A 71552-nucleotide genomic window follows, 5' to 3' on the forward strand; every position below is an offset into this window, starting at 1 on the left:
TCAAATATGTATGAGGACTTAGGTCATGCTTATTAGTTCCTAAAGCAATAGCTCCAGGCTCCATTAGCGCACTAACATAGGTCCTTCTAAGGACAGCCATGTTAAGTGGCCAGGAACATCACCATGGAGCAGGATCTGAAAAAATTTTGAGATCCAGCTCATATCCACTTCTCAACTGCTTAGCTAAGGGAAGGATGAAGATTCATACAGTTGCTGTATCTACTTCTCAAGAGCTTTTCAAACAGTCAAGTCCAGTGTGTGGTGGCATAACCTACAAAAATGGCTACCTCAGCATTTTCCTCCTCACAGTGGCAGGGGAGGGGCCGAGACTTTTTTTTAAAATAGCAGTCTGGAGGCAGGAGCCTATTGAAGGCGAGTAGGATAAGGAAAAAATGATAAAGCTAAACTGTGGGCATAGTAGCAAGCTTCCACTTTGTCAGAGCTAGTCCCTGAGGCTTATGACTTCATACAGTGCAGACTGTACAGATTTGAAAAGACATCTTCAAATACAGAGATCACTTAGCTTAGGAGACAGTATGCAATTCAAAGAAAGTACCACTCAGTCAGCTCACCCTAGGGCAAACATACTTCATAAAAACAAGGCAAAGTTTACTCTAGAGCATAGCCCAGGAAAATTGTCACCTCCCTCCGTTGGGCAGTAACTTCACAGTCCACATTGATCTCACAAATGGGCCTCAGAACAGCTTTTGACAGGCCTTTTGCTACCTTGAACAAAGGGTCAGCAATTTGCATGTAAAGCAGAAGAGGGTGGAGAGGAAGCAAGGGGAAACCACTGCAATGCACAAGTCATAGGCAGATTTTTTTTTTTAGCAAAGTCTTTATTACAGAAATATTCACCCTCTAGACTTTTATATCTGTACATGCATTTCTTCCAGTAGGAAGATATTGCTAAAAACAGACAAAAAAAAAAAAAAAAAAGGAAACCAAGCACGGGCTCCTTTTTACTTGCTGCTCAGCATTGGCATCTGTAACTGAACAAGAATCTTACAAATAAGAACACATTAGAGAATAGACTTTGTGCTACAAAAGCTAGCAAGCTTTACTGCTAAAAAGGGTGCCTTCTGCTATAGCAAAGGTCAGCTTGAAGGATCTGTGCAGGAGGGTGCAGGTGTTTCAAAATAGCAAAGCCTTAATCAGACCTCCATAAAAACCACTTGCCAAGTCGTATCTACTCTCCCCAATCACTGCTGTGTCCAGAGATAAGGACACTCCTGGGGCCCTGATGACCTGACCTTCTTTCCCAAAGGAAAACTGAGTAGTTAGTGAAGCCATCCCTTTGAACTGCTACTAGGGTTATTCCTACAAACCCCACCCCTGACAAGAGGGAGTCCTCGGACTACCTCTGTAAGGCAAATGCTCTCTCACTGTGTACCTTGTATCAGGTCTCAGGCAAGGACCATCCACTTCTCTCACACAGCTTCCTGCTGTCAGAGTGATCGCAAGCATGTGCAACTGCACAAAATCTGTTGTGGCCAAGCCACCTTTAAGACTGAGGATTTGCACTCAACTCCTTTATCTAAGAAGTTGGGGCAGGTTTTCACATACCATACCTTTCGTACTTTCTTCTGCTCTACATCACTCCTTGCTCTGTTCTGCCAGTGGCCAGCAGCAAACAGCCCAGCCACTAAGTAAAGAAACCACCCAGCCTGCACAACTGCAGAAACAGCTACTTATCTGCAGTGCTTGCACCCGAGACAGAGCTCAGGATGCAGACATGACTCCAGAATGCAGTGGAGTCAGAAAACCGGACAACTGAAATAAAAGCAACTTATTCCTGCATCCAAACTATAGAACCTAAACTGGGCACCGGTAGCAGTGATATCTCCAATATACAGTGTCAACAATCTAGTCAGATGCCTTCATATTCATAATTAAAAACCACAGCTAATAAATTTTATGTTCATAAAGGGGGCAGGGGAAGAATCAAGTTAATCATAACCTCTACAAAAGTTGGCAACCCAAAAATGCAATCAGCAGAGTCAACCTGGGGCTGAGTTGACTATGCAGCAGTCTCTGAAGTGCCTCCAAGCTGACAGGAGCCAGCAAAGCAGTGCTAGGGGGAAAGGAAAAGGTAAAGAGGCAAGTGGGAGACACATGGCAAATCCAGAAGCCAAGGGATCCATTCCAGAAGCAGCTCAGCACCACCACCACAATCTGCCAGGCCACACTAGGAATAGCTAGGCTTGGCTCCCTCCCGGTGGCTTCTCATCACGCTCAAAGGGAAGAGCTCTGCTGAAGGCAAGGCATAGCTGACTCCAGGAGCAGGAGAAGCTAATGTGAGGGTAACGCTCAGTATTTCAGATGAGAAACGCTGAGAAACGCCTACGCTGGAAGATACAGAGTAGGAGCTGGTCAGGTTAACTGCAAGGGAGGAGAAGGCCCATAAAGCACAGCTAGTTACCACCACAAGTCAGTGAAGCAGGTGAAGCTACCAAAGCACTGGAATCTCAACAGCAATCCTGGCTCATGAGACAAGGAGATGGGACTTCTGGAGTTAGGGAGAAAGATGTGTGGGAGGAGAATGAGAGGAGAGGAGTTATTGTATGTTAGGCCCAGTGGGTTGTAGAATGGAGATATGAATAGTACTGTTTAACATGGAGCAGGCAGCAAAAGCATTGTCCCCTCAGGTTAATAGGTGTCTCATGTAACACAAGACAGTTAAGTTCTGTTTCTTGAAGTAGAAATAATCCAGATGCAGGATGCAGGTGGCCCAAGGGCCCTATTGCCAGAAGATCAGGCTGTATTGCAACTCTAACAGTTCTTAGCAGAGTGGTATCAGAAATGGGATGTCACAGGAATAATGGTCAATGGTTGGACAGTCTGGGTATGAGGCAGGAATGTTCTTTTTGCTCCTTTCTCTGTGGTGCTGTAGCTCTGGAGTCAGCCAACTCAAGACTTGGGCACTTTGGTGTAGTCTTCGCTGTGTATATTTTTGCAGAGCGAAATGGACAGTATCATCCCCAGCAGCTGGAATGAGTAAGAAAAAATGGGAACAAAATCAGCAACTAGACAGGTAATAAGGTAGGAAGAAAGGATGATACAAGTGAGCAAAATACTTTGGTCTCCTTTTAATGACACTTCAGAGGTGAACAGAGTTGGTCCTCAGTGCAAGGAAAATGCAATAATTGGGATGACAAAAATGTTTTGCTGCAAAAAGAAAAACAAAGATTCCAGAGAGCAACAAGTGGGATTTCACTAGTGGAATGCTGCTTGTCTCATTCTTCCTGGTTACACATGCCGTGAATTGCCAAGCATCAGACACAGCAGCAGGAATCACACGTATACAGGGCTTTGTTCAATTTTTAATCTAGCCAGTGAAAGCAGCAGTTCAAAGCTCCAGGTAGATACAACCAAGAGCTAGAACTGCGCTGCCATTAAACTAGGTGTCTATTACTTGAAAAAAAATAGCTTTGCCTTTTAAAGATTCTGCATAGTAAGATAGTATAGGTTCACATCAGGGAGTGACTTACCTCTACAACAGCAACACCAGTGCAGACCCCAAGAATGACACCAAGGTTGTCCTTCAACCACTTCTCTACACCATCCATACATCCCTGTGGAGAAAACACGGTCACAAGGGAAAGAAACACGAATCTAAAGTATCTCAAGACTGAAGATCCCTAACACATGTCCTTGTGCATGTAGAGATTATCCTAGTTACATGCTGTATTGAGCTTTGCAGTAGCTTTAGCAGAAAATGGGAGGATCTGTGTCCCCTCTTGCGCCAATTTCCACAGATACTTCAAGCAATACTGACATGAAAAAAGTGCTCTAAGTAATCCCCAGAGGAACAAAAGAAGGCAACTTCAGTGGAAGCTTTACTGGGCCCAGACATAGCCACTCACCTGCTCATGAACAGGCCAGTCAGCATACGTTGCAGTGCCGTTGACAGGGACATCCAGTTTACAGAAACCACTATCTACCTGAAAGTCCTTGGAGCTATTGGAGCAGGAGCAGGGATACTCAGTCATGCTTCGGTTGATAAGAATCTCATTATTCTCCCAGTCCTTTGCTCCGGTCCAGCCACAGCAGGCAATCTAATAAGCAGAGAGATCATAATGGTCTTAGACTTTGCACTGGTAACATACTGCACATGAAAATAAGCAGGCAGTGGAGGTAGAAGTGCACAGGAGCTCTCCATGTAACAACAGTCAGGCCATACAGTTTGCATGAACTAGTTACATTAGAACATCACCCTGGTTACCACATGACAACCTACACATAGGGCTGTCCAGAAAACAGGGGTGTTATTTCCTACCAAAGAATCACCCTGCTAGCAAAACAAAAGTTAAAGGGCCACTCCTAGCAGACTTTGAGCATAGCAGACTAGCATGCACAGTCCATCCATAAAGTTCTAGCACACCGACACGCTAGAATATGAATCCTTCACAAGCCTTACTGCACGAGGCCTAGATACTCAGATTTCAGCAAGCCATGCAGCTACACATCAATTCTACAGAGAGGAATTTTGATTAATTTTTGCAGACTAAATACTAGCAAACCTCATCTTATCTCCAGGTGACAATGCTAAACAGAAGTAAAAGTGCAAAACAGATGTTGCTGGTGGGTGAAGACGGAGGAGGGCAGTTGTCCTGTGTGACATGTATGAAAAACTTTTTTCAGTCCCTCCAGTTCATTGTCAGCAGATTGATTTGGTGAGGGAGAAGCAAGGCAGGCAAGAGATTTATGCATTGACAAGACATCATGTGTATTCAAAGACACCTCGAAAGGATTCCTACCTAGTCTTCCACTAGCAATGCCATTCCATAGGTTTCAATGCTAAAGCTTTATTTTTTCTCTGTGTAGCACACATTTTTTTGAGCAGAATCAAGCAGGAGCTTTTCATTTTCTGGTTCCCAACTGGAAGGTACCACTTATCTTAGCTGTGGCCCCCGAGGGACACCAGCAGCCACCGCACGATGGCGTCAACATGCCACCGAGCCCCAGCGAGCCACGAGGAGTTTGCACCCATCTGGCTGCAGCTGGGACTGGCTAGAGAATGGGATGAGGGAAATTTTCCATCCAAAGAAACATTTACATTCCTGTACAATCACATGATAAAACTGCAGTTGCTGCAGAAGAAAGCACATCGGGAAGTCCAGCAAAGATAGAGAGCTTATCTTAAGCATGGATCCCGGTGCTTGCATGGTGATACAGAGCAGAAAGGCTATCAAACTTAAGGTGGAAGTTTAGGGAAATCCCTCTCTGCTCAGAAAGGAAAATTAACACTTCAGTCTGACGTAACAGACATGGGAACGGAGGTACAAACAGCTGAACACCCACATCAGGACAAGCATTTAGTTTCCAAATAAGCCTCTAGAGGGAACTACCTCTGCCTCAGAGGTTTGGATTAACTCCAAAACCAGTCTACGGAACACCCACTCCCTTTCAAACACTACCTCTTAAGCGTATGAGAGGAATTAGGCTCCTAACACTCAACTTCTCCACCTCTACAAAACCACCACCTTCTGTTCCTACATAAAAGAAGGGCTCAAGCAGGATCCTATATCCAGAGTAGACTCAGCACCTTCTCTTGAGTCCACTAGCAAGAAGATGCAACTACAGTGTTAAACATAAATAAATCATTGTACCTCCAAGGAGAGGAAATACTGCTGGTCAGTGTTTTGCAGAACGAGGAACAGACAGAAGAAAAATGCTATTACTTGTACTTACTACACATCAGTCCCATGCTAGGCATGTATTTAACCACAACAGCCAGCTCTCAAGCTTGTGGTTTGGCAATAACCAGCTATCCTGACTCCAGTGTGCCTGAACACTGACCTAGTTGCTCAAGCGCTGACCCTGATGGTAAAACAGAAACTATGGGAGGTTGGATGACTCCCAAGAACGCTGACACTTGCAGAAGAGCCATCACAATAAACAAGCAACATGCACCAAGTAGTAAGGGAGGTAGTGCTGCTGACTTGCCTGGCAATAAGCTAGGGACTTTACTTGCTACAAAAGTAGTACACAGTGTGGCTTCCACACATGCTAGTATTCTGGAGGCCCTGGAGACAAAGAGAAGCGTTGCAGTGCCGTTTGACAGGCCAGATAGATTAGGCTATGCAGCCAATACTAGCTAGTCTTAACAACCAGCATGCAGGAATGGTTCCAGGTCTTACCCAGTAATAGCAAGCAAGGCAGTTTTCTAGCATGCAGGCACCAAACCTCACATGGAACTTCACAGACCAGCTAGATCAATGTGCTGTAGGATTGTCTCTGGCAATATCTGTTTCCCTGTCCTCAGCCTCGTTTTAAAGGCCATTTACCCACTGACAAATAGCATCATCTGCCTCTTGCCCCATGACTCACCTGGATCTGCACATAGTCCCATGCATCTTGCAAGTTCCTCTCATCATCATTCAAAGGGTCATAATTTTCAATCAGACTTCCAACTATGTGGGATAACTCTTCTTTCAGCTGGCAAGGAAAAAAAGGCAGGAGACTTAGATTAGTCAATTCCTTGTAAACTTTGGGGTTTAGGGTACCTAACATCCCTCCCTATCACCTGTGTTAGTCCTGCTGTGGATCCACACCCCCACAGTGGAAAACAAACAAACAAACAAAAAAACATGGACTCATCATTACAGATGTCAAAGCATTTTGCTTTGCTCTAGCTCCAGTGAATGATGTTAGAGCAAAGACAAAAACTGCAGATAGAGTTTACAAGCACTGACAAAAAAGTGGAATGGGCAGTAGCTTCTGGTTAGCCTTCTTCCAAAGGATCTGAAGGAAACCGTAATAGGTGCTTAGGCTATCACACTCCCACAATACAGTTATTTTTAAGTTGCAGCAAAGAGACACATAGAACCAGTATTAAAATAATTGGAAAGTAAGCATTTAATGGGCACATAAAACAATGCTTAAAGGAAAAAAAAACCAACCAAGTAGTAACAAATCCCTAGACTGACCTTGAAATACCTTACTCTGCAGTCTTGTCTATGCTTTTGAAAAGAGGCAATAAAGACGATCAACAGGGTGAAATGGGTTTACCAAGATAAAATCCCACTATGATGACCAAGTGGCATTTCTTGCTAAGAAAACTTTTTTCCAGGCAGAAGTAAAGACTACAAATCCACCCTAGCTTTCAACATTGCATGGCCAGCTTTTATGTAAGAGGGAAGTTATTCTAGATAAAACGAGTTGATTTTAGATCCCTGTTTCCTCCATCAATCTGTTTCTTCTCAAGCATATGGGAGACTGTTACTCAGGTTCCTCAGAAATTAAGGCTTGGAATAAGTTCCTTTGCTTACGGAGTAGAGCATTATGCTTGTTATAGCTTTGATGGGAAGCACACGATGCATACAGAAGTTCAGACATCAGACCAAGCTATCATGCATCCTCTTAAGACAGAACAGAAAGGGAAATAAGCGTTATAATGTATGGAGAACAACTGGAGATATACCACAGAAAAATGGGATGCTTGGTGACCACAAAACAAACAGACAACCCTATAGGCTTCAGGGGTCTAGAGTCAGAAGAGAAACAGTCTTAGAATGCATCAGGAAAATCCTTCCAGGAGAGGCAGGAAAACAGTAAAACAATTGTACAAAGCACAAACTATATCTCTTCAGAAGTGTTATATGCAGCTTTGGTCACTCAAAAAAAGCTAACTGCCAAAAGTAACAAGTACAGATAAGGTGATGTGTACAGCCTTAGTCTTGAGGGGAAGGCCAACAGCAGCTTTGCTATGCAACACAACAGCCAAAGCACTGGTACTTCCCAGCAAGTCCTTGCCCAGAAACAAAGAAGGGCTACAAACCTGATGAGCAATAAGGCAACAGAACTAGGTACGGTTATCCTAGTAAGACACAGGCTGAATAACTGCTGCCTGCCCAAGACAAGACAGAGGTAAAAGGTAAGTGGAAGCTGAAGGACAACCTTGCCTTTAGTATTCACAGGTAATATATTTCTAGCCTTGCACTGCAAGCAAGACTCCAGTCCAGAATCTGTCACTGCAGTTCATCTCCACTGCTCAAGGAAGGCATGAGTCACTCTGCTCCTGTACGCAGCTGGGTTTTCTGACATACAGTTGGTGGAAATTTCCCCTTTTCACAAGGCATTGATCTGCCTCTCCCCAGACTCCTACAACTGCTGCTTCTATATTAAGACAGGAAGTACTACAACTATCTAAACTGCTCATTAACAGTCTTATCACAAATCTCAGGTGTATCAAATCATGCCTTCACCCCAATTCCTTATCCAGAGATATTTACAACACCTTTCAGTTTGATGAGAGGTGTAACCTACCACCCAGCAGATTCCTTGACTTTCTTCCTCCCACCCTCCTTCTGAAGCTCTTCTCAGCCAGCCTGTACCTGAAGACATCTGTTATTGCTGAGGACAGATGCAGATCACAAAAAGCTAGAGTAAGTGTCCTTAGACTGCTTGAGGGACGGGATACAGTTATATCAGCCTGAGCAGTAGGATGATCCCATCCCATGTACTACCTTTTCGTCTGTGCTGCTACAGCATATTTCAGATCAGTGTAAGTGACAGTTTTTCCCTTTCCTTCTACTGTTAAACATCACAAATGACCACGGCAAACCCAGGGACACCCAGCAAGAGGATGCAGTGCTTACTGTTAGAGAGAAGCTTATCTACATCAGTAATACTTCTTCCTAGGAAAACTGCAGCTCAGCTTACTGGAATCAGTTAAGTCAGGTCAGACAACGGGAGCTGCATGATCTTTCTTCTCATGATGTCTAGCTCTTCCCCTTTTAATTACTTCACTTCCTCTTTTCCTTCCTTTCCAATCAAGGCAATCTGACCTGGTTCTCACTAATGAGATTGGCCTTGGCTGCTGCCATAAGCCTTATCAGTTACTGAACCTCTGAGTTCCCACCCTCAACACCCCCACACACTGCTGCTCCGCATGCACAGAGTGAGGCAAGGAGAGTTGGGTTTGCTGTCCTACCCTGGGCCCGTCTAGCCCCTTAGCTATTTAGGCCAGACAGAGCCTAGGGTCGCTTCTGCAAGAATTCCAGGCAGCGCCTCTGCTCTCCATCCCAGTATCCCACCCCAAGAAGAGACAGGGCCTGAACTAGATGTCCCCAGTCACAGCTGCATAGGAAAGCTGTATCTCTGCTCTTCCTCTATTCTTACACAAGAACATACAAGAAGTCTTACAAACAGCTTGTTTTCCAAAAGTGAGGCATTTCAGTTAAAGAAAAACTCAGGCATTCTTATGTGTTTCAGAAAGTAATCTGAGAAAGAGGGAATGTTACATAAACAATAGCACAGCTCTGGAAAGCACACAGACAGGCAGCTTGTTCACGGGTTTAACAGACAGAGCAGCCCAAAGGGGAAACACACGCACCTGCAGCTGATCACCCTTCCGCACTTGGCAGAGGAAAACTGAAAGTGCAACAAGCTAAAAAGGCATATTGAATGCTTAGGCAGGCTTTCAACATCCTCATCATCTTCACCCATTTAAGGCTTGTCAGGACTCAGTGCTGCGTGCAGCATGACTGCTCCAAGAAATGGCTACCCTTGCTTTCTGGGCTCCTGCTGCTTCCCGGCCATAGCTAGCCTGGTGTCAGGAGGCATTCAAAGCCTGGGCACCAAAGCCACGGATCACTGCCATAAAGCAGCAGGGCTGTCAGTCTCCCCTTCACATAGGCTTGCTGAAGAGAGAGCTAGGGAAAACTGGACACCAGAGGCAAAAGCACAAGTGTTTGATTCCAGTCTCGATCACAGAATGAATCATGCAGGTTTCTTCCTCTGTCAGACGCTGTCAGTCATCTATCCTGTCTCTCTGTCCAAGACTCAAACTAGATCCTTCCCCCAGCACTTATTAGCACCTAGCCTGCACATAAAAATAGGCTCAAAAAAACAGGAGGGGACTTTGACCACCCCCCTAGTCACTTCAGATTCTGAAACTAATGCACAGTCCACAGCCTCAGGCAAGTCACTGCCTGCCATCCAGGCCTGTTTGCTGCAAACAATAGCTAGCAAGTAGGGCAATTCCCAAAAGACCACTGCTCTCCTTTGCTCAAGGCATTTAGAGCCAAGCTGCAGAGGACTCTGAACTAGGCCAAGAGAGACCTTGCCCAGGCTCTCGCATGTTTAGGAGCTTGTGATCCACTAGATGCAGGTGAGCAGCAACATCCAGCTCAGAAAGCAGAATGCCATTAGCAATATTTGTGACATTACTATTCTGTTGTCCCTTAAAAAACCCACCCCACCACATAGTTTTAGTCACCAACACATGCAGGGAAATTGATGTTGCATCAACATCCTGCCAGTAGTACTGGGCAATTCCAGCCTGAAGGGGTATTCCTCTAGCAATGCCCATGGGGGATGCAAAGCAGCAGCTTTCCTGTCAGACTCAGCCTTTTACAGTTAAACTAACTTGACTTCAGCATCCTTCCATGTGTTAGGGGTGTGGAAGGATTTTTACACTGAAAAGCAACAGATAATCCAAGAAAAAAAAAAAAGTTAATCTGTTCAGTAGCTACTAATCAAGAAAAGGGCAGGTAGAGAGGAATATAACAATAATCCTGTCTACTCCCCTGCAGTGCAGAAATAAATACTTCAGTTACAAGAAGTGTTACAAGAAGTGGAGGAGCAAGTATCACCTTGCTACATTCTGGATCCAAGATCCTTTCCTCCACTCTTGTTATTCCTTGTTTCATATCTAACCAAGTTCCTGAAGTCAGAAAGAAATAAACACGAAGAACACAATAGACATCTAAGGACTGGATCTTGAGCAGTTTTCAGTTTGCTTCACTGTGCTCCAAGCTGCCCTGGGATGACATACATCAGGTGAAGCAGAGCAACACACTTAACATCACTGAAGCGCAGCCACAAACCAGTGTGTGGGAGGTTTCAGCCAAGACCTTCCTGAAACAGCTTTTCTTAGTGCTCTAGGCAGGTACTTCAGACGATCCCTGAAATGGAAGGGCTCTGGAAGAGCTTCCATTAAGCTTCCAATAAGTTTTATTCACTGAGGACTGAACAGGAACATCTGTTCAAAGCCCAGCTTCCCCTGCCATTCTGCTAGATTTGTACAAGCGATGATCTCAGTCACGCTGGCTCCAAGGGCTGTGCAGAATAACCCCCAGCACTTTTACTCTTTCCCTGATCTGAGGTTCAAATGAAGAGCTACAGCTCTAAAGCTGCAGTTTTCTAGAGTGACAGCTGGAGGAGAAATACCAAAGCAGGTACGGAATTTCATGGTCTGAAAAGTCACATTTCCCCATCACAGGGGAATACCCATCCCCACACCTCCTCCTCTGCATTAGTCAGAGCTGTTGAGAATCAGCAGCTTGTTTAAAGCTGTAATTTTACCCACCAGCTAGCCAATGTTTCAGTTTCTCCTTCAGCTCCAGCCAGCCCAGAGAGCAAGCTAAATTCACACCACATTTGGCAAGGAACCCAGCCAACAGCTGCTCACAGTCACCACAGCCACTTGTACAAAGCTCTTATCAGCTACACCCGGGCCAGGCACCTTCCCTCTGCCCTCAAACTTCACCACCAGGCCCCATCCATAACTTCCTCAGCCACCTGATTTCTGTAACCACCTAGCAGGAGGGTTGGCTTAGGAGAAGCAAGCGCAGCCATGCAGTGGTATAGACATACAGTTATGTGGCAAAGGACAAGGTTACCCATAACTGGTACTAGAAACCTGCATACCAGGGGAGAAGCCAGCAGGGAACTCACAGTTATAAACTTGCTCCTATTGTGTGACTGTGGCTCCCAGTTTAGCTGTCAAACAGCTGGAGGCCTGACTGGGCACTGCCCTGGCCAGGGAACCTATAGCCAGGACTGGCTGTTGCAATGCACTTAAGTGGCTCAAAAGTTATTCCCTTTACACTACTAAGCCTATCGGAGCTTCAGAAGCACACACTGTGAAACTGCATTCCTGACAAAAAGATCCACTTCAAAATGTTAAACTACTTGGCTTTAAGCTCAAACTGTAGTACAGGAACTGTCAGACACTCAGGTTTGCTCTTGGGGAAAGAGGACGGCTCTTTCAAGGAGAGTTTTACATACAGATGCAAAAGGGCAGAACAAGATGACACAAGGAGGGAAGCCAGTTAGAAAAGCAACCACTCAGTCTTGTAACCCCTCAAGACACCAGTGATGGGGACATGGTAGTAATCACTGCTACTACATGCCCAAACAGTAGTCTGCATCAGGATTAAGAGGAGGTGTGGTCAAACGCCTTTCAAAAATTTCTTTTTATTGTTCCCACTACCCAAAAGTAAAGCCTGTATTCCAAACAGAGCTTCATAATGCTTCAGAAAGCAGCACGACTGAGGCTGGCAGATACAGAAGCAGCAAACTGTACAGCAGAGCTGCTGAGATAGGGTAGAGGAAAGGAGAATCCAGTTATGCCTGCTAATGGTATAGCCTGGTTTGGAAGAAAGAATTTCCAGGTGTCTCCTGTCCCCCCAAATCAAGACTGAGAAAGATATGCACGGTAAGAAACACTTACCGTTTCTTTCTGGAAGTAGATGACCAGTCCAGCAGCAACTTGAGTTATAAGGATTACCATCAGGCAGGTGAAGTACTGGAAATAAAAGAGAATAAATGACCACTATCAGCCTTTAGAAAGGTCTGTACATAATAGCACAAGTTCTACTAAGATCTCCTGTACAAAAGAAGTCACAACGCTGAGCCAACACCTTTGCCTGCAAGACAAGCTCTGCCGTCAACAACACTCTCCCCAGTAAAAGGCTTAAGTACAAGCATCTACATCAGATTAGTTCACTTCAACAGGAAGACTTCAGGAGGGAGAGGGTTTACAAGCACCCTGCGTGTGTCATTCCAGCTGGGACTCCCTCTCCCATCCTCAACCCTATTCCCAGTCCACTCCGACCTCAATAGGTTGGACTCTGCCTACTCTAAGCCTCCATAGCAAGAAAAGTCAATTTCACAAACCTAACTTAAAAAATAAATAAATAAATAAAGTATAAGTCAATTACCTTTTTAAAGAATGCTATTTAATTTGATGGAGGATCTAAACTTAAGATTCACCACCAAACTGCTTTTTAAAAGTAACCTCAGATGTCAAACTTTCCTTAAACAGTGGCAGCTTCTACCATTACATTACGAGATGTTCCTAGTGCAAGGACACACAATGTGCTCTGAACAAGGAGGAGAAGTAGCATGCTGAGGTGTACAAAGCTAATGTCACCTCATCCATCAGAGCCAGAAAATTTCCTATAGATGAACAGTCTGAAGAGAGCTCCTGACATACAGGACATTCCTAGTCGAGTTTCTTTCAACTCTTGCACTTTCCACAGAAGCTGAACTTTGCAGCACAGCAGGACACTGTCACTCTTCCTCTTCTCTCTCACTGTCCTTGACACTTGTCCTTGCACCATTGAGAGCAGAATGCCAACTGGGAAGTCAGGGTGGGGGTATGAAGTACAGGGTCACCTGGGATCTCTCTCCTCAGTTTGCAGTGTCTGCAGAAAGTGTCAGTGACATCCTCTCTCATTTTGTAGAGTTATTAGTTCATCATCAGTAATGTCAGAGGAACCACACTGTTGACTGCTGGAGAATTTAACGGGTGCAAATTAAGAATTGGGTCTAAGCTGACCTAGCAGAAGTACCGACGCCAAGAGACCTGAGCCCCAGCTACAATCCAACAGGCATTTTGCAGAACAGATATTAAAGGGTGGATCTAAAACACAGCATGAATTCTCTCACCAGACCCAAGAGACATCGGATTTCATTGACTGCTCCAAGACAGCCCAGGAACCCCATCAGCATGGTGAGAGCCCCAACACCGATGAGGACGTATGCACCAGTCTTCAGGGAGGGAGATGACATCTCTGTAGGGGCCAGGACAGGGAACAAAATTAGCTACTGACAAGAAATACACCATTTAGAGAACTGCTTCTGTATCTACTTATCATAGTCTGTTGCCTACAATGGGACTGCAGAGAGGGGTATTGAACACGGAGACAGAAGGCTACTTCTGAGTGTCTTCTGATGAAGGAAGACTTCCAAAGCCAGCCTGCAGGTCTCCATTATCTCAGAGCCTGGAAGACTCACGATCACTCCAAACAAATGAACCTTCTTTGGAGAACATTAGCTGCTTACTGGATTTTTAATTCCCTCATGAATGCACTCTAAGTGAGAGTAAAATAAAGTATGTTCTCCTCCACAACTACTGCCTATTTGCTTCAGTTCCCTTTGCTATTTTCAGGGAAGTTATTTCCCCTGCCCCAAGTCCTAAAAACCCTTTTTTGGTTTGGTTTTTCACTTTAATGCACTATTTCTTGTTCCAGCCATTCTGTTTTTACCTGCAGTCAGTGGGGGACACAAACTTTGTCGAGTGAAACATAAGAGAAGAGCTACAGCTAATGTTGAGCACTGATGTGACAGGTTGCTTGACAAATCAGTGTTGAAATGCTTATGGACAGGTACCCACTGCAGGCTGTTGCAGCACCTGTGTATGACCCCCTGCAAACAGATGCTATTCCAGGATCATATCAGATATCATGGTCAAATTAGCTACTTTTATATATCCTCCCAGCTATCCCCTGCTAATGTCTGCAATGACTGTGCTCTTGAACACTTTACAGTTTTTCAGCCAAGTTTAGGTAGTATTATTTCAGACATGCTGGTGCTGTCAGTTTTCTCTCCTCAAAATTTAGTACTGCAAGCAACAGAAGAAACAAGCTCTTACATTTGGGTTGGTCACAGGACTATTTCTTGCAGAACAGGATTGGAGGGAGCAAGTATTACAGCATAAAACTTGAAGAAATACTCTGTCTAGAAATAGTAACCAGAAACCTCATTTATCATTAAGAGATATTCTTAAGCCTGTGAGCTACACAGCACAGTGGAATTCTGTATGTCCAGTGATTAATGAAAATAATGTTCCTAGAGCTCAGCATTTAGTTTCCTGGACAGAACTCCCAGGAGGCAAGCTTCCTCTGAGCTACTCCTGAAATAGGTTGAGAGAGAGTAACCAAATCCAGATTAATACTCTCCACTCTAACACATACCTCCTCCCACTTCTGATACCTGGTATAAGGCACCAGCTTCCAAACTTTTTCCCTAGAACATGTCAAACGCAGCAAAAAGATCAGTTATCAAAAAATGAACCAGAGCTGTTTGCCACACAGGTCACTTCAGACACTTCAGCTTAAATTCACTTCCAGGCCAGACTCTCCCTGGCTGGACATATACCACAGAAACCAGGATCCTGCTCCTCCTTCCTCACCAGTCCTGGGACTCTTGCTGTGCCGGTTAGGTGCTGGTACTGCAAAGCATTTACTGAAGCAGCAGACTTACTGGAGTGGTGTTCACAAGACTACATTATTCCCTCCCCTAAAATCTGCTCAGCCATCATACAAGTTTTCAAGTGCCCGGGTTGCAGCACCTCCACAGTGCTAGAAAGCTTAGTCAACTTCTCATTAGAAGAAAGAAAAAAGTATTTCTGACTCAAAAGCCCTTCAGAGAAGTGACAGTGGCAGGAGGACGGGAGCTGTGCTTGCACTTCTCATCTACAATACATCTTGTTTTGCAAGAGAAGGCTCTGCCCGCAAGACGACTCCTGCTCTGTTTGCCATTGCTCCGTATTTTCCCCCGCACTGGGCAGGTGGCCAAGCAAGTACAACAGGCTCCTTTGGCAGTGGCTGGAGTGCCCTGCTGTGCCGGGCTCCCTCCCCAGCGCCTGGGTTACTAAAGCAGAGGGACAGAAGGGCAAGGCATGGGAAAGGAAGCAAGGAGGCAGGGAGAAAGAGCTGATCCTGGAAATCTCCAGGAAGGAAGCTAAATCCTTAAATGCTCTGTTAGCGGAGATTCTGGGTAAAATGGGAAGAAGCAGAGTCAAGCTCAGGAACTTTGTATCTCCACAAGTTGCAGTACCACCCATCAGCCTGGGGGAACAGCTGCTGGCCCACTGGTACTAAACACGCCTCAGACTGTGAAGTGTGCTGCAAACAGCCAGGGCCTGAAAAACTCCTTTTTGGCTGGCTGTATTGAAAGTGTGTTTCTGCTCATACCCCCAACTTTGTTAACCAACACTGTGCTTCCTGCCCTTCTAGTACAGCAGTAGCAAGCCAGACACCACAGCACAACAGAGCAAGCAGCAGCATCTGTGTATGGCATTAGTGGGGCTGTTGTCTCCAGCCAGCACCTTCCAAAGCCAGGCCAGTGTTCAGCAGGACTTGGGAAATGAAGACCTTTGCAGGATCAGTGTAGTTGGCAACAGGGATATGAATGCCGTTGCTGTTCATGTCCCAGGTCTGCAAGCAGTGCGCAAGCACCCCTTCTGCAGTATCTGACACTGGTGCCAGAGTCAGCAATTCTGGAGGTAGTGGCAATGGGTAACCCGGCCAAGCAGAAAAGTTGTTTGAAGCCCCTTCTAGAAAAAACATAAAGGAAGCAGAGCTTGTGAAAGATGGAGCTGAGCTACTAATTTGGTGAGAGTCCATTCACAGCCCTGCAAAGCCCAGGCACTGCTAAGCCAGCTCAGTTTTTTTGTTGTGGCAGAAAGCAGACTTTGTTAAGACTCAACTCAATGCTCTTGGCTGATTTAAAGGGGAAGGAAGCTAGCCCCTTTCACGTGCAGTGACACAAAACACCCCTGATGGCCAGGCTAAGTCTCGTGAAGTGTGTATAATCATGTATGTTTTAGAAGTCAGAGCATTAAAGACTTCACAAACCTTCTGTCCCCTCCCAGACCTACACCCTCTACTGCTTAGGAACAAACATATCAGCTACTTTCAATGCACAGAAAGCATCAATAAAGCCAGGCACTTACCTTCTTTGGCATTTAAAATGGTCAAATTGAAATAGATCATTACAGAAAGCAGTGGGAGCATAGGGCACTCACACAGCAAAACTACATTAAGGCACTGGGGGCCTTCAGACACAATGGTAATAAGGAAATGGTTGTTGGGGAAATACAGAGCATGTAGTGAAAATAGGATGAAGTGCTAGTCCTTGTGTTTAAGATGAAGTATTTGGAGTGCTGGGTGAAGAGGCAATGGTCTCACTCAGTCTGACCCTGGTGTTGCAATTCACAAGACTAGGAGGAATGCTGTGTCTCCAGGGTTGCTCTGTTTCACCCTGTCCTCCCTGGAGTGCCATCTTGCTCTGCATCATGTTACTGCTCAGGTCACAGACCATGCATAAAACTACTGCCATCCTCAGACTACACCACGGTCAATCACAGCCTCAAACTAGAGTCAATTCAGAAGAAGATGAAGAGACGTGGTCTTACGTAGAACCGCAATGAAACTGGTTTTGTCGGCCAGAATCCATATTCCAAAACCCAGGATCACAGCACCAAGGATCTGAAAGAGTAAGATCAAAACACAAATAGTTGGCTTATTAGTTTAGACACATATGAGGCAGCAGTCACTGTTCTCCATACTTCCAAAGTAAAAAACAACCATTCTTTTGCTGTTCCCACCCATCTCCCCCATGGTACTCCTCCCAAAGTAAACAGGATTAGCATGACTCCAGGAAGAGTGCCTCAGCCAACTGCCCAAGGTTCTACTTGGCAGTCCTTCACATGGTGTTTTGGTGGTACATAATGTTGTACAGGAGGACTGTTCAAAATAGACTGAGGAAGAGACACCCTGCTGCTAGAACCTTGTTGTCAGAAGCAAAGGTAAGTGTACATCTTCTGTGAAGAACCGAGGAAGGACAAACACATCTAGCATATGATTTTAAAGATTTTTTTTAACAGGGAAATCCCTGGCCCTATGGGACCAGTCTGGGAGCCAGTTGCCAAAGGATTAGATATCTGGCAGCTGGAACCTTCCCAGGAAGGAAAGCTTCAGCTTGTCAGGTTCTGTTATAATGTCATGGCTTCAATCCACAAATGCAAGAAAACCAGCAGCACTAACTTTGCATGCACAGGTTCCCTTGAGCGAAGTGCTTTACCCCTTCCAAAGCTAAGCTTAGGCATTTGGCTTGCCCTCTACTTTATGCTGGAATACCTCTGCCCCTCAAGTCAACACATCTTACCACCAGATATTATGAAATAGCAGCCACAGTGTCTGCCTCGCTCACCACACAGTCTTATCTAAGGCACGGATTAGTAGAGCAGTACCTCGCTGTGAGGGCTCAGCTGAATCCAGACATTGATTTGAGAAGGCAAGAGACATACAGTTTTCCCATCTCATTTTGAAGGCAGGGGGAAGCATGCTCTGTTTCAGCTTCCAGGTATCACTATGTTTTACACTACACTGTGAGGTGTTTGCATGCAGATGACCCTGGCTCCCAAACTGGGATGACAGCACCATTATACCCATAACAAAGTAACTATGCTGAAAAGCCTGTAAGTCTGCAGGTCTGACAAGAAGCTGAAGCTTGTGCTCTTCAGTCAACTAGAAGTGACAGAAGTTAGAAACCACTTGTACAAAGACCTAAAACAGACTTTGAATAAACAAGGGAAGGACAAGGAGTGCAAGTGAGATGCTTCCAAAGGACATGAACTGCTGCAGTTCTTACACCAGCAGGATTTCAAGACAGGATGAAGTGAAATACTAAATAAACCAATACGGCTGAAGATTGCAATTCTGTGCTTGATTAGAGAATGTTCAGACATTTGAGAGACAAGGGAAATAGCAAACCACCACTTGAAACGAGCTGGCAGAGAGGGTTGCATGGACAGGCACTGGCTCCAGATTTTAAAAGCGTACACTATGCTTCAGCTCCTCATACAAAGAAGCTTTTCTGAGCAAAGATAAAGCAACAGTCTGAAATAAGCTGCTTGCAAGCTTTCCTGGCTTGGTAGAAGACAAAACATGTAGTTAGCTCTGGGGACAGGTTTAGAAAGTCACCAAGCAAGTTCCCATCTATGAAGACTGATAAAAACTTAGCTGCAGAAAGCGTGTAGCTGTCATCTCTCAGGAGGGAAGGGGGGGGGAGTGGGGCGGAGAGATAGAGGGAGAGAGAGACAAGATGGCAGTAACAAGAATTCCCCCTTGCATTATGTCCCATCATGCTGCACCGCAGCACAGAATCTGCTGATCAAACTAGAAAGGACCTTGAACATGCAACAGCTGTGGTGCCTAAAAAATTCCTCTCAAACGTGGTATTGCCAGGAACTGCTGAATTTACAGTTTAAGGCTGTCTCACATTTAAACTATAGTCTTAATAAAATATTTGTCTTAACAAAGATGCAAACCAGGCTGTATGTGACATCTCCTGGCTCACTGACCCTAAAATGTCACCTAAGTTTTGCTATTGCTGACAAAACACAGAACGGCTGTGGTGCTGAGTTCCTGGGAGGTTATTTGTTATGAGGCGCTCAGACTACCCTGTTTTCACTGTCATCTTTGCTCTAGTCCACAACCCATGTGGTTTCCAAGAGCCGCTGTGGAAAACACCAAAAGTGGAAAGCAAGGAGAAAAGAAACTGCAAGGAGAAAGCACTGTCCTGTTAACAACAATGTATTTATCTCCTAGTAAGATAGTACCTCTGCTCAGCATCTTCAGGAGTTTGCACAGCACACCAAGGCTGCTTTTGCCACTGGCTTCGCTTCAGACCCTCCACAGAAGAAATCACATCTGCCTTCCATATAATTTAATTCCTCTGCTCCACTGCTTTAAAATCCAGAAGAGGGGGACAGATGCCTCCCCTCCACCTCAGGAGTGGAGACTTCACCCCTGATTTCAGCAAGATCTCCTTCCACAACAAAGCAAGAAAAATGCAGCTCCCTCAAGGCAGAGCTGGCAGTTTCCCACAGCACACCCCAGTGAAGAGGGGCACGGAAGAATTAAGCTGTGACAGAGGTGACTCACCTTTCTGGAAAGAGCAGCTGGAGGTCCCCAGCTGTCCTCCCCAGGCACTACCTTCCTTCACGTGGTAGCATCAGGCACCACCATAGCAGCCAACAGAAGGGCTTTTAAATGTCAGTCTTCGCTCTTACAGAAAGGTTAGAAGTAGGACAGGCAGTTATATATTCTAAACAAATAGTTTCCAGAGACTGCTGAATATGTCCAAGAAAACCATTTTCCCTTTAAGGAGAAGCATCTGCTGCAGCCCACATCTGCTGCCCAAGAAGACAGAGATGTGTTAAGTTTTGACTAGATAAACTAAGCTTATACTCCAAACTTATGATTTTGGTATCTTTTGTAGCAAGTAGGCAACTAGTTCAAAAAACCTTCTTCCCTTTAATCAAAGCAGGTCAAATCCTTCCCTGAAGTAGGGCTCCAAGGCTGCAAAATACCACCAAGTCCCTGAACTATTTCAGCTATAGCAAGGGATCCTCTCATACACCTCAAGTGGTAGAGAAGTGCTATTTGAATGACTAACTTGTAATGGAGTCACTAGTGTCTCTAAAGGTTTAATCCATTAGCTCCAAGCAAAGCTGGAGACCACACTTCAAACAGCGAGGGCATGCCTGCACAGGGTGCAATCACAAAGGCTCAGCTCAGGGTCCAGCGCAGACACAGAGCTCCATCACCAGCATTAACACTCACATTTGTGCAAGCACTCTCCTCAACAAAATTCAGCAGCTCCAGGAAACCAGCATGAGGTACGCAAAACCCATCTGGGCTGGGAGCTGACAGCAACTCAGAAGAAGCAGTTTCTCTGCTAGATTAGTGCTGATCTACCACATTGTATAAGCTTATGAATCCCCATTCAGACCAAGAACGACCGTAACGGAAAAAGCTTCTCATGTCAAACACTTCCTATGACAGTGAGAGAGTAATGGATACCACCTTCCTCAACATCTGGCATGTATAAAAAGCCTGCCATCAGTTGAGACAGAAGCACCCTCAAAACGTTCACTCTAGAGAAGCATCAAGCTCCCCAACAGAACACAGCCGTTTCAGAGACCTCACTTCCACAGAGCACCCTGAGGGGAAGACAGTGCCCGTGCTACACAGCGGGCTTAGCAATGAGCTCAATAAAGCAGCTTCTCCCTTTGGTCAGTAGAAACCTCCTCACATCCCACCTTAAAACGCTTACTCTCCAGGCCCAGCTCAGTGCATCAGGTCAGCTTTCCCCAAGAGAGAGGGGGGCTCACTGCTACACCAGAGGAGTTGGTTTGGAGCAGGGTGTGCACAGGACAAAGAACAGCTGCTTCCCATTACCTGCAACCCAGACAGGGGGCCTCAAGCCTCCCCAAGACCCACAGAGGGATTCAGCTCATGCCATCCTCCCAGAGTCTTGCAAAATATAGGAAAATGCTTTTCAGTGCAGACGTGGGTCAGCCTGATGAAGCACTTCAACTCTGCCTCCTGGCAGCATGGCTATCCTCACAGGCTGCCTGCAATCACACCTGGCTCAGCAGAGAGGGGAAAGGAGGGCAGTGTAGCATAGAGATGCCACAACGACCATTGATAGCATCCAGTAAAAACAGCAGCAGTGCTGTAAGGCATCATAGTATTTCTCGCTGTCATCCTTCCCCTTTCCTTCCATGCTAGGCTGGTTTTCTCGGAGAACCTGTGCTCAGAGATAAAGGAACACTAGACAGTGTCCAGGTACTGGGCTTTAGCAAGACTCAAACACTGCCTTAATAAATGCAGCTCTGCTTCCCAGGACTGGTTAAGTTATAGGCTGCTTAAGAAGTAGCACCTCTTCAAGAGAGGAGATAGCGTGGATGACAATATGTCTTCAGAGGAGTCCTGCACTAGTAGGAGGACAGGCCTGGACTCACCTGGATTTTTCCTGTCCTTAAAGTGGACCAAATCATAGTCTGAAAGATCTAGTGGCACTCAAAAAACCTCTCCCCTCCCTTCCAAGAGTCCTCCTCATAGATGCTTTGAGCAGCCCCGACTTGCGGCCCTTAGACCAGAGCTAACTACTCTTAGGATGGAAGCAAATGCAGAGAGGAAAGAGCCAGCAGAGTAAGCCAAGGGAAACCAGATCCAGATGTGGCTCAAGTTTGTGTGCCAGCAGCACAGCACAACAATGCAGGAAGCAAGAGTGAAGCTACATGCAGGGACAGAGACTAGAAAGCAGTGTTCCCCTTATCACACTCTATTTTCCTCCCTGCCTGGCCCTTCCTTCCCCTTACACGCTGCACAAAGAGTAACAATATCAGACGGCCTATTTTCTTGCTGACATGTGGAAAGTTGAAACTGTATACTTCCCCACTACACCTTCCCACTGCAGGAAGGCAGCACCAACAGTATCATCACCATCCACATGACAATATCTAAGCTTCATAAAAGGATGCACGCAAGAACGCGTGTGGTCCTCCCTGACCCACTGTGATCCAAAAGGAGTTCATCTTCTGCTGAGCCTCACACTTGAGAACAACTGCATCCAGTGGGCTGCCTGATTTCCCCCAGCAAGCCTGCCCCAGTCTCCCCCACCTCCCAACTCCGTTTCAAATAGGGGACTCTGACTAATTCATCTAGTTAAAAACCTAAAACAGCTGCTGGGACTCAAACAAAATTAGAGTTGTTCTTTGAAGCCTGTCTGGCCTATTTAGGAGGGCATTGCCATTATTTGGCAGGTTTTGTAGCTTTGCTGCTCAGGGACAGCTCAGCTGCTGCTCCAGATGTGGCAGAGAAATCAGTTACAACTACTCTTCTTCCAGAAAAACCCCGTAACTCCTGTTTTCCCTTCCTACTGCAGGAAGGGAGCTGTGTGTATTGGAGACAGCAGGCAGGTACTAAGAGTGGAGCTGCTAAACATATCTGGGAGCCACACAGCAGCTCTGATGTCCCTCAGCTTCAGGGATTCCCTCCTGCCTTTCAAAACTCTAGCCATTTTATTTAATGAACACACTGGGCCAACATCCAGAAAAAACCTTTTCCAGCTAATTTTAGTTCAAGCCTTCCTTTCTACTCTGCAGATGCCTACAATACTTACGAGGAACAGGAGATTGAAGAGGAAGAGGAAGTACTTGGTGACTTTTAGGCAGCCAGACCCCATCTTCTTTCACTTACGGGACCTAAGAGGAAAGCAGACAGACATCCAGTTACGTTAGTATCAGGTCCTCCAGGCAGTTTCAGAGCAACATCCTTACCCTGTTCAGAGCTCGGGATCATCTAGCAAGTCCCAGAGCAGATGCACAGAAAGCATGTGCTCCATAGACTACCTGAATTACCTTTTCATGGCAGCAAAACAGGTCATCACAGCCACTGCTGCCAAGATCTCTTGAGAGTGACAGAGGGCTATCAGCAGTTACAGAAGAGATTTAATCATAAATACACTACTAAGTCCATCACTATTTATGTAGACTTTGCATTAATAGCATCAACCAGAATACCAACTCTAGCTACCACTCCCAGCAGAGAAAAGGGATGCACTTATCTGAAGAAGGAACTTAAAAGGTCAGCTCCCTCTCCTAGAAAATCTCATCTCCTTGTGACCCTAAGGAGCACAAGGAACACTGAAGAGCAAGGCCAAGGAATCAATTTAAAAGGCAGCATTAAATCAAGCTTCCTGTGGTCAACTTGTCACCTGATGCTTTGACAACGCATGAGGACCAGCAAGTCTGCTCCATGCTTACATACATACTAATTCTGCTGCAAGACCAAGACAGACAAGATTCAGTGAGTCTCAGTTTCCAAATCCAACCTCACAAGTTCAAGGCAGCATGGGAGCACTGATAAGATGGGATGCTGGTTTTAGTTTGTTGGTACCAGCCACACAAACTGCATACTTCCACGGGGTGGTTAGCAGGCAACACAGAGAGAGCAAGAGACAAATTCCAGTGCAGGTCTTCACCACACAGAGAAGATACTTTACTGTATCTGAAGCTAACTCTGCTCAATTACCACGGCTGAAGCCGATATAAACCTGCAGGAGAAGAGCTGACAAAGTTACTGTTAACACTGCAAATTAGGCAGCTTATCAGCAGTGGATCCTCATCAATCTTTGCACTACAGGACCCAGGGAATTAGTAGAGCTGTAGCTGCAAGCTGTTCCAGTTCTCACTTGTCTGACAGCAAAGAGCTCAGAGGCTAAAAAAAAAAAAAAGTGCCACAGACTATCCCTGCTACTGAAGTAAGCCTCCTCCTGGGGAAGGAGCACAGCTGTGTAACACATGAGGACAAGCGGGGAAACATCTCAGAGGTCAGCTTTCCTGCTTCACCTTCCTCACCCATGCTCAGTTATGTCTCCTGTATAAGCAACACAGGACTTCAGTTCCTTAAAATTTGCTCTAGCAAGCTCCTCGCTCAAAGCAAACCAGGCTGCTTTAAGAAGCAACAACCAGAGGAAGAGGAATACTGGGCTGGGGGCAGTGGTCTGGCCTGGGAAGAGCCAGACGCAGAGAGCAAGGTCAGCAGGGTTTCCTGCTGCCAGCCTGGGAGTACCGAGGGTCACTGGAGCCCAGTACACTCTTTTGTTTCAATCAAAGGCTTTTGCTTAATCCTATTAAATATTTAGGTTAACTCTGGAGCTAAACTGGTATGCAGGCCTTGTTATAACTAGCTAGTCTTCCCACGGAGCAGTGGTCACACTCTAACTACCAGGAGAGGGCCTAAGTCTGCACTCTGTGTCTGAAGACAATGCTACTGCTCTAACTGCAGGGGTGCCACAGCTAGAGGCTGGGCTAAGCCCATCGCTGCACAGCACCTAGCAAGACGCTATTGAGATGGGAAAGCAGCACAGAAGTACAGTCTCAGCCAGCTGTGCTACAGGTTGATCTTAAAAATCCCATCTACGTAGCAGTCATTGCACCTAAGGAGCTCTTACTGCACAGCCAGGTTAGCATCATCTCAGCTGCCACTTTTTATTCAGTTACCTCCACAAGTCAGAGTGCATAAAGCCAGCAGCACTCAAAAGCAGGTCCTTCAAATTAGCTGGGGAAAGCTCTTGTAGTAGTTTCTGTTCCATACTTACATCAGATATCAAAACACACAGCATTCCCGTTTCCAGTCCCCCCAGGTGCAGCCACTGGCTATGTGCTGCTTCTGTTCCAGCACAGATGCACTATACAACAGCTGCATCATTACCAACCTAGGAAAAGTAAGTGAAGGCTCTCTGTTAGCAGACTTTTACCCTTGGTTAATGACAGCAAGTTTATTCAACAAGCCTCGCTCATGTTAGAGCAGCTCTCCTACCACAAATCATATGCCAGCTTGCCACCAGCTGTAACCCAAAGACTACCATGCCCTTTATAACGGTATCTCAAAGAAGGGGCGAGTACTTGAGCAGGGACAGCACAAATGCCACTTCCCACAAGTTGTGTGCTCCCCTCCTTTCCTCTGCAGGAGAAACATTCTCTCAGGCTGTTAGTCCTGGCAGGCACCAACACCTAAGACTGTACTTGGAGCGGATAACTAAGACTTAAGTTTTCCCATCCAGCTGGCTTGCTTACTGGCTTCACCATGAACACATCTCCTCTTAATAGCATCACAAACTGGAGCCTGGCAGTCTAAGCAGAACATCAAGGCAGCCAGGTCCCTAGGCAATGACGAATGTCTGTTGTAAGGGATGCAAGAGTTTTTCTACTCTTCAACCTAGCCAAGAACTAAGCTAGGTAATAACCTCCTGCACAAGGCATTGGACTTCTTACCTTAAGATATCCGGTACCAGGTGCAATCCTCCTTATTTTCAAACTGGAGGGGCCATTCCCAGTACTTGCTAATTTGCTTCCTAGCACTAAGTAGCCATGTGCCGCCTATTTCCAACTCTGTCCACACTACTTTCATTAGTCAGGAAATCAGAGATTTTCAGAGCTGTTAAGATCTTTACAATAGTTATTAAAGTAATTAGGTAGTCAAACAAGTTGAGAAGAGCTGGTGTGGAAGATATGCCTGAGGTAGCAAGATTAAAAGATTGCTTTCAGGGCTCTTCTACTCCTAGCTATTTGTTAAAGGCATACCATCTTCAATGTTTTATTTAAAAAACCCAACTGTGCATTACAGCATTACGCACCATTCTCCTCTTGCCACAGGGAGAGACACCTCTTTTGTAGCTCCTAGCCATAAAGTAATTCAAAGCACAGTTTTCAAGCCAAAAGAGAACCAGGTTTCTAGGGTTTTGCTTTGAGCTTCTAGGAGACTTTAGGGCTTCACATACTGAAACAGTACACATTTTCCAATTCCTCTGCTATCCCTAAGAAATTAAACCTTACTTTTGTTCATTGCATTAATGAAAAGTCCTCAAAACCATGTCTTCTGAAATTGCACAGTCACAAAACCAGCAACACTGCCATAAAGTAGAAGCAGCAGGTCAACAAAATTTGAGAAGGGTCCTGTTTGGAAGCAGACGAGCTTCGAGCTAACACAACTGGGCATAGCCACAGGCCACTCAGCAGAGAAGGGCTGGCGTGAGTACAGTCTTGCCAGCCAGTGCTGCCTGTGGACTGTGGCAGTTAGAGCTGACCATCTGCCTTTTGAAGCTCGTCAACTTTTGAGCCTTAACATCCTGCAGCAATGCGTGCAAAAGTTTAACATACAAAGTTTGCAACTTTTAAATTCTATTGATTGTCCACAGTTGTTTGTTTCCTCCTTTTCCTCTCCACCCTAGTTGCTTTGACCATTTGAGTTTTCCTCCCCAAGCAGCCACACCCTGTCTTTTCAACCATCCTGCCCATTTGCCTCCAACTTTCCCTCTCATTCTCCAGATTGATGCCAGCTCTCAGAGGATTTTGTAAGAGATCGTACCATCAACTTGCAGAGTGGCACTTCTCCCAGCCTCTCATTTCCCATTCTGTAAAGATGTGCAGGATTATTTACACACACACCTATCAGTTTACTGCTTTGAGGCATTACTGCCATAAAAACTTGGTTGCCAACATGGCCTGGTCAGCTTATGTGATCCTGGGTCTGTCTTAGCCCAGCTTCAGGTCCTGACCTGAAGGGAGAACTAATACCAGGAAGGCACCAGTTGATCTGAGACCTTGGGATTCCCCACAGGGGAGGAACAGGACCAGTTCACACAGGCTAGGTTGGCATTATGGGATGGCTTCCTGCCTGCTCTACTACCTCCAGCTCTCAGGCCTGTCATTCTCCCAGCAAGACCTGCATCTGGAGCACAAAATTCGGGACATGTGTGTTTGATGAGAAGCAGACAAAGGACTGCTTTATTAGCAACAGCAGAGAAGTCCCATCACCCCTCAGAGATGAACTTGTTTTTGTCACAGGAGCCTGCGATACTCCCAGCCCCACTCCTGCAAGAGGTGACCGCAGCAAAGGACAGGTGATAGGAGGAGAGCTAAATACCTCTACCTCCTGGCCCCACCATCGGCCAGCAAGGCAGGAGGGGGAGCATTCATGCATGGATGTTATAGCCAAATCAGTCAAGGGCCAGAGAAGTTAAGTTAATTTTTAATTGTAATTCTGCTCTCTCAAATCAGATCCTGTACTGCCTCCACCAAGCAAGCGCTGCATGTTCGGTGCTTGCTGAAGTTTATGATAGTTGGCTCAGGCTAGTGCCATACGATCCTGTGCCAGGTGGCTCTGCCAGTAAGAGCTGAGCCTTCCTTCGCAGCACCGCCCTCGCAGTGCAGGTTTCTTCCTGATGAGCTCTGGCAGCTGAAGCACCTCAGCTGCCAAGTTACTGTACAGTACAAATAAAGGGCTCATTTATGAGCGTGGCGAAGGAGAAGGAGACAAGCAGGAATAATGTCAACGCAAACCAGAGTAGATCAGTTGTGGAAATCACCGCCTCAGTACATTTACAGGCAAGTGCAAAGTTCCTGCAAACATGCTACCAAGAGCAGCGAGCTCTGACAGTCAGCCCCAGTACTCCAAGTATAAGAGGGTTCACATTTGAACACATTACATAGCCTGAAAGATACCGTCCCCTCTCCTCCAGACCTCCTTCCTTAGGGAAAGGGAATGAGCAGTCACAAAGGGGCTGCAGGTTGTTTCTAGGTACTTTAGCCAGGTGCTCCCCACTACCACCCCTCAGGCTCTAACCCCAGTGAGTGTAAAACAAAGGCCAACCCCATAGGATGTGCTGCTTCTAGCTTTTACCAGGCTAGGAAGAGATGAAACCAGCATCACAATTAGCTTTCCAGTTGCTATTCCCCTTGCCCCCATAAACACCCTGAATGCCCTGTACTGCTGGCATGCTGACTCCTTTCTGCTATCCCTCCTGCCTGCACTTGGCCGAAGGAGAAACTTCCAGCTCCACAGATGCATAGATGAAGCAGCCACCACTGCAAACTAGGGTTCTGCAGTATACTCCAAGATCTTTCACATCTTGTATCTGATGTGGCAGGTGGGATACTATTACTAGGCTGAACTCTGAAAATGTCTAAAACTCTCCCTGGTCTGGTCTCACCTACCTGCCTTCTTTTCACACCACAACAGCAACCAAAGTTAGCTGCGCTCATTTGTAGACAGGGCCCAAGAAGCCCTGGAGAAGGGGGAGCTCCCACTGGAGTTCTGTGACCTGAGAGATCCCAGAACTGGCTCCCTTTGATCAAAGCCACTAACACCTGTCCCTCGGGGATCAGCAAGCTGCCGATTCCATAAAGATTCTTACCTGCACACTACTTTGCATGAAGTTAAGACCATTTTGAAGGCTCATGCAGTTACTTTTGGCAGTATTATCCCCATTCCAGAACTGGATCAGCCATATACCAGGCTAGAGACCCACAGAAGACAGCTGGTGATCAGAAGTCACTTGCTAAATGGTCCCCCCCCCCCTTCCAGCTTCAAGCCAGACGCTCGCATCAGGAGAGGTTGGGGAAGGGGCAGCCCAGAAAGCCACTATCTTCTACAGCAGGTGAGGAGACAGCTCATCTTTTGCAGGATTTTGAGCCCTTGCACCACAAAGCCCAGCTGCTGGGAACGCTTCATGCACAGGAAGAACAAGTACTTGGCAATCAGAAGGTCTCTGATCATCAGTGATGAAAAAGGACAGCTTCACACAATGGTACCAGTTAATGAACAATGACAGAGTTACTTAGTCTCCTGTTAACCAGGTACAGCACTGCCCTCAGGGCAGAGACTGCAAGTTACAGCCACCTTAACTTACAAAGAATATCCAAAAGAGTTCATCTTGTTGACGTTAATATTCAAAGGCCTTGGACTTTTAGTACACCTGGTCTCTGGCAAGCAAATAACCACAGAGCCAATGGAAGACCCAGGTCTGAATTCACTGAACTTGTCTTTAAGCTCCACTGAGATAATACCAGCTGTGTAACGACCTTGAAAGCATAAACAAGATCATGTTTGCCGTGGAGATTTTCCAAACAGCACCTCTTATAAAGTTTCAATGGAAGAATTTGAGGGAGAAGCTGGATCCTAAAAATTAAAGCTACTAATTAGTGTTACCCTCTCAAACAGGCCACACTTGTGGATTATACATCTAAGCGCGTGTGTGTGTATGCCACCGATTCAGCTACCCTTTTTTTGAAGGAAAGTGTCAGGGCAAGGTAGAAAACTGTATTTCTGCATAATGTAAACTTTGGAAACAGAAGGGAAGGAAAGGAGGTATGTGGAACAGACTACCTCTTATTCCATCTACTCTAGAAACAGTTCCTTCTTATTGTAAGTAGGAGCAATTGCCTTCAAGCTAGAGGAGATGGTTTGAAGGCTAAGCACGGAGGTAGCAGCACAGCTACATCAGCCTGCAAACTGCAGCACCATACTCAAGTGCCAACAAACTTTGATCTCACCACTTCGGGGTACAGACATGTACAGTGACACCCTAACATCAGCATCTGCAAGGCATTTGGAAGCCAGAGGATAAAGTGCGCTCGCAGTCCCTGCACATTTGCTATCCCTGGGCGGGGGGCAGGGGGGCACACAGACTAAAGCAAGGCATCAAGTACTGCAGAAATACCACTGGAAAGACCATATTTCTCAAGAAACTAGACAAGTTTCTGAGGAAACTCCTCAACTCACACTGCAAAGGAAGATTTGTTCCTAGTGCATCTGATAAAACATTAAGCTTTTCTGTTTGATTTCTGTAGTTAGTATACTGTTGCGTGAATAATCTGACAAGCAATGGTGTCACCCAGCAAGACTCTAGATTCGAAAGCACCCGTCTAGGATGGCAGAGGTTTTTCAGCATGTTTTACCAAGGCAAGTACATGTTGTGCATTTTGTAAGAAGGAAGTGCGTACTTTAGAAATGTACTTCTGATGATCCAGAGGAAGTGATTAGATATTTATAAACTGCTACCACACTGTTAAAAAGAAACTAACTCACAGTTCAGTATCAAAGAGCAGCACAGGTTTTAGAAGCACTCATTATAATCTCTCTATATTTGTAAGGGATGCAATCAGATTTTAAGAACATCTGGACTTCACACTTCAGTTTGAAAAGCCAACATTTAAGAAGTTCTTCAGTCCCTACAACTGGCAAATTGAGAAAGTTCTTTGCTATTTTCAGTCTATACATTCACACTTGCACAGCATGAGAGTATTTGCAGGACAGTCCCATGTAAGCAAATCTTTCCATTCAGCAAGACTAGAGATACAAGTTTGCCAAAAAAACTGGGAAAAAAAAAAACAAAAACAAAAAACAAACAAAACCGCCACAACCCAAAAACCCCACAACCTATCCCAGAAGCCATTTGGTTCTCCTCTCCCTCTAAAAACAAGCCACCCAAAAAAAAAAAAACAAAAAAAAAAACCCCAACACACACCTTACCAGAAATAGCAGACAGAAGAAAAAGCCAAAACTACAGTTTAGGGGACTTGTTTCTCTTTTTTATTACCACATACTAGAATGTTATTTGTGCAGGAAACACTGCAGGTAGAGTGCACAAAGAGGTCTCCACACTGACTAAAACCAGCACAGGGTGCAGTAAAAATGCATAGTTTTCACAAAACTGGTTGGGCAACTCTGTCACTTGACTACATTTGCTCTTTAACAGCTCCAAAACTGAGACCAGCTCAGCTTTGTTTTCTGTACTTGGAGCTGTTACGCTGTAAACTTAACCTCTGCAACCGATGCCTCTGCCAGCTCCCCAGCCTGCGAGCAGCGCCTATGCGTCAAAGGCAGTCACCCACGCTAACTTGCCCCACACCTCCCCATGGAGCAGTGAAGCCCTGGAGCCCAGGAGTGGGACCTGCACCCCAAACTGCAGCAGGATGGCTGGGCAGAGCATGCTACTAAGTAGTTGTTCTCGCCGTCAGATTCATCAGCCTGGAAATCCCCAATGCCAGTACACACACAGGATGAGCTCCTGAGCCTCCCTTCTCATGCAAGCAATTCCTTGGAGGTCAACAGATCTCCTCTGAGGAGTTGCATAATATCCCTCCCAACACTACTTGCCTTGGAGATACCTTCCTGAGACCCAGCAGCCTCCCCTCCCTGCCCAAAGCACCCAGAGGCTACCACAGTGCAGGCACTCCTGCGGGCAGTAAGAAAACCTTAACATAAGCTTTTTTCTTATCTTATGAGACCACACCAGAGATTGCTAGACTCTGAGGGAGGAGCCAGGTAGTATAATTGATTTTTATCTTTTCTGCCTCCTCCTTCCATAAGACACAAGAGGTCAAGATCGAGGACTTTCTACTATAAAGTTCCCTTTCAAAACAAACTGCTTTTCAGTTACTTCCACTTTCCCAGATGCCAGGGTAGATAACTCATGGGTGTTTAGATTCAGCACATCCACGCCAAACATGCTTCTGAGAAACTACAGCATCTGCCCAAATTCGGAAGTGAGGCTTCCTATTCTCTTCGGTTCTTTCCAGGAACCAGCAAGGATGTAGTAAAGGTGCAGAGGGAGTAGTTTTACTTCAGAGACAGGAAGTTTTCCCCAGCTTAGCAACCTGAAGAGAAATTAAACAAACACCCTCTCTTCTCCACCACGCCTCTGCCTGTTGAGCCGTGGGGCTGCACTTCTCTTTTCCACAGACAGGTGGATGGGGCTGAGCAGAGCCCGGATAGCAGCACGGGAAGGAAGCTAAGCCTGACTAGGCTTATCCACGGCTGTTCCCAACAATAGCAGGCTCTCCAGTAGTTCACTCCATAGTTGAAGGCAGAGGCTGCTAGAAGCCAAGCCCTAGAGATTTGCCTACTGAGGAGAGCGTAGGAGAACAAGCATTCCTTCGTGCTTCTCTGGCTGGAGCCTCTGGAGGAGCTCGGTCACTCTGCCAAGCTAGCGGAGCACTTGGCAGAGCACTGAAGTCCCACACTGCTGGGCCTGACCAGCCCACAGGAGAGTGTAAGTGTCTTCAAACATCAGGATTCTCCCCAGCACCTCTCCCCCTAGGGTCCATCCACATGATCTTAAGTGGCAGAAAGGAAGAAAAACAACAAAAAAATCCCCCACCACAAGGCAAACAGAGAAGAGACCTCTGGCTTGTTATTCCAAATGATTGTGAAGTTTTAGAATTATGTCAGCTCTCTCAAACAACAGAAGAGGAAGGCTATTAGTCTACTTTAATCATATCACATGCTTTGTATCAGATCTTTTGCTGACAGCAAGGCACTGATCTCAAGAAGTGGAAGTGTTAACCCTTTAGCCCCACAGATCAAGCAGAGCTAGAAGACTACTGCAGACCCAGCATGACTGGAAAGTCACAGAAGTCATACTGGCACAGGAAAGCACCTCAGCCTACAAAGGGATGCATGTTTTGGCCCGTTCACAGAAATGGTCCCTTGCTATTTGTGATCTCAGAAATCTTGTTTTTGCCAAATACACCATTTGCTAACTGCAGCACGCTCACCATTTACCAGCTGTTTGTGTGCCTGTGGCTACTGAACTGCTCTTGTTGCCCTGCTAGTATGTTGGCACTGTTACATGTGATCCTAGAGCAGAAGACCACAGATCAGCAACTGTAATAATTATCTCTCTTCAACAAGGTCTGCCCTACCATAACCATGGGCCCTGCACTCTATAATCTGAAGGATTTCATTGCAGGGCTGCCAGTACCTGTAACGATTCCTGCAAGATACTCACACAAAGTATCTCTCGGTCTCTCCCAGAAACACCTATCAGGGAGGATGAGGAAAGCAACTCAGCAAATGCATTTGCTACAAGTAGAGAGGGATGGCTGAGCCAGGGGTTTCCAAACCCAACGGACTCAATGGTACAGAGCCATTCGCACAACACCAGTGCTGCAGCCACGAAAGGTTACCGCTGGTCACAACCTCTGCGCTCACTGCCCTCTGCCCTAGGAGAAGCTCCACTTCCTACCAGACTATTCCAGGGTCACATGAGACCCCACACCTCACCAGAACGTGGTCTTCCTCTTGGAGATATGAGCACAGTCACAATCTGAGGACTAACATTTCACAACACCCTGAGTTTCAGGCCACAGATACCACTTGACACTACCACAGGCACAAATGAAAATAGAAAGCCAGAACTATAAAAAGCTTCAGAGAAACGAACTCTGTCTCAAGCAGCTTCTCTTTCCAAAATGATAATTTAAGGAGGGCAGGGGGACAAGAAAAGTCCTGAAGTACAAAAGTTTAGAGCACAGATGTTTTGAGTTGTTCCCTTCTACTCAAAAGCATCTACCTGCAAACGCATTTTTCCCCCTCCAATATAATTGTGAATAATACAAATAGTTTCACATTTGTAACTGGCAGCACCTGGCCACAACAGCCACACCCCTCGCTGGTCTGATCACTCCGAAGATGCAGCTCAGAAGCAACTTGGTGCTTCACTCTGGAAGAGTCAGTCCCAGCAGGGGCTGCTGTGCAGTTCGAGATGTACGGCAGCACTGTCTAGCACTTTCTCCTTCCACCTTCACAGAGTAGTCTCCTCACTCCCAGCCCTTCCTACAGGATGAAGATAGTGAAAAAGCAAGCTGCACTGTACAGCAGTAAAGGACAGCACTGTGAGGAGCAAGAATAACATAGCACAAGCTGTTTACAGGAGTTGCAGTGAAGCAGCTTCATTGCCAGCTTAAGGATTTCAGGAAGTGAAATGCCACGCTAAGAAATCTCAGCAGACAACGCTGGAAAACCAGAAAGGGGGCCTCTAGAAAACACTTAGCCAGCTGGAAGAGCTCTATGCTCAAAAGCTTTTGGTTTACCTTCAATGAAGACGGTCCTGGAGGCCAAGGCAGACTGTGAAGCACGCAGGTGTTTTGCTGCCCTGCTGACTGCCATATTACCAGGCTGGTAATCCCAGCAGATTTAATTGGAGCAATGTGAGAACATTACTCAATTATAGACCTGTCACCTGCAGTTAAGATCACCTCTCCACCAAACACCATCCAACAAAAGGAAAATAATCAGTCCATCCTTCCAAGCATCACATGCGTAGGTTATGGACAGAGCTGCTTCAAGCCAAGAGGAACAGACATATGGGATAAGTTCCCCAGGAATTTGGCAGTTAAAATAGACAGCAAGACTTTGAAAAGCTGTGTCTGTTTTGGGAAAAGGAGGAGCCTCTTTGGAGTCTGCAGACCTACGCACAGCAGTCTGGAAAATGGGTTTAGCTGAACCCAAACCAAAGGAGGCTGGGTGGGCTCTTCTTTTTCTGCTTCTCCTTTTCTAAATTTAGAGCATAAATATTTCAGGAGACTACTTGATGGAACAATACTAGAAGAATGAGATGGAGAAAGAGTAGTTCAGAGGTATGTATTCTAAAAAGAACAAACTTTTATCCAGAGTAACTTACTGATTTACAAATATCAGATAAGCCTCAATGCAGAGATAAATGCTCCCCTTTCAGAGGGGGAAAAAAAGCAGGGTTGTTTCATCTTTAATATGTAAATCACAACTGAGGCTAAGATTACTTTTTAATAGGGCTGAAGACAGGTTTGGGTGGTTTTTTTTCCCATATCTGTCTCTGTCCCATCACATTGTGCTCTTTCCCCCACAGCCCACTCCCCAGAGATTGTTTCCACTTACATCAGCACTACAGTTTTTAATCGAGTCAAACTTACTTATGACATCAAATTACAGCAAGAGGTCTCAGGTATGCTACCTGGGCAGGTAATGGCTGCGAAACAGGTTACATACCCACCCCTCTCCAGGGCAGCAGCTTGAAACCCAGCCCAGCAAAGCCCCATCAACTGCTGCTCCTCTGACAGCAGGAGAGCCACCCACTGCAGGACACTGGGGCTCTTCACCAAGAACTCGAGCTCAACAGAAACCATCAGACAGCACTGCAGTAACACAGCCGCTGACCCAGCTCAGCTCGCACATGGCTACACAGGCTGCTCCTCCTGACAGCAAATACCCCCTGGCAAAGGCTGTCTCTCTCTTCTGGGGAAACAAGCAGCAACTGTTTAGCTTCCCATGGGACAATGCCAGGTGCACAGACATCTAGTTCTGTACACACTGGTAGGTCTTACTGAGAGCTGACAGCTGGGCTAGGAAGAGGTTTTCCATCTGCCTGAAGCTACGCAAAGCAGGAACTTACTGTTTTACTACGGGATCAAGTCTAAACCACTGCCACGACAGCCTCTGAAACGGCAACACAATGGATTGGGAACGAATGCAGGAAAATAAAACAAAAAAACAAAACAGGCTCTGAGACCACCAGCAGGACTGCAGCATCAAATCAACGGAGCATTTGAGGTTTTGGACTTGGGCACTAAAGCAGCTTGCTGTTCCTTGAAATAGCCCTCCCTTGAAATAGCATCTTCTGCCGAAGCAGCAGCCAGTTTGATGCTGCTTTTGGCATTAAGAAATTCCCACGCAGTTTCAGCGATAGCATTTTGGTCACCTCAGTTTTGTTCCAGGAAGCCGCGAGTCACATCACCTCCCCCAGGGAATAAGGGCGAGAGGAAACTGTGACCTGTTGGGTCCCCTCATGTCAGGCAGGGGGGGCATCAGCGGCTATGGGCATCACCTCCCACCCTCGGAGGGGGCACAGCCACCTCCATTTTAGCTGCACTCAGGCAAGGTGTTATCTCCCTTGGAGGATCTGGTGGAAGGGACCTGCTGAGCCCTGTGTAGGGGAAGCAGCCACATCCTACAGAAAGCCCCACAGAGGTGCTGGGGCTCGCCTTCAAGGCTGACCTGCCCCAGAGGGCTCCACTCCCTGCCACCACCAGCCCCCAGGGACCTGCACTAAGCCTGCAGTGTCCCCAGGGAGGCCCAGCAGACTCCCTTGGGAGCAGAAGAAGGGCTGTGCCTTTACCTTGTTTCACATGGCTCACCAGGGCTTCTCCTCACAGCTGTGATCTAGCACTGTCCTGCACAGCAGCTGCTGAGCAGAAGTCTTCTCTAATGCAAAGAGCTTCTGTCAGGAATAGGCAGATTTACTGCACAACTCAGCTCTTTAGTTATTCCATGTGCAGTGTCTCTGCAAACCTGCATTAGAAAGGGACCTGAATGCAAAGAGCCCAGCATCACCTTAGACTGTTGGGAAAGTACATCCAGGCAGCTGGGTTGTCTGGTTGGGTTTTTTTCCCCCACCCCAGAAGACACTTGAGACATAAGCATAATTAGAACTGCTGCCTGCCTTTTAAGCCCCAGTTTCTTCAAGCCTTTAGCACAGACGCTGCAAAATAGTTTGTCTCTGCTCGGCCAGTGCAAAATTCAAGGCAACAGCAGGGAGAAACAGCCTTGCTAACACACAGGTAATCAGTCTCCTCAGTCCAAGTCCAGCACAGTATTCTGGATCCACACTTCTGTACGAACAGGGAGCCTAGCTCTGTGATCACAAGACACAAGCGAGGGGATAGGAGACAGAGTTTACTTAGTAAAGCATTCTGGAAAGTTGAGGACGTTCCAGAGAAGCCACTTAAGACTGACTCATCACCAGCAGCTTCAGTCCATGCCGACACATGACTGGTTCCAGAGCAGACAAGAGGACACTTGGATTGTGCCAAATCGCCAGCATGAAAGAAGCCCCAGACGTGACGCACAATTATAACCATACTAGAGTACAGTGTCCTATCATTGCACCAGCCAGAACACCACACTTTTATGCAAAGAGTACTCTACAAATTATTTGATTACAAGCAGAAAGGAGAGGATCAGAGCAGTCTGGATGGTGCCTTTCAAAAGCAGCTATGTTAGCTCTGGGGACCAAAATAAAAAAAACAAACCACTCAATACAGACATCACTGAATACAGAACCTCTCTTCAATTTCTGTCCACACATATTCTGAGTAAGGTTAAGTAAGCCATTTGCAGGACCAAGGAGATATTAGGGAAAAAAAAAAAAAAATTAAGGTAGGAAGGGAATAAGACATTCCCAACACAGATATTTTTGCCTCTAAGACTAGAGCACCTAGAAACTGGAATGCCATGAAAGGTACAGAAACTTCCCTGGAAATGTCTAACTAGAGCACTGAGGCATTTAGCGCAATAGTAGAGCTCCTCTAGTTAATTTAGACTTCACAACTGATTCCTATCCTAACTGCTAATCATCAATCACAGGAAACATGTTGGCTCTGAGCATTTAGGATTTGCATATTCCTACATTATGGATGATGACAGCAGCCCTTGCAATCCTAGCCAAGTGCCAAGATGTCACTTCCACACCTGCCTCACTTGCGGCTCCTGAAGCACCATACCAGTACAGCACAGGCTGTGATCCTACAGCCCTCCAGCACAGACACCTCAAAGATGTGAACCTGTGCCAGTCTGGTATGCTGACCCAAGCCAAAATCAGGGTCCTGGAGCAGGTTGCTTTTAAAATCAGACAGACAATTCGCTGCGTGAAGCCTCTCATGTAGAGGCAGGAGCTCAGGGCATTCAGCTCCTGTGTGGCCCCTCCATCCCATCCCAGCAAGGGCACAGGAATCTCATGGATTGGAGAGGCAGCAGCTAAAGGAAGGTGCTGGTGGAGGACACAGCTACATCCAGCGATCGTAATCCCTTCTCCAGGGCAACTCTGGGAAACAGCCTGTTTTGTTTCCAACAGGTAAAACTACTTTACAGCAAGTTTGTGCCTTACTATGCAAATCCCTGTAAGCCAGTTCCTCTCCCTCCCCTTTCCCAAGCTGCCTCCAGGGACACGGATGGGGAGCAGCAGCAGAAGGGACCAAGGGCAGTCCCTGACTCCAGCTGTGAGAAGGTCAGCTCAGCTCAAGGTGTACAGCTGCAGCTCTGACAGCTCATCCCTTCCTTTGCTTGCGTACAAGAGATGTCCCTCTGACTGAAGCAGAATTATTTGTGCCTCCAAGGGGAGCTCTCCATTATATAACTTCAAATCTCCAGGCTGCTGGATGTGCTCACGTATATAGCTCTTCCCAGATCAGCATTTCTCCAGTAAGTACACATGGCCATGGGATTATCATCGTACTGGAAGAGATCAGTGATCTGCTTACAGCCCAGCAACAGTTTTGCAGTAAAAGGTAAAGCGCTTTCATGATGCACTTGTTTGCTCAAGGCTGCGCTGCAGAAAAACTAAAACAGCAGCCCAGCAGCATCCTTAACAAACGCCACCAGTCCTTGGCCCATGTGCAAGTCCCCTCATGGCACAGGAGAGCTGGCCCTTCCTAGCTCCTGAGCTCCTTAAAGACAGACAGGCCACTCACCTCAGCAGCAAGTTTCAGAAATTAAGTACATGCATTGCACTTTGATTTTACTTGCTTTTAATTGGCTTTGTCCCAGTTCTGAAGCTCCATCAAGGAGATAAAAGAACTAGAGCAATCAGCCAGACAGCCCATGCATGTGCCTCTTCCCACAGGAGAAAGCCTGCCTTCAGCTTAGTCTCTTTCCCCTTTCTCCTCTGTATTTACCTTGGACATACCGTAACATAACCTGGCTTCCCTGGCACTGCTGCATCTGAGAGAACACACGCTTGGGTACAGCAACAAGACCACATCAGCAGTCTCCAATCCCCATCCTGACAGGCTACTGTTTTATCCCCTTTTTTCTGCTGTCATCTGCCAGCCAGTCCCTTTCGCAGAGCTGCCCACAGTAACGCCTCATCTTTCTTCCAGAAAATTAGCTTGTTCTGAATCTGTCAGTGCACGCAAGCAATGATTTAAACAATCTCCAGCATGCAGTTTCTTGTGCTTCACTTATCACCCTGTCTAGGTTCAAGTCAGCCGTTAACTGCTTCAGTGTTTCCAAGCCCCGATAACCCAGAGAGCTTTCAGCAAACAGGCTCTGCCACAGCCGAACAACCATCAAGGAACTGCTGGCGCTGGCTGTGCCTCTCGTATTATTCCTTTTGCTGTGCCAAGAGAAAGCCTGTAATTTTTAGGCTTTCCTCCATTTCATTCCCTCTTTGAGAATACAGATGAGCCAGGAGGAGACTGAGGTGGTTAGGTAACAACTGCAGCTCGTTACACAGCTCCTGAAGGGAAGGTGGCTCACACAGCCATCCCTTCACACACATGTCGTTAATTATCTGCCTTTGGAAAGCTCCAATCCCACATTCTTCCAACAGAAGCATGAATGCAAGAACACAGTTTATTTCTTAGCCCATCATAGATGACAAATGTAGTGGGGGCGAGGCTACCAGGCCCAGCTCACCTGTTGCTGTACCTAAAGACTCCAGATACCAGGATGGCACGATACATGTTCTAGGACAAATGAAAGCAGGGAAGGAGAAGGGGCTGCAGACATGGCACTACTATTTTAGAGAGGTGAAGTTAAGACACTCTAGAGTGAGGGCCAGAGTTCCTGGCAGTAATTGGTAAATTTTGGTGCACATAAGTTTTTTCAAAGAGGAAACTGAGCAAGAAGTACAGGAACTGAGGCGATGGCCACCCCTCATTGCACAAGCTCACTGGAAGTGTTGCCACCTCCTCCAAACTTCCAAACTACTCAACCATAGTCTGAGCCCTGCTAGACCCCCACCAGCACCTCCCACTCACCAGCAAGCAGAAACAGAAAGGAGACCAGGAAGAAAGTGGTTGCCATGCCACAGATTAAAGCAGAGTAGTAATTACCACTTCAGATAGCACAGGGCATGGTCCACCTCCCACCACTATCACCCTGGCTTTCCCATAACAGATCCTGTGTCACTGGTGCCCGAGATCCTTGCGGCAGCACCCACTGCCTCTGCTGTGTTCTTCCTGCTGTAACAGTGCCACTGAGCACCAAGAGCCACAGCCATGGTTTGAGTTGGAAAGCACCTTGGGGCTTGTGGTTACCAGAAGTCCGCAAAACTCCCACCTGCACTTCTCTGATTTAAACATCTGCTAGACGAATGCCTGCCTTCCTAGATGGTCACCTTACAGCTGTGACACAAGGACCTGGAGATACAGGAGAGGAACTAAACCTTTCCTCAGCTACAGTCAGAGGAAGAATTTCATTCAAACCTCCACCCCTGCACTTCGTGGAGTTGAAAGCAGAGGGTGGCTTGGGTAGCAGGGGCAGGAAACCTCCACAGAGCTGTGGGAAGGCCTTGCTCAGAGCATCTCCTCCACCAGCTTATGGTTGTAGGTCACACTACTCCTGCAAGTCCCCTGAGAACTAAAATAGAGACAATAACAGGAGTAAAGAGAGTCTAGATGAGCCGCATCATCAAAGCTGCTAAATCCTCTTAAGGGAGGAGCTTCCATGCAGCTGGACAGAGATTGCCCACAGGGAGAGCTTTCTCCAGGCACTGAGCTTGTGTCTTGCTCTATTTCTGTCACAGGCAGGTAAGAAGCTGAGCAAATGCTGCAGGACTTAATCCAGCTACCCCTGCCCTGCAGCACAGGGACAAGGATATCGTCCCAGCGCTCCCCAGAGCCGTAGGCAAGGATGGAGAAGCCCAGGCCAAGTGTGGTTCAGGCCCAGAGAGGCTCCAGCAAGTGAAACTATTTTGGAAGCAAGATCCTTCTACAAAAGGGGTGTTAAATGAAAGGATGTTAGAGGTGAGGAGAAGCTACTCACTTCCTCGAGCCACTCCAAATCCACACATTGGCTTGCCGAGAAGTTGGCAAAGGTGCTTTTCAGCCCAATATGAGCAAGAACCCATGGATTTTTTTTTTGAAGCAGCACAGCTGGAAGTGTGGGAGTTCTTTACCCAGCCAAAGGACCAAAACCAAGCGTGAATGTTAGAAGCTACCCCACTGTCGCAATCACAAACAGGTCCTATGATGGGACCCTGGCAGGCGTGCCACCATCCATGCAGTGACACTGCAGAACAAGTCACAGACCGCACCCAGTGCCCTTCTCCCCCATTAACACTTTCTTCCCATTTAGTAAGACCTGAGTAATCTGGCATTTTTACAGCTTGTTTGTCATACGTTTATCTTGACATCAGCATACAGCAGGACACTACCAAGAGTGCTCCTCTCACTAGACACCTCCCTCTAGATTTTCAGAGCAGTCTTTCCACTCTTGGACCGGATCATGTGGTCTACCAAAAGGATCCTATCCACACATTTCTGCTCAGTGGTTCGACGGTTCTCACGCAGTGAGCAAGCTTCACAGCAGCAGTCTCACATGCTGGGCTTTGAAGAGAAGGATTTTTCCAAGATGCTTGAGAAGGTGGGAAGGGGGAGTCTTCCATGAGAGGCAGTATCACTTATGGCAGATTTCAAGACAGCTGTCTCCAGTTGTATGCCTTCACTTGCACACAAGCACACGGGTGTTCTCAGAAGCTACACATCGAGTGGCCTCACTAGTGCTGGGATGAGTTATATCCCTGCAAGTCTCTCCTGCCAGTAGCAACACAAACATCTTCAAGAGCTGCTCTTCTCCCCAGCTGCCACCTCCAAGAGCACTCAGTGGGACAGCCTGTCCCTCTCTCGCACAGCTAGTAAAGTTTCAAGCTCTCATCTCACGCACAAGATGGAAATGCTAGATTTGGTCCAAGACATAGGAACACTTCATCCTGAACTAGCTTTACAGTTTCCCAAAGCCAATATTTAGACTCCAGGACGAGTTTTTTTTCCCCAAAACCTCTTTTTTGTTTGTTTTTTGGATTTTTTTTTTGCACTGAGTGCTTCATTTTATGTTAAAGCTTACACAGCAGAGCTTTTGTGCTGTGGGGTAGAAACAGCATGCCTGGGTTGTAATAAGCCCTTATGCCCGTAACAACAGACTTGTTAACTGCAAGACAAGGCACAGCCGACACCTACCCAGCTGTTGAAATGCAACCACTGCTCTGAACTCTTCTCTTTACTGGGATCTTGAAAGGTGGGGGGGAGGAGGGGGGGTGAGGAGGGGGGAAGAGAAAGCCACAGCAGCACAGCAGGCTGGGCCAGAACCAGATTTCTGTAGTTGTAATAGGGGTAAGACAGCTTCAGAGGCATCTAATCTGCATTTTAGAAATCAGCCAAGACGGAGTCCCACTGAAGACAGCAGCATTTCCCGGTCTCACCGGTGCACAGCTGAGGCACGTTCACCCTGCCAAAATCGCTTATACCTTCCAGGGGTAACACAGCAACAACACGTCCTGCCCGTGGGACTCACTCCTGCGTGACACCAAACCCACTGCCCCCCACGGCAACTTCTTTAGGCGGTATCCCAGCTGCGCAGGAGGGCCCATGGCCGCCCACGATTCAAACTGGAAAGGGCACACACGGCTGCGAGCCCCCAGCGAGGCTCCCCGCGGTGCCCACCCGCCCGGGGCTCCCTGGGCCGCAGGAGGGCCGCCTGGTCGCCGGCGGGGGTTCCCGCCTCGCCAGGCCCCGGAGCGCCGCTCCCGACCCCGCGGAAAGCCCCCGGGAAGTCCCCGTCGCCGGGATCGGCCCCCCGCACCACCGAGACCCTCGAGCCGAGGGGAGCGACACCGCCGGGCCCGGCAGGAGGCCCGCTCCATGCCCCCTCCTCCCGGGTCGCCCCACTCCCTGTCCCACCGAAAAGACAGCCGCACTTACCTAGTCCGCAGACTCTGCTCGGCACTACACTCTTCCCCTGCGCCGATGTGGCCCTGGCTCGGCTCCTGGCCCCGCGGGGCGGAGCCGGCGGCTATGCTGAGCCAGCCCCGGGGCGGGCCGCCGCTGCCCCCCGTCCAGTCCCGGCCCTCGCTGGGGAGACTGCGAAGCGCTGGCGCCTCTGCCGGCGAGCCTGCGCAGCCGTGCGGGGGCTGGCTGCCCTCCTCGGACCCGGCCCGGCGCTTGCGTGGGACCCCGCACGACAGCCCGCTCCCCACCGGCTGCGGGACCTGCCTCTGGCTGGGCCGCCGCGGCTTGCCGCACTCCCGCCTCCCGCCCCACCGGGGATAAAGCCCCCGCCAGCCCCTCTCACCTGCTAGGCCTTGGCCGCTGCCTCACCCTCTCCAGCCGTGGCCAGTTCACCTCCCTGCGCTTACCCAGGTGGTTTGCCCCGACGGGCTGCATTTGCTGTGCGACCCACCCCACGTAAGACCCTCCCTTTGTGACCTGGCAGCCCGGTAGGCACACACCTCAGTGTTGAAGGCCACACGCAGCTTATCTGTTCTTGCGAGATGCGCCCTGTGGCTCTCTGCCAAGTGAAAGCAAGCCTGATGACCTGCTCAGAGATTTTTCCAAAGGGGAATTTTGCTGCCCCAGTGAACCCTGTAAACATCAGCAGGGCTGCCACATTGTTTCCCCCCTCCAAAACCCGTTAAGCTCTTGTTTGCCCCTGCTGTGACGACGGTGAGGTGCTAGCGCGCTGCGGCTGCTGCTTACTTTGCTGACCGGTGTCATTGCATTGTTTCCCTGGGCTTCCCCGTTTTGTGTAGCGCGTCCGCTTCGCGCAGCGGGCAGCAAGCTCGCCGCGCCAGCTCTTTGTTCTCCGCATGTAGCGTAACTGGCCCGAGGGGATCCTGCCTCTTCTCTCCTGGCGGAACAGAGATAAAAATAATAGCAATAAGGCAATCTGAGAGTAATAATAATGTGATCCTCTTTAAATCCCCATCTCAAATTCCCCCATTTAAAACTAAGTCAGCCAAGCCAGTCCTAAAGCGAGAAGGTCAGGAGATCCCTCACCGTTCTGAAGAGGAGAATTCCTCACTTTATTTCCCTGCTGAAGAGTTTCTCCCCCTCTTTCCCATAAGCCTCCAGTACCTCAAGGGGGCTTATAGGAAAGAGGGGGAGAAGCTCTTCAGCAGGGCCTTTTGTGATAGGATAAGGGATAATGGTTTTAAAATAGAAGGAGGTAGGTTCAGATTAGACATCAGGAAAACAATTTTTACAATGAGGGTGGTGGAACACTGGAACAGGTTGCCCAGAGAGGTGGTGGATGCCCCATCCCTGGAAACATTCAAGGCCAGGTTGGACGAGGCTCTGAGCAACCTGATCTAGTTGGTGATGTGCTTTGAGAAGCCCGGGCTGCTAGGGGTGGATGGCGTGCACCTAATCAAGAAGGGGAAGAGAGTGCTTGGACAAAGGCTTGCCAGACTCGTCAGGAGGGCTTTAAACTAGTGTTGCTGGGGGACAGGGAGCACAGTTCAGCCCACTGCTGTCAGCATGGCGCCGGTGCCAGCACCGAGGGTCCACTTAAACTGCAGTCCAAAAGAACCCCTGTCACTCCAGCCAGCAAGTCGGCTTTGTCGGGGGTCCAGCTGAAGTGTCTCTATACCAATGCACGCAGCATGGGAAATAAACAGGAAGAGCTGGAGATGCGTGCACACGAGCAGGGCTACGACCTTGTTGGCATCATGGAGATGTGGTGGGATGACTCGTACAACTGGAGCGTCAACATGGAAGGGTACAGGCTTTTTAGAAAAGACAGGAAGGGGAGACGAGGAGGGGGTGTCGCTCCCTACGTCAGCAACCGGCTGGAGTGTGTGGAGCTCCACCTGGGGATGGAGGAGGAGCTGACAGAGAGCTTATGGGTCAAGATTAGAGGAAGGGGACGGACAGGGGACGTTACGGTAGGGGTCTGTTACAGTTCGCTTGGCTAGGAGGACAGAGTAGATGAGGCACTCTATAGGCAGATAGGAGCAGCCTTATGGTCACAAGCCCTGGTCCTCATGGGAGACTTCAACCACCCCGACATCTGTTGGAGAGACAACACGGCAGGGCACAGGCAGTCCAAGAGGTTCCTGGAATGCGTGGACGATAACTTCCTCCTGCAGGCGATAGAGGAGCCGACAAGGAGGGGTGCCATGCTCGACCTTGTGCTCACCAACAGGGAGAGGCTGGTGGGGGATGTGAAACTAAAGGACAGCCTTGGCTGCAGTGACCACGACACGGTGGAGTTCAAGATCCACGGGGCAGCGAGCAAACTACACAGCAAGCTCTCCGCCCTAGACTTCAGGAAGGCAGACTTCGGCCTCTTCAGGGACCTGATGGGCCAAGTGCCATGGGAGAGAAGAGGGGCCCAGGAAGTTGGTCCACATTCAAGGAGCACCTCCTCCAAGCTCAGCAGAGGTGCATCCCGATGAAGAACAAGTCAGGCAAAAAGGCCAGGAGGCCTGCGTGGATGAGCAAGGAGCTCCTGGACCAACTGAAAGTGAAAAAGGAAGCCTATAGAGGGTGGAAGCGGAGACAGGTAGCCTGGGAGGACTACAAAGAGGCTGCGCGAGTGGCCAGGGATTGGGTGAGGAAGGCTAAAGCCCTGATGGAATTGAATCTGGCCAGGGATATAAAAAGCAACAAGAAGAGCTTCTATAGTTATGTAGGGGACAAAAGAAAGTCCAGGGAAAATGTAGGCCCCCTCCGGAAGGAAACCAGTGTCCTGGTTACCCGGGACATAGAGAAGGCTGAGGTACTTAACGACTTTTTTGCCTCAGTCTTCACCGATAAGGGCTCTTGTCTCATCACCCAAGCTGTGGAAGGCACAAGCAGGGACTGCGAGGATGAAGAACCGCCCACTGTACTCGAAGAGCAGGTTCAGGAACATCTGAGGAACTTGAAGGTGCACAAGTCCATGGGACCTGATGAGATCCATCCACGGGTCCTGAGGGAAGTGGCGGATGAAGTTGCCAAGCCACTGGCCATTGTATTTTAGAACTCGTGATGGTCTGGTGAGGTCCCCAATGACTGGAAGATAGGGAACATAACCCCCATTTTTAAAAAGGGGAACAAAGAGGACCCAGGCAACTACAGGCAGGTCAGCCTCACCTCTGTGCCTGGCAAGGTCATGGAGCAGATTCTCCTGGAAACCATGCTAAGGCACATGGAGAGCAAGGAGGTGGTTGGTGACAGCCAACATGGCTTCACCAAGGGCAGATTGTGCCTGAGCATTTGGTGGCCTTCTATGATGGGGTGACAGCATCGGTGGACAAGGGATGAGCAATGGATATCATCTACCTGGACTTGTGCAAAGCGTTTGACACTGTCCCACACGACATCCTTCTCTCTAAACTGGAGAGACATGGTTTTGATGGACGGACCACTCGGTGGATAAGGAGTTGGCTGGATGGCCGCACTCAGAGAGTGGTGGTCAACGGCTCGATGTCCAAGTGGAGATTGGTCACAAGTGGCATCCCTCAGGGATCCATGTTGGGCCCGACCCTGTTCAACATCTGTGTTGGTGACATGGACAGTGGGATAGAGTGCACCCTCAGCAAGTTTACCGATGACACCAAGTTGTGTGGTGCTGTCGACACGCTGGAAGGGAGGGATGCCATCCAGAGGGACCTTGACAGGCTGGAGAGGTGGGCCCGTGCCAACGTCGTGAAGTTCAACCAGGCCAAGTGCAAGGTCGTGCACCTGGGTCATGGCAATCCCAGGCACAAAGACAGGCTGGGCGGGGAATGGATTGGGAGCAGCCCTGAGGAGAAGGACTTGGGAGTGCTGGTGGATGAGAAGCTTAACATGAGCAGGCAATGCACCCTTGCGGCCCAGAAGGCCAACCGCATCCTGGGCCGCATCAAGAGGAGAGTGGCCAGCGGCTCGGGGGAGGTGATTCTGCCCCTCTACTCTGTTCTTGTGAGACCCCACCTGGAGTACTGTGTCCAGTTCTGGAGACCCCAACATAAGAAGGACATGGACCAGTTGGAGAAGGTCCAGAGGAGGGCCACGAAGATGATAAGAGGGCTGGAGCACCTTTCCTATGAGGACAGGCTGAGAGAGTTGGGGCTGTTCAGGCTGGAGAAGAGGAGGCTCCAGGGAGACCTTATAGTGGTCTTCAAGTACTTCAAGGGGTCCTACAAGAAAGATGGGGAGAGACTGTTCAGTAGGGCCTGTTGTGATAGGACGAGGGGTAATGGTTTTAAGATAGAGGGAGGTAGATTTAGATTGGATATTAGGAAAAAATTTTTTACAATGCGAGTTGTAGAACACTGGAACATGTTGCCCAGAGAGGTGGTGAATGCCCCATCCCTGGAAATGTTCAAGGCCAGGCTGGATGAGGCTCTGAGCAACCTGATCTAGTTGGGGATGTCCTTGCTTCTTGCAGGGGGGTTGGATTAGACGACCTTTGAAGCTCCCTTCCAACCCAAACTACTCTATGATTCTACAATTCTATGATCCTTGGTTTCTACTGTCCTGGCAGCAGGAAGAACAGCAAGCTCACCAGCCCAAGGACCCAGTCCTCATTCCTTACATTGTTGGCAAGATGAGCATGTGGTCATGTAATGGGCCAACACCAGCTGCATAACAAATCTTCCTTCATGCATCTTGGACAGCGTGAGACAGGAGCGGCCATGGGAGGGGGCTGTGCCTGGGGAGCAGGTGCCACTGGCTGAGTGCCACACACGTTGCCTGCAGCATCCTGGGGTGTGTGTCCTCCTCCGTGCCACCGGCAGGTAACTACAGGCTCATTCACTGCAGCCGGTGTGCGGACTCTGCCAGGGAGAACTGGTTGAAGTGCCAATACTGAACATCTGCTCAGGTTTATGTCCATACTCATTAAGCCAGAATCCTCACCTATGAAGATGCAAGGCTCTGTGGGACAGATGAAATGTGTGCCTGTTTTTGTATTCAATCTTCATCATCTGTGCTTTGACAAGAGTATCCAGCCCTAGAGGCACTGAGCACGTAGTTTGTTTCTGATTCTTAGGAAAAATGTCCTACTTTGAGGAAGGACGCCTGGGCTCAAAATATTCCCCTGAGGATTAGTGCAAAGGCTGTTTCTTGAAGAAAATGGATTTAAAATAAAAAGTTATTACAAGGTGCAGTGCAAATGGATTGTGTATGTGCCAGCAGCTCTGGTGCCTCGATGAATTTGTGTCAATGGCTTTGAGAATGGCATGCACGTTAGCAGGGGCGGTGTGGAGGTACATATGCATCAGTGATTGCATGTATAACTGGTTATGCTTCAGCGCCACTCAGATATGAATCAGTGAGTCTGTAGAAAAGCATTAAGTCTATATGACTGCATTTGCTGAGAACAGGGTATAGGCTTTAAAAGAGAGCTTGCAAAGAGCCTGGGTTTTATTAGAAAGTCTGAAGTGAAGCATGCTGCTCCGAGGGCTTGCAACAGGGACCTGGCAACAGAGGAGAAACAGATCTGCCGAGATGTCGCAGCTGAGCTGCACACAAATGGTAAACTAAAAGCCCAAGTATAAACAGCATCTTTTACAACATACACAGTAGGCTGGATTCTCAACTAGTGATTAGAAAAAGTGCTTGTAAAAAAAACACGCAGGCTGGAGAAACCCACCATTATGTGGCGTGTAAGGCCGAAGACCGAATACCATTTCAAAGGCAGCCAGAGACCAGCCAACAGGCCATTCAGCCAAGAAATCTGTTTTTGCCTTGGGCCATCTTCATTTCAAACACAACAACCATTCCCTGTCAAATGAATACTTTCTTTTTAGAAGGAATTGATCTCTTTACCCAATCAAGTCATGGCTTACTCTGTGGATAAACACGGGAAGTCTGCACAGAGTCCAAGTCCCTGGGATGCAGCCTGGCACAGGTCCTGATTCATTTGTACGCAAGGTTTGTCTCCTTCAGGCGCAGGGAATACTAATGCCCTGCACAGAGCTGGCTGTGCTGTGCCTTTACGGCTGTTTGCAGCCTTGCTTTGGGTTGCGAGAAGCTGCACCATCCGCCACTGTTTTGTGATGAAAAACACAGGAACTGCGTGGGTGGCTACTAATTATGAGTGGCCGCTAATGATGGAGGGAGCTACAGCCCCCTCATTCTTGGTTGGTAAAACCATGACTGTGTTGGGCAGCACCCATCCTGGACACAAGCAGGACACAAGCAAGCAAGTTCCCACCATTTTATGTACAGGCAGAGCTTTGCATCTCTCTGTGAAGTGGGGACAGAAAATCTCAGGGTTGTTCTGCAGCAAGCTGCAGAGTGGAAGGCACCAAACTGATTTTCTCTAGTCTCAGAGTATGTGGGAGAAGAAGGGGTCTGAGGTTCAGCTGGCACACGTTGCTGCCCAGTGTTACATAGATCAGAAGCAGGAAATTAGCCCTTGGTGTTAGGGAGAACAGAGAAAGAGGAAGACACGTGCGGATTTGTAATGTTTGTGTATCTATTTCCCTTACAAAGTCTTTGAACTGGCCACAGATTACTGTGACTCTTAGAGTGGAAGGATTTCTGTGCTGATAGGGCCAAAACATTGAGGGGTTCAGGGATACAGTGATGAGTGCTGTAATTATCAATACAAACTACCTAACTTTGAAAAAAATGTTCTTTCAAAATTGCTTTGATAAGGATGAAAGACGTCAAAAATAGAGCAAAGAATTGCTCTATTTTTTCTGTTTAAATTCCAAATTAAAAACAAATCAAACAACTTACACAGTTAGCAACTGTTTAGTAACATAGTATAAAATAGATAGAACGCAAAGCACAATTTAAAATTACACATTTGTCAAGTCTAGTTTGACAGAAGTCCTTTCATGGCACTGTAAGTGGAATCCTCTTTTATTTGCCAAAAGGTGTGATTTAGTCTCAGATTTATCACATAAAAAGCATAATGGATAGAGTGAACAGCAATGAAAGTGTAGTGGTTGCTGGGGCTTGTGGGGCAAGGGGAGACAATTTTAACTTACACTAGCAAAAAAAAACCGTTTATCAAAGAGTATGGTTTTAAAGTAGTCCGGGTTTTTTTCAGGACTAATTATTTTTACTAATTCTGCGGTTTATGACTTCGAAGCGAACAAGTCAGCTTTAGTAAACTGAATTAATTTTCCTGATGACCAGTTGCCCTCCGCTGGTTGAAGTGAGAAATGCAGGCAATTGAAATTTTCCAGCAGGAGTTCGACTTGGGCAAGCCAGACGGAACCTGTTCTGCCAGAGGCACCACGTAACGGGGAAGCAGGTTCCTCTGTGGCTTGATTATTTTGGTCCCTGGTAGGGGTCCCTCACAGCTGACTATTACAGAGGTGACTGCTCCCAAACTCGATATTTTGCAAGAAAATATTACTCCCTCCTCGATGGGCACTGGAAAATGCAGCACACAGGGATGTGTCTTCCTAGGCACTAACTTTGGGACTTTTGAACTCTAAGCTTTTGTGATCCATTGAGCATTAGAAGTATGAGAGAATGTGCCTCCATGAGCTGGATGTCTATATGACCTTTGGGATGAGAAATTTGCTGGAACAAATAATCAAGATTTATCATCCTGTGCTTTCTGGAATTTCTCCCTTTTAAAAAATCTTCATAGAAACAAATCTCAAAAGGTCTTCCATAAAGTGTGAGCAGGTTGCAGATGTGTCTGGACTGAAAAGAGACCATGACTGTTGCCATGGGCTTGCTCGTTTGAGGCAGATAAGACAGAAAATGCCAGATGAGTTTCAAAAAAGCATCTCAGTCACTAAGGAGCTCTTGCTTGTGCTGCTGAGCTGTGTTCAGTACCTGGGCATGCCTGGGCTAACGGCATCCATAGTGTGACTTCGTGGACCTTGGTGGAGCTGGGACTTAGCCCTGTTTTACAATCCTCTTTGTGCCTTTTGCAGTCATCTTTGGCAACCAGAAACTAATTCCAAAGAGGTAGCATTCAAGCTTAGTCCTTTTAAATATGTATATATGAATGAACACCTGAAGAAACTGGCCCCACTCCTGAGGCTTCCATACTAGACACCAAAGTCTTTCTTCCTTTTACACAGAAGCATTCTGCTTCTTCCAGTGTGCTCTCTCTCCTTGGAGATACAAGGCGTCTTGTTTGTGCCTTTTGCAGGAAAAAAAGAACTGTGTCCTGAATCACAACCTGCTGTTCAGTGGCCAACAAGAATATCCACCATTCCTTCAGGAACCAAGCAGAGTCTTGTTTCTAACAGCAGCCTGCCAGAGCACAAGAGGTTCCACTTACAACCTTGTTTTGATCTAGTACTTACAGACTGAAGCGATATGCTGGATTTTATGTCCAGCTTTGCACTGGGAGGTTATGAAATGTCCTCCTGTCCCACAAGATTTGAGCTATTTTACACAATATCTTTCCGTAACAGTGTTTCTGAGGTTAGGCTGCCTGGATGAGTATAAGCATAATTTTCTGCATAGTAGGAAAAGGAGCCAGAGCACTGATAAGAAGGCTACTTTCCTCCTGAGTTCATAACTTGAATGCAAAGTTGCAATGAATTTGCCCTTGTCTTTCAAAAAGGAAGAACAGAATTGGCACCAGAGAAACATGGGCACATCTGGGCAGATCTGATATGTGATTCACTCCTGGCACCCATGTTGACCCGGACCGGCTCTGTCTCGGATATAAGGCTGAATAAGTGGATTTAAAAACACTTCTATTTCTTGACAGTTCTTTTAAGTGTCTGTTACCTTGGGTCGAGAGGAATGAACATTACCCAGCAAAGGGGAAATCTCCCCTGTTGATCTGCATTGAGGATGTGCTGGGACAGATGCTGTTGCTGAGGCAGTATTAATTCCACACCCATGGCCCCGGAGACTGGTGAGAAGTCATCCCTCTCAGTTCAGTTAAGATAAATACTTTAGAAAACCCATGGAAGGAGACCTCAGTTCAAGCTCTACCAGATTAAATTAAAGCACTCAGGAGCTGGCACTGGCAGGCTGGATGTTTGTTGGGGGAAATGTGTGCAACACTAGCACAATTTACCTGAAGGAGCAAGATGAGTGGAACAAACAATCCTATGACACTAATACTTCTTACTTAATCCACAAAACTATCTAGAGACTTAGTTCCCTTCCATTTAGCTTATAAAGGCATCCAAGTACCTCCTTGCTACCTAGAGCCGATTTTAAATCTCGCATTGAAAGAAGTCTCCCTTCCACCTTTGCCTACCTGCTGTCTCTCACCCAGGTGGACGTTTCAGTGCCCACATGGGCAGTGAGGTGCCCAAATGCACCTCTGCACCACCTGTTTATGCACATAAAGCTGCAGTGAACTGCACCTAGGAACTAAATCCTCGAGGTCCACTGATGACTTGCAACTGGTCATGTGCCTTTCTTCCACTTGGTGTCTCTCTTTAGTCTCAAATCTGGGGCTGGATCTCCAGTAGGGATCTCTTGGGGAGCACTATCTGGTATTTGCATCACAGGAGTGCCCCAGAGCTTCGGTGGGGCACCATGACTCCGTAGTGATTAGCAACGTAGAGAACTCACAAAATGTGAGACTCCCTTTCCCTCCCCTCCTGGCTGTATAGCTTTGCTGTATACTCTCCATCAGTTTAAAATCTGTTTAGCAAATTCAAATATTTATTTTTGATCGCTGGAGTTTTTTTCATAAAAGTAACATATTCATTGTCCAACAATCTAATTCATGTTAGAGAGAGCTAGAGGTGGTTTGACTCATCCTCTAACAAGTGCTAGAGAAGTTTACAGGCATGGAAGTGAAACACAAAATGTTACCTTACTAAATTCACAAAATTGCATTTTTTTAAAGGCATAATTTCAAAATAACATCAAATAAAAGCACAGTCTTTGCCCTTGTGCACAAAGAGAGAAGATGAGGGAGAATTTTAAAAACACTGTACAAAACTTCTAATCCTTCCTCATGTTGTAGCAGAAAAAAATTTGGTGGAGGGAGAAGGTGATTTAAAGCCTTTTTGCACCAGAACCCAACTCTTTATGGTATGTAAGACTGACTTGATAGGGAAATCCACAGGCTTGGCTTCCTTTTCATTTTCTGTATAGTGCAAGCCAATTTTTCAGTGGCAAAAGCTGCACTGGAACTCTCTGCTGTGAAAGATTTCAGACATTTGCTGCTGCACATGGAAAACACTGTGGCTTACAGCATAAATGCCTTAATGTGCTTGATTCACTCCTGTTTCTGGGCCTTTTCTGTTTTGCCAGTTTGTCTGAGATTAAATCTCTGAGAGAAAGTGGTCCAAATCTTATGTGTTTGGCAGTCCCCTCAAATAAAAGCTCCTTTCTCCAAAGACCTCTTGGTGTCTTGCTTAATTCTGATCTGGAGACCTAGAGACTAGACTCTCAGCTAGTATAAACGAGGGAAGTATACCACATAACAGCAGCTGAGGCTCTGGAAAATAGTATCTACCAATAACTTCTTACTTCATGTGGGTTCTACTCAAATAATTCACTAGCCCTCCTGTGGGAGAACAAAGCACTGTATATTTCCTTTTACGAGCTGTTTTGCACATAAATGCTCTTTGCAGTCCTAGTACATCTCCACTAAAACCAGTGAGAGCAAGTTTGCAAAATCTGTGCGCAGCTTATTTTTAAATCCTTTCAAAATCACAGAGGAATGTTCATCAGATTGCAGATCCCCAACACAAAATAGCTGCAAAATATGCCAGTGTTTTCTTAGAGCAGATGCTGAGATAACATTTCATCCTTTTCCTGTCCCTGCCAGGTTTGAGCAGGACATCCTGGACTTCCGTGGCTGTGGGATGCCGAATTTGGATGAGGATGGACGTGCCATCTAGTGGCTGCTCGTCCCGATTGTTTGGATGATCTTATCACAATTTCTTAACAGGCTCCTCATTTCTCTCTGGAAAGTGGAAAACTAAGCATCACAGAGTCTTATCTGAAATTCTTGAGTTGTCCATCTTTTCTGTACAGCACCAAGCTGGAAGGTCTCTATACGAGGCTTTGTCTGGTCAGCAGGGTTTGCCACAGCGTTTCTAACAGTCAATCGATGGAGAGTTTGTCTAATATCCCTTACACTGACCCAAGAAAAGGGGCTTCTGCTACTTGCTGTGGGTGAAGGTTTCCATCTCCAGTTGTTTTTCTCCTTCTTCCACTTGCACGACTTTCCCCTCTGTGCCCCATTTCACTCTTACCCTTTTGGGCTGCTTTCAGCAGCTCCTTTCAGCCCCTGGTACAGGGGTGCCGCAGGGGTGGCAGCACTGCAGAGGAGGCTCCAGAGCAGCTATAAACAACTCTTTAACTCTCCTCCTCATGCCAAAAACTGACTAAGGCTGCTATGAAAGGGATGTTAGATGTGGGAAAGCAATTTGCAGCCCTCAGGATCCTGCTTGCCACCAGCAGAGTTTCCCCAGCGAGAAGAAGGCAGTGAGGCATACTCCACGCTGTCTCTAGACATCCTCCACCAAGCCGGCACCAAGCAATCCCATACATCAGGCCAATATCAAATGCAACCGCAGAGGAGGCTTTTCCTTATCTTTCAGGACAATTACCAAGCTATACATCACTTGAGCAGTCTGGGAACTATGGGAGATTGTGGTTTCTGGTAAAATGAGAAAATCTTTTCATAGTTAGCACTGGCAATGAAATTTGTATCCCACCTCCATCTGGGCTGAGCCATGGGTGATCATTCTCTGAGAGATGAGCTTCTCTCTATGTCAAAGGGCAAATAAATAAATAACTATGTGTGAATGTTCATTCAAGGAAAGATCATGCTTTTTTCCTTTCTCCCCTCCTGCCTCTCATTTGGCCTTGGAGAAGTTACGGGTTTCCTCAGGTCCTCAGAGAGGTTGAAAACTGTCTAACATGTGCTTCAGGAAAGTGATTGCTCAAAGTGAATCAGTTTCCAGGGTCTGCTCACCATCTGTGCGCCTTTAGGAGATTGTCACACTTTCGGCTGGTTTCATCCATCTCTCTAATTCCTTGGTTACAGTCAAAACAGTTTTAAAAGGGTTCGGTTCCCACAGTGGGAAAGTAACTGGGCTGCTGCCTGCTAGCATCACTTCACCCAAGAGCAGCTGACGCCTCATGGAAAACTTTGAAAAGCAAATTTCTGAGTCAGTTCTGCTGATGTAGCTTCCACTCAAAGAATTTCTGTGCTCCCTTCTGCTTCTGTATTTGTCAGGCCATTTGTTTGGGAAGGGGATCCTGCTTTCCTGGAAGGATGCGCTGCTTCTAGTGAAGTCACAAGCATCTGTGGCATTGGTTCACCCACCCTGAACAATCTGGACTAGTTGATTTTCAGGCAGAAGGAGTCTGATATGATGAGCCACGGCTTTCTGGTCTGGCATGTTTTGAATTATTATTCCGCCTCTGTTACATTTTTCACAGAAGTGCCCCAAGCCACTGACAGACTCTGTTTAGCAATAAAGAAGTAATCGTCTCCGCAGAAGCTAATGGGATGCCAACAAAGATGCTATGTGGTTGAGTCATCTTCGTGTTGCAATAGTGCTGCCCAGCTAGCCACCCTACAAGATTTAACAGGCCCAGACTCTTCAGCTGGGATAATTCATCTCTTGCCGTCTCCCTCAATAAACTTCAGTAACTAGAAGGATGAAAAAAAAGCCCCTTTCATTGCAGAAGACAACTGATGGTCTCACCACCTAAGGTGCTGACTGTCCCAATATGCATCTTCATTAAATGTGGCAGTCAGTGAGGAGGCTTGGGAAAAAGACAGTCCTTTCATTGTCTGAGAGCTCAGAGAACGATCCCATAGCACCCAGTCACCCGTCGCAGACAGCTCAGATTGTTGGCCAATAGCTGGATTTCTAGTGCCGTTCACAGCAGCCAAAAGAGCCCTTGGTAAGTCCAACTCAGCTGCCACTCACAAAGTCTCTCACATAGTTTGATCTGTGTTGGAGACTGGATGGATGATGCCTGAGGCTTGATTTTGAACACTTGTGTCACATTACTGGAAATCTCTGCATTTCTTTGGGAGTCAGCATGCTGGTCTTGGGCACTGAGGCAGTTTTGGCACTCTACCACAGATACCATAAGGTGTGGATTCACCCATCCCACATGCCTGACCCAGCCTTTGGGTAGAATTAGAGATATATACAGAAAAGAAGAGTACTCTCTTGTTGAGTATATGTCTTGCTTCTCTGAGGTGCTCTAGAAAGGTTAGGAGGACAAAAGGCTGCTGGTTTTCCTAGTCCTTCTTGGAGGAATAAAGAGTAGTGCTTCTTTGATGGCTTATTTGTTTTCTTTCAGAGAGCTTATAGATCTACTGGGGTAGAGAGGGCCTTGAAAATTGATGAACTTTATGGTTTTAGGTTCTATTGTCAGTCACAGAAAGCTAGAGATAGGAAAGCCCAAAAGAACCAGTAGAGACTCAGAAAGTCTCTGAAAGTGAAGTGGAGAGTTTGGGTCACTTCTAAGATTTGGACAAGGGATGTGTGTGAGGGATGCAGCACATATTTGGCTCCCAGGAGGTGCTTTTCTCTGAATATGGAGCAATTAAGAGCTACTCTTACTCAGGACTTCAGTTCTGGCTATTTTCTCACATTCAGCACAATATGAAATGTCCAGACTAGAGTTTTGAGTGCCAGCCCAGTGTTCCCAGAGCCCAAGCATGGGAATCTGGGCTTTCTGCAAACTACAGGCCTTTACCTGTTACCACAAACCATACTAAGATGCTTTGGCCATGCGTCAACCATCCAGGTGCCACTGAACACACAGAGCTGGCTTGTATTGCTGTGTCCTGATTCATGCAACACAGAAAACATTGGCCTGCATGAAATCGAAGTTTTAGCTATTACCATCAGTAGTGTGAAGTACAGGTAGCACATCAAACGGGTTTCAGAGAGACCCAGGGAAGGGAATATACTGAAAGGGTTTAGAGGTGCTAAAATGCATCCGAAATCAGGGAGCCCAACACTATTGAAGAGATGGGAAAACGCAGATCCTAAAGACGTAACAGGAAATACAAAGCAAAGGAGGAAGGATGCGCAGCTGGCCAGAGAAGCTGGTGAAGAAAGGACAAATGGGTCTGCTGGTAGCCAGACTTTTCCAACCTATGATCTCAAGACAGAAGCTGTGAAGCAGAGGAAAGATAATGAAGTAAAAGGAAAGATGCCAACTGAGTGCTCGAAAATGGATGATGAAATTGTAAGTCAGAGATTTCAAAAGAAATTCCATTTGCAGGAAGCAATCAGATTCATTGCTGCTTCTGAGAATAAAATTTACTCGTCCCAGTATTTAAAGTATCTATTCTTTGAATGTACAGCAGCACAAGTACCTACTGAGTGCTCTACAGCAATGAGCTAAATTATTTTCCTATTTCCACCAGCAGAAAAAAAAAATGAGTTAATTGACAGAAATCAGTGACTGCTAGGATCCCAGGTTCTCTAAAGGATCTAGGCGTCTGCCTCCTATTTAGGAATCTTTCATTAACATTGATGGGAAGTACGCGTCTAAAGAGGAGTGAGATATCTGAATAATCCTGGAGGATCAGGGCCTGGATTAGAAAGAGAGGGGAAGCAGGAGCCCAAAGGTCACTTCACTATGAATGAATGATTACACCATATTACTTGCCTACTCTCTAGAGGGATACTTGCAGCCACCCTGCTGATGAGCAGTACCCGCTCTCTGCTGCTTCTGTGTCATGAGCAGGATCAAGTATCTCGATGGCTTTTCTTGACCCTTCTCATCTTTCCGCCTCTTGCTGCAACATGAAAACTGGGTTTGCTCCGTTGGACCTTCTACATACGCTAGATCCATCCTAGTGGGGCAGAGTTGCTGTTGTCTCACTTTAAGTCCAGTGAGGCTCTTTGCATCCTGTTCAGGAGTGAATTGTCCAGGTTTACTGGGGCTCTCCTCACTCACCTCTCCTGTGGCATCATTTATAGACTGTTTTTTTAGGTGTGAGATCAGAAGGCAGCTACTAAGCTGTGTTCAGATCTCAAACCCTTATGTCACCTATTAGTAACTGAGGCCACTACCCGGAGTTTTGGACACAGCTGAAAGGAAAGGCAGCATGTTGTGTCCTGTGGTCAAACACACCACCGTGCTCAAGACAGACTGAGTCCTTTCTAAACAGCAGCAGTAGGCACCACACCCTTTCCACTCCAAGGGTGACTTCGTGACCAGCAGCAGGGAAAAGGCCGCTTTCCTGCGGCCTCGGGGTACAGCCTGCTTCATCCTGGCAGTGGAGAGGTCCAAGCGGACGTTTATAGCACGGCTCCCTACAAGGGATTTATGGCTTTGCTCTGCACTGTGGCAAGCTGCTAAATACTCAAAGTATGGTATAAATCGGTTGGAGGAGAGGCGCAAAGCCAGAGCTCCATGAGCAACAGGCAGGAGGTCTTGCTGACTTATAATGTGTGTGGCAAAATGATGGCTGAGGAGGCTGCTACCATAAATGTGGGCATCACATGTGTTGCTCTAGTAGATGCAGCATCATGTAAACATTAATTCTAGGGCTCTCAAAATGGTATTCTGTAAGCACAGGGTTGCTTCCTCTGCAAAACAGGCCATCTCTCTTCTCCATTACCAGAAGAAATAAGTGCATCCCTCCATTCCTATTTCACTTTTCCCTGCTGTGCATTAAGACAAAGCAAAAAGAGCGAAGAGGGAGGTAGTAAAAGAAGAAAAATATAGGTTTGCACTTCCAGCATACAAACAGTTCGGACATTTGAGCCTCACTTGCACCTTGAAGCACACTCGGACCCTAGCTGAAGGCCAGCCACTTTTGTCTGTTTGCAAATGGCTACCGGTCCGTTCGGCTGAGGAGGGAATGCCAGTGCATGCCATTAGCCACCTACATTCCTTCCTAAATTCCCTCTGCCAGTTTGAGGATTGGTGTGCCATTAACCTGAAGCCCAGCAGGCCGTGGGTGTGCTTCTAGGCTTTCCAGCAGCTCGTTTCAAGTGTGCTGAGGGCCTCTGGTTAAGATCCCGTTGAGAGCTGAGCATTACTGGAGGTCATCACTGCTGATGGCTCTTGCCTATGTGAGAGGAGCGGCTTGATTTTCATCCAAGCCTTAGACTCAACAGCGCTGAACCCATCACCACATCTGCTTGCAGAACCACACAGCCCCTCGCTGGCAGACTCTGTGGAGAGGATAGTGCTGAAATATGGTGCAAAGGCTGATGACACTGTGTCTTTTGTGGAGATAAAGGGAGGCTGATCCCTTTCATCACTGCTTAAGCAATTGTCTCCGATGTCTTAGCCTTGCTTTTGTTCTGGTTGAGGTGGAAGCTGGGGGTCCTGACAGCTGCAGGGCAACCTTTGCCAGAAGGTACAGACACCCGTGGGGGCACAAGCAGTTCCCACTCTCGGTTCGCTGGAGGACAAACCCACACTGGGGCATCTCCATCTGCCCTGGCCATATTAGAAATGCTTGGTGATGGGGACATCCCCACTCCTGCCCATTGGGGTGTCTTATGAAGAGCTCTTTAGAAAGGTTTCTCCTTCTGGCTTAAGAGCATAATGCAACACAAACCAGTGACACTCACTCCCATCTGACCCCCGCTGTGGTCTTCCTCCTAAGCGGAGGCCCAACCCCGCTGTTCCTCTGCATGCAGTATGGCAGCCAGGAGCGTGGCTGCAGAACATCAAAGTTAATTAGCATCCAAAAGCAAATAAATCAATCAATATGTTCCCAGCCCCCTTAGAAAATTTCATTATTGGGAACCGACCCAGGCAGGGACTCCCAGGAAGAACTACAGAGAAAGAGATTCTCCAAAGCTGTAATTTTTAAGGTTGTACCACTTGGAGAATAATTATAACCAGCAAAACAATGTTCACATCTCACATTAATATAAAGTAATGACTGCATGCCTGTAGCCAGCTAACCACAGAACTGAGAAGAGACTGTCAACTCTTCTGTCCTGCCATAATACAAAGCATCTTGGAAAACGCTAACAGCTGCTGCATGCCAGCCTCTTGTCATCCCTCCTTCTTAAAGACACAGACTGAGGGTTGCTTTGGCCTCCAAACGCCGCTTGTACAGGAGATGTCGTCACTGATGAGTTTCCTTTCTGTCTAAACCAAAAATGAAAACTAATATGTTTATAATTTTCAGACATTTTAAAATGCTTTTGTTTCATGAAAATACTGCTTCCCGTTTTGGAAATGTGTCAAATTTCAAATCACCATTTTGACTTCCCTTCTACATTATATTTGCTATCCTTTTTTTGCCGGTTCCAAGTGTGTCTCCAGGATGTGCTTATGGTGATGTGCAATGAAATAGTGGAAACAAGAAGAACATACACAAAATGAAATGAAATAAGAGAAAACAAACCAAATCAAGACAGTACTTTTGAAACTCCAGTACAATTTCTATAGCTGGAAAAAAATCCGATAGGAAGTGTTTTTCTGTGGCAATTTTAGCCAAAATCAATGCAATTTCATCATTTTCCCCAAAGTTATTGGAAAGTCTTTCAAATGTCCAACCAAAAATCTTCTGAGATGACTCTCAACAGAAGAATCTTCATGGAAATTTAGATCAGGGTTGGACCTTAACTTAAAAGGCATTTGGGTCTCGCACAGCAGGACTGTAAGATCCTCAAGACATGGACTGTGTTTTTAATTCTGTATCAGTGCTTAGCCCTGAGCTATAAGAGAGACAATGAGGCAAACAATAAATACAGGTATATTCACTGTATATAGTGAATATAGTGAGGTTTTCTCTGGCGAAACTGCAGCGAGCGCTCCTCACTTATGCCAGTGCGCATCGCTTTGTGCCAGTGGTTCAGGGTGGAGGTGTATCAGAACTGCGCTGGCTGCTCAGGCTCTCCCATAGGGGTAAAGCCAGTGACCAAGGCCTGACCCAGGGCCAGCAGATCTTGATGCTGAGTTGAAAAAGGATTCCAAAAGTACTTTAAGTATTACGCTTTTTTTCCTTGACAGTCCTGACCTCAGTAAGAAGAAGGGGCCAAATATAATTCCAACCTGGTCCTCAACATCGTATCCATATTTATGACTCTCCAGTATGATATTTGCAGAAAAAGAGAAAGAAAAAAAAGAGCAGCTTGCAGAGCTAAATAATAAAATGATGACAGTTAAAATCAGAAATCAGGGAGTGTGAAATCACCTCCCTTTAGACTGAGATAAAAAGAGAATAAAATATGGCAAGAGCATTCTGGAGATCAGGATCAGAGAGGACACCTTTATTTCTGGTAACATATACAAAAGGGATTGTTACAAGATAATCTGCCATCAGAAGGAGACTTCTGCAAGTCAGTTCGAGCATGAACATTGGTATGGTTTAGAGGCACTCCCTACCCTTGGAGGTGGAGGAGGTTCAAGTCACCATCTTTATCTATCAGATTAATTAGCTGTCTTTATCCAAAGTGGTCAGGAGGTCACACTAGTTTGTCAGCAAATTCTTTGGACATCAGCCCTGCTGTGGCTTGCTTTGACTCTCTGGAGATCTTTCAGAGGTGATGTGGTCTGCTTATGCTTCAGCACTCAGATTTTCATGCAGGGTTTCAGTGTCTTGTAAGGTTCCATTTTGTTCTCCCTCTTGTCTGTTGTGCTTTTAAGGCTATCAGGAGGATTAGTAAGACAGTTGCTTAGTGGCTGTTGATGGCTGTTGATGCTTCAACTAGCTAAACAACAAAAGAATGGAAAAGTCAAAGAGATGGTTGGGGCAGAGGTCATTACAAGATCCATGAAGTTATCAGAGCCTGCAAGGATTCATGAAAGATTAGAGCACCTTCACTGTGGTTTTAGTGAACTGGAGCAAATCTAGTGGCAAAATTACATCAACAGCAGGGTGTGAGGTTTTGCAAATGATGTTCTGCAAAACAGCCAAATCAGCAATGGTGGGCACAGCAGAAAATTAATTCATCCCAGTGTGGCATGGGAGCCATATACAGAGGAGGGAAGAGGACCCTCTTCTAAGATTACTTGGAAACCTGAAAGCGTCCTCCTTTCTTCCCCAGGAGATTAAACACTGAATGGATACCTGCTTTACCTCCTGGTAAGGAAGAGCTGGGAGCTCCTTGTGTGCCTCCTGCCATCTAGGGACCCAAGCCCTGGCCTGAGGGTAGGCCAGCCAGCATCTTGAACTGTGTGGATGGTAGTGTCCCACTTGGCAGCCACTGAGGACATTCTTTGGCTCATCTGCGGAGCTGAACACCAGAGGCATTCATGCTGTACAGGGACGGGAGAGACTGCAGGACGAGGCAACATCTCTGTCTCACTTCAGTCCCTCTGCACCCTCCAAACAGCCCAAACTTGCCTCATGTGCCAGTGCAAAGCTGTCACCACCAGGCGCAGGGAGGGAACAGCCCACTCCTGTGCTGCTTTGCTGGTACTCCCTGAGACACTGAAAGGAGGGACCTGAAGGAGGAAAAGTGGCCTGAGAAATTGTACTCTCGCTCTGTGGCACTAGGAGGCCACCCTCAGAGGTCTATCAGCAGCTGATGTGTTTAGGATAACCTGTATGCTTCTGCAATCTGGTCCACGGTCGAAAAGCAAACCATGGAAGGTGTCATCAGCTCCCAGCCAGAGCCTCACCTTCTTCGCTGGGGACGATCGCAGCGAACCGGGGACTCTGGCCCTAATTCACAGGATGAAGAAGCCAGTCGCTTTGCAGAAAACAGCGGAGTTTCTGGGTGTCCTGTGCCTTCACAGCACTAGGCAATAGGGAGAGAATCTCATTTATCTTCCAAGAATCTCAGAAAGCCTGGCAGCTGCCCCAACACCATCTCACTCCAACTGAGAACTAAGGAATTTTGCCGCAAGACCCATCTGAAACCCGCTTGAGCTTTCCAAGCCCACTGCTCCCTTGGGGTGGAGGGGAGGCGGGAAGAGAGGCTTGTGTTGATTAATATTAGAAAAAACTCCCCTGAAAGAATGATAGATCATGGCTTGGTGACTCCAGAATATTTTCTTGTTTCTTTCTTTGATGGGAGGAGGGGCAACTGGAAACAAAAGGCCTAGAAAGGGGGGAATGGAGGGAGGGGTGTGTTTTGAAATCTGCTTCCTTTTGGCCACGCTTGAACTTCCAAGAGCCTGGCTTTGACTGACATCCCTAGGAAATGGGAGAGAAAACTCCATGCTGAGCTGACTGTCTGCCTAGTGGAGGAAGGAGAAGGCATCTGGCTCCAAGGAGCTGAAATAGATGCTTTAATCTGTCTGTCATCCCATATCACAGGGGCGCACTTGGGTTTTTCAGCTGGAGTGCTTTGTTCCTGCAGTCTTCCAGGCCCTCTTCATCCTCCTCCAGGGTCCGTTTACCTGGGCACTGCATCTGCACTCACCCGGATGGCTCCAGGTGGAGCAGCGGAGGAAGCCTGAACATGGACCCGCCATGTGTGTTCATGGCTAGCGAGAAGGGAATGGAGCTGCCTTTGCAAAACCTCTGTTTGCCCCTCTCTGCAATCCTCTTTGCTGGTGCAGGAAAGGTGGCAGAGAACTGGGACTGTTACCCAGACCAGATCAGTTTTGGGTCCAGGGAGGCAATGTGTGAATAACAATACCACCCATGCCATGCGGCTGCCCCTCTGCCTGCAACCCCAGGAAGCCGAACTCTGGTACATATGTGGGGTGTATGACAGAACAGATTGTCACATTAAAAAATGTGAAAAACACCCTGAGGAGGGAGATTTGTTGCTCATGTTGCATGGAGCTGGGATGGAAAGGTAGGAAGGGAGTTAGGGAGAGGTTGAGGGAAAAGTCTAAGTGCCAGCATTATCTGGAGTTTGCAAACTGCTGGAGAAACTACATTTGCAGCATGATTGTGTCAGGGTGGGTTCTCAGAACAACATTTGGAAGCGCTGTAATCCTGGCTGTCTCCAGAGAAGCTGGAGTGATGCCTCCTGGGTGGGAACAAACAGAAAACCCACCTAATATTTGTGAGTGGGTTCATAGCTTTAAGAACACTTTCTTGTCTCCTAGTGCCCCATCACATCCACACATCATTGACATTTTGTTTGCCCTTATGGCCAGGTCAAGTGCTTATTGCTGTTCTCTGTGTTAGATCTCTTGTGTTGGGTGCAAGCTAAGGACATGAGCTCTCGCCCAACAACTAAGAGCTTCTAAAAGGCTCTTGCCTCTGGTCTCCAGTTTTCTGTGTCTGAGCACACCAATTTCTCAGCAGAGGACTTTTGAGGTTCCTCCCAGCAGAACTCAAAGCCTGTTGCCTTTTACTGCATGTTGAAACCTCCAGTTGTTTGCATTGGCTTTTGCTAGCCAGCTGTTTTCTTCTGAGAGGAGGAAGAGAGGAGTTTCTATGTTTCCTTTACCACTGAGTTCTCATTCCGTTTTTTTATACTCATCGCTAGGATATAGAAGGTGGGGCAATGGATCAGTCTACCCACAAGTTTGATGATGTGCTCATTTCTGCTGGTACGTACTTATCCAATGCTAACCCTAAGCAGTGTCCTTTAGCAAGCCATTAACGCAGAACGTTGTCAAACCCTACTTAATAAGAAGTGAGGGAAAGTAAAGAAAATCAGATCTGCTAGGACAGTGTAAATGTTACTGCACTGCAGTTTGGGATCTTATTCACCTTTCTCAAGTCACAAAGGAGTTTTCTTGGCATCCTCCTGCCAATGTAGTTGTGCTGAGCTTGTATTTTATCATCGCAGTCGCATGACACATTGTCATGATCACGAGTGCCATCAGGGTGGCTTAAGGAAGACTGTGGGCTCTGCCTGTCACTTGCAGCTCAGGCTTTCTTTAGTTTAGGGAAATATTGGTGTCAAATTAAACAAAGGAAAGTGGTTAATGGCACAAGATATTGATCCTGACTGTCTCCCTTTGTGCAGATGGCTTGCTGAAGTTCATACCTCATTGGACAAAGTCCTCTGTTACAGGTTACATTAGTCAGCAGTCAGCTGGCATTTGTGCAGCTGTTTTGGACCGGTGCTAGTGTCCTTAGACTGATAGTTTCTCTAGACATTCCTCTTTTCTCCTTGGGCTTGTCTTCTAATGTTTCGTCTTCCCCAGTTCCGCTAAGGCCCAGTAAGGAAGATTGCCCGTTGCCAAAGGAGATAAATGGAGAGCAACTTCAGCCAGCCTGAGGCCAAGAGCCACAGAGAGCAGGGCCGGCCCCGCTGTGCTCCCCCCTCTTGGAGAGCGATGTGCAGGCTGGCTGCAGAGCTTGCCCCTCTGCAGGCAAGAGCCTTCAGCGAGAGCCACCCATGCTACATCCCACGGCCTGTCTCCAGCTTCGCACGCTGTCTGTGATGAATAGCAACCCTGGGGAAACCCACGAGGCTTTAGCTCCCCATGTTTTAGCTCTCCCGGCACACTGAAATCCTGCCCTCACTGTTGAGAGACAGTAAGCTTGCACGCGTCCAGACGAGGACTCTACAATGATAGATAATACCAATAAACCCCTGAGCTGTTCTGGGGAGGGGAAGGTGATTTATCCCCGGCTGGACGGCTGGGCTGAGCGGAGCGGAGAGCGGAAATCCTACGGGAGCTGTGGGGCACACATCAAAACTGCATGTCACAGCGTCTGCGACACCCGGGGCGCCAGTTCAAAGCCGTCACGTGCTGCGGCTGGAGACTTAAGGTGATGCCAAGCTAATGAGCAAACGAAACAATAAATAACCCCAGCAATCATTACTCGTTCCCCCTCCTTGGAGCTCGCCTGCTCCGGCCCTGGTGAGCAAGCGCTTCTCACACCCAATTACTCATGCCGAAGCCCCTCGAACAGAGCCCGGAGCAGGCTCAGCAAACCATTCATCTTTGCAGAGTGGAGCCCTTTCAAGTTTCTCCGTGGCAGCCGCTCTGTTTATTGTTAAGATGAGCACACGGTTTACACGGACTGTTCTTATTTATCTTTGACTTTTACCTTTTAGGTCATTTCTTTGCACGTCCGGCACTTTCCAATGCTGTCTCAACCAAATTTTTATTGATGTCCTAGGCTTTGCTGTCTGAAACTCTCCAGCTCCCAGTGATGGAAAGGCGAGTTGAGCTCCTGACTGGGGCATTTTCTCCAGCACAACTGGGGTCCCTGAGGCAAATCACTCCTCAAGACGGAGATTTAGGAAGCTGCTGCAGAGAGAGGCTGGGTGGGGGTGCATGTCAGAAGCGAGTGCTTGGGTAAGTGCTAGCAGCTGAGTTTTGCGTGACTTTGGGCTGAGGCCGGACGTGCGGCTGTGTTGGGAGAGAGGATGGACGAGTATGTGGTTTAGGCATGATGAAGGGATGTTGGGAATTGCTTGGCCATGGTGTTTGCTTTGCAGGCTGCTGAAATGCCTGAGGGGAGAATGGGCCCAGGTATCGTCCCCAATGGGCTTTGCATGTCGACTGTTGCTGCATGCAAACAAAATAAATATCTTTTATAATATCATTGTTTATGGTCAAAGACCAAAACCTCTACTGGGGCAAGGTGTCAGCAGATGTGCTGCAGTTTACAAGAGCTGGAGTTCTGCCTTGTGTCTGTTCAGATAGGAGGAGGAGACGCTAACACACAGGCTGAGGAAGGAGCACTGAGAGAAGGGAACCTCTCCAGCAAATAACCACTTGGAAAGACAGGATAGAGTGTGAATTGCAGAGTGTGAATTGCAGTTATCTCACAGACTTGGAGACCTTGAGGCAAGCAGCCAGAGCCACACAGCAGAACTACCGGTACCACCGCCTCTCCAGAGGGCTCGGCTGCAGGCCGGGAGAGGTGGCAGCAAGGCAGCAGGAGCCGGAGGGACCGGTACTGGGCTGGCCATGGGCTCTACGCGTGACTCCTGGCCTCCGCACAGCTCCTCCAGATCCCTCACTTGCGGCTGCAGGAGGCTGGGGGCAAGGTTCTCCCTCAGCTTCCCCACAAGGGAGCCAGAGTTGCCACAGCCCTGCCGCTTGCAGCCACGTTGCTCAGTGGAAGAGGGAAGCCAGGAGGAGTCACTGCCCTTCACAGCTGGTTCGGTCTTTCTGTTTCAAAGGAACTTTGCCAAAGCAAAACTTCACACATTTAAACTTTCTTCCAGGGGTTAATAACTCCTGCAATGATTAAAATGGAAAGAATTTTTAAAATTACTTATTCCTTTTCATCGTTTGTTGCCTTCTCTGACCTGGCCAGGAAAATGCCTCAGAAAGTTTTACTGCTTTTTCTTACTCATGCTCTCTGAATTTTCTTTCTAGCTCTGTTACCAGTGTCATCACTTACGTTAGCCGGTGCTTCCTTTTACTGCAGCTCTTTGACCCGTGAAATAGCTGAAGGGCCTTTGCAGCTCACGTGTCAAATTATGACATGCCAGCGGAGCACTGTGAGCTCTTTCCGTGGGTGGTACTAAAGAAAAGCGATGTCTTTACAGCATCAAGAATATTTTCTCACCCATAAGGGTCAGCCTGCAGGTGCTTCAGTCTGGAGCTAGCCCATTACAAAACCACTCAGAAATATGCAGGGCCACATTCTGCTCTGAAGAGCACCCACCCAGCTCAGGGGGAGCCATAGAAGCCGTGCAGGTTCTTGACAAGGCAGATGGAGAGGGAGTAGGAGCTGAGCCCACTGCTGGGACATGGGAAAAATATCCTAATTACTGGGGTCCGGTGGTGTAAGAGCTGTCTCCCAATGCAAGCAGTTGAAGGAGAGGAGAGCAGTAGCAGGAGGGGCTGTATCTTTTGAGAGGCTTTGCTGAGCTGCAGAGTTATCAGACACAGCCAGGATGTGTTCATGTCTTTCTTCCTTTTCCCTGGGGATTAGAAAGAGTTAAAAAACCCTGTGATATAGGTCTGTGTTCACATTGAATCTACACCCATCATATATATATCGGGTTTTGAGGGTGGGGGGGTGGTTTACACATGTCACTGGCCATAACTCAGACTTTTATTATAATCGTGACCATATGGTTAATGGGACTTAATAAACCACTGTTAACCTGGGCTCTGTGTGCACAAATCTCTTGCTCCCTTTCCTTTTTTCCTCGCTTGTCTGGACGCGCTATGCCAAGCAGCTGCAATTTAGTGACTCTAAAATGCCAGTTTCAGTGGCCAGCAGCTAGTTAGTTTTGAAAGAATAAAACCCCAAGGAAGCCACGTTGTACCACAGACAGACAGACTCAGGGACCAGCTCTCCCAGGGTGACAGGCCAGCATCTCTGTGCGCTGGACAGACACAAGCAGTGTGAAGGCTGGAGCAGGGGACACGGTGGGGACATCAGGCAGGCTCCTGCCCCAAGCACCAGAGGCCCTGGGTGAGCTTCAGTGATTGCCATGGAATTAAATCCATGCTTCTCCTGGTACAAGCGAGAGGAGTGTTCAGCCAAGCATTTCAAAGAACCCTTGCTTTCTGGTTTTGGCAGGCACAAAGCCTTCCACTTAATGGAAATTAGAACTGGGAGAAAAAGCTATTAAATCCTATCTCAGGCTTTACCCCGGGAACCCAGTGCAGGACTGATCTAGGCTATGTCTTCTTCAACTCCTTATCTAATCTAGTTTTAAAATTATCTAAGTGATGGGCATGTGACCCCAGACTTGGAAGGACGTTTATTTTTGGTCAGTGCCATGCTACCATCTCTCGCACTTTTAAAAATGCTGCATTGTCACCTGTCTGTCCCTGACCAGCCCGCTCAGCCACCTCTGCCCCAAAGGAGTAATGCAAACCCTCAGCAGGCACGGCTGGACACCTGCTCACTGGTATAGGTTACTGGAGCTGTGCTGCTCCTTGGGCTTTTGCCTGTAGCCCTTTACAAGACTTCACCATCCAGAAATTACCTCTAGCTTGGTTTCATTGCATTACTCCCAGGAACGCTGCTGCCGACTGATTTTACAGGTGGGGGCCCAGGAGGAGAAGCTCCTCAGCTTTCCTAGAGAGCTGAACATATGTGCCTTGGAGGAATGAGTAATCTTGAAGCCATAGGTATTGAGGCATATGGCTGACACATCAGGCTGAGCCAGGGTAGAGGTTTTGGTTCACTCTTTTGATCTTGAGCTGAAACTTAATGTTTTTATTATTTGATTGGTGTTTTTGTGATTACATGCACCTGCCAATAATGATATCCAGGCACATGTGTAGGTGGGGTGCTGTTGAAATTAAACTCTCTTCCTTCCCTAAAATGACTGTGTAAACACCAATTCCAGCTCCTTGTGTCATGTTTAGAAGTGAGGGCTCCTGATACTGTATTACCCTTTCTGAGCTGTACAGAACAGATATGGAAGAAGCCTGTGCTGTTCTGCTCTTCTGGACATTTTTTTTTTTCTTTTTCCTGTCTTTTTTTTTTTTTTTAAATAAGTTTGCCTGCTAGTTGGGAAATGTCGTATCTTTGACACGTCGTGCACTCAAAGCTGTGTTTCTCCTGTCCACAGACAGTTCACATGGCTTCATTTAGGACCTGATCCAAGGGATGGTGGTCACAGCTGGAGTCTTTATGCTGTCTTTGATGGATTTTGGAGCAGCCTGAGTAGATTTTGGTACATCTTCAATCATGTTGGGTAGGTATCAACTGTCACTGTTCCCAGAGCTCAATCTCTCCTGAAATTGGAGTGAGTTTTTTCCTAGTCAGTGGCAGCCTTGGTACTTGAATAGCCATAGGCAACATCAGAGATAGATGGGCAGATAGACCACACAGTAAGTCAGAAACATAAAAGAATATGTTGTAAAATGTAAAAGCCAAATATCTCTGTGAAGGTTTGGCCTCCAACAGGTGAGATAAGAGAGGTGAAACCTTCCATGTGATGAGGAATCTGACCCTCAAAATGGAGCCAACCCCAGGACATCTCACCTTCTGCTCCGTCCCACACTTCAAACACAAAACACCATTCCCACACTTCCCACCACAGCCTCCTCTAGCACCACCCTGGCCATTTCTGCATCAACACACACAAATACTGCCTGGCTAACAACTGCCAGGGCAAGGGCTGTTTGCCAGAGGTGAGCACAGCCTGTATGAGTTGAGAGGAAGGTGCGAGTGGCAGCACAACCACCCATGGCACTGGCTGGAGATCATGGTGGGGGCAATGGTTCCCCCACAGCGTCCTCTCTGGCAGGTCAGGCGCAGTGGCTGATAGGAAAAAGCTGCCTCCAGGCGCGTAGCACCGTCTTTGCCCGTGTTGGATCTCCCTTTTTCTCTGTTCCTTGGCACAAGCAGCCCAGGGGTGCAGGCAGAAGCATCCACAGCTCAAAAGGCCTCACCACAAGCAGGAGCCTTGCGGCAAGGGCAAGGAGGCAAGGGCCAAACAACAACTGGGCAGCTTTAGGGCAGTGCTGGGGCACCAGGGGTGGTACGGGCACCTTCACTGCCATTACCTTACCCTACGTACAGATGGGAAGCATCCAGCTCCAGGTGCATGCATCCAGCAGCTCTCCCTTTCTTGAAAATCAGCTTGACCAGAGCAAACAGCAGAGCAGCGTGCACGGGGCCACTGCAGGATTTTACCGACAGAGCGTGGTCTGCCTAGTGTTACGTTGGACTGAGGTAGCTGTCACGCTATGCCCTTTAAACTACATGAGTGCCGGTGCTCTGAGATAGTTTCAGCCATGCTGGAGGCTGCCAGTCACACAAGAAAGAGCCCTTCAGAGCCGCACATAACAGACAGGCGTCGTGCCGAACACCTCTGCCCGCCGGAGGGAAAATGGGAGGGCTCCCCCCTTGCCCCATGGGAGGAGCGTGCCCAGAGAAGCGGGAGGCATGTGGTCTTCGCTCCGAAAATGCTGGCAATGTTTACAAAGTCAGACACGTCAGCGCAGTTACAGTCAGCGAAGTGAGTGTAAAACTGGCCTTGTTACTTCCCAGATCTGAGGGATACAAGTCAAACACGCACAGATGTTCGGCCACTTTCCATAATGAAACACGTCTTTATTGTCCCGAGGAAGCTGCGTTTCACAACCTAAGCACTGAGGCTTGCTTCTTTTTTTATATATTTTATTTTCTCTGCAAACTGTGGGCAGTTTTGCCCCTTTCCTTAAATCAAAAATTGTGGACGATAAAGACGTGTTTCATTACTGAGAGCTGGCCAAGCATCTGTGTGCAATGGACTTCATTTTCTTCTCTAGGTTGCTGGCACAAACATTCCCAGCCGAAGCCAGAGAGGAAACTGAAGTGAACGCAGGGATCTGAGTACTCGCAAACTTGGGGAGAGCTCCGACTTTGTGGCTGCTTTTTTCTGGTACGTGCCCAACTGCCACATCTCTAACTTTAAATGATGTGGTGAAGTTTAGGCACAGACTGGCTTTGCCAGATAAGAAATATTTGGGTGCCTATGCTGTCACAGTTCCCAGAAGCAGCACAAGCTCACAAGAAGTAGATACTGTCCTTCGAGGGATGACTAAATTGATGCAAGGCTGCCTTGAACAACCTATCTAGAAAACACATTATAGTGGTTATCCCCAGGCTTTTTTTCATTTCTGCCCTCACTAGTGGGATTACAGCCCTTACTTCTGTTTGCACATCTGGTTTCACGGCCCTGGCGGGGCTCATGAGCACTAGTTTGGGGACATCTTCCCATAAGCTGGTCCTGAGCTCCTCCTCACCACCAAGAAGGTGATGTAGTGTGATGTTTGGTCTCCATGACTGTCATTCATGAGGCTCTAGGATCCTGCTAGGATCCTGCCTGCCCTGCAGAAATGATGCTATCCTGTTCTGATTTACGCTCCTGACAGAATACTTAACAAATACACTACTTTAAAGCATTACTGTATTCACCTTGGGACGAATCCATTCAGAGACACAGTACAAAGCATATGGTGGTGATGACAGCTCTGGGACCAGGATGTATTTGTCCCTAGTGCAATGGGGTTATGCCTGCAAGCATATATTTTGTGAAAAGTAGTTTGCTTTAATGATGTTTAAACAGCCAGTTCTCTTTCTCAGGAAAGACAGAAAGACTAAGAAATAAAAATAGAGGAAGGAGGAAGGGAAAGGGCCCCAAGAAAAAGACAAGTCATTTTTACCACAAGTAAAAGTGTGGGGCTTTTGACTAGCTGCATAATTTGTTGCCTGCCTGCTGGTGGGTTCCCTAAGACAATAAAGGACCAATCTGGGAGGGGAGCAGCCGAGTGGGATTCTTGAGAACCATGATTCTGCTCCCAGTTTTGCTGTCAGCTCGCTGTGGGAGTCAGGACTGAGCCAGGATATGTGCTTTCCCTTTGCGCTGCAGCACGGACACGGGCTCGGGCTGCTTGCTTGGCGCAGCTGAATCGATTCATGTCTGTGGGTAGAGTCACACCATGTCTTACAGCAGAATTAGACCCCAGGGCT

General features: G+C 47.3%; 1 protein-coding gene across 1 annotated transcript; it reads right to left on the reverse strand.

Annotated features, from left to right (window-relative positions):
* Positions 1-1232: 1232 nt before the first annotated feature.
* On the reverse strand, positions 1233-42567 carry CD82 (CD82 molecule). Its single transcript, XM_086749875.1, has 9 exons — positions 42455-42567; positions 22777-22858; positions 17216-17288; positions 13684-13808; positions 12464-12538; positions 6334-6441; positions 3867-4058; positions 3492-3575; positions 1233-2988 (listed from the first exon to the last, which is right to left on the reverse strand). The coding sequence occupies exons 2-9, from the start codon at positions 22837-22839 to the stop codon at positions 2911-2913; spliced, it is 798 nt and encodes a 265-aa protein (XP_086606001.1). The 5' UTR covers positions 22840-22858; positions 42455-42567; the 3' UTR covers positions 1233-2910.
* Positions 42568-71552: the final 28985 nt, after the last annotated feature.

This window comes from Chlamydotis macqueenii, chromosome 5 (assembly GCF_036417535.1).
Source record: "Chlamydotis macqueenii isolate bChlMac1 chromosome 5, bChlMac1.mat, whole genome shotgun sequence".
Classification (NCBI taxonomy): domain Eukaryota; kingdom Metazoa; phylum Chordata; class Aves; order Otidiformes; family Otididae; genus Chlamydotis; species Chlamydotis macqueenii.

Coding starts and splice junctions, on each gene's coding strand:
- CD82 (XM_086749875.1), bottom strand. CDS start 22,839: ATGGGGTCTGGCTGCCTAAAAGTCACCAAGTACTTCCTCTTCCTCTTC. Junction 13,809..17,215: donor CAGTTTCATTGCGGTTCTAC/GTAAGACCACGT, acceptor TGGCCCCTACAG/AGATGTCATCTCCCTCCCTG. Junction 3,576..3,866: donor ACTGGCCTGTTCATGAGCAG/GTGAGTGGCTAT, acceptor TTTTCTCCACAG/GGATGTATGGATGGTGTAGA.